At 45.9% G+C, this 71,281-nt stretch overlaps 1 protein-coding gene and 2 long non-coding RNA genes across 6 annotated transcripts; 2 read left to right on the top strand and 1 right to left on the bottom strand.

The window, feature by feature from the left end:
- Positions 1 to 24,881: 24,881 nt before the first annotated feature.
- On the bottom strand, positions 24,882 to 50,223 carry ZNF217 (zinc finger protein 217). Of its 2 annotated transcripts, none has more exons than XM_072735552.1 (6): positions 50,053 to 50,223; positions 37,472 to 39,240; positions 34,002 to 34,118; positions 31,578 to 33,074; positions 29,600 to 29,722; positions 24,882 to 27,080 (listed from the first exon to the last, which is right to left on the bottom strand). In XM_072735552.1, the coding sequence occupies exons 2-5, from the start codon at positions 38,862 to 38,864 to the stop codon at positions 29,613 to 29,615; spliced, it is 3,117 nt and encodes a 1,038-aa protein (XP_072591653.1). In that variant the 5' UTR covers positions 38,865 to 39,240; positions 50,053 to 50,223; the 3' UTR covers positions 24,882 to 27,080; positions 29,600 to 29,612. The 2 variants fall into 2 exon arrangements, with proteins under 2 accessions (XP_072591653.1, XP_072591654.1); XM_072735553.1 differs by lacking the exon at positions 50,053 to 50,223 and adding an exon at positions 49,736 to 49,821.
- Positions 49,684 to 54,984, top strand: LOC140595336 (uncharacterized). Its single transcript, XR_011996862.1, has 2 exons — positions 49,684 to 49,812; positions 52,908 to 54,984. It is a non-coding gene; the product is annotated as an uncharacterized lncRNA (long non-coding RNA).
- A 7,360-nt stretch (positions 54,985 to 62,344) lies between these two features.
- Positions 62,345 to 68,901, top strand: LOC140595335 (uncharacterized). Of its 3 annotated transcripts, XR_011996860.1 has the most exons (3): positions 62,345 to 62,733; positions 66,314 to 67,134; positions 68,251 to 68,901. It is a non-coding gene; the product is annotated as an uncharacterized lncRNA (long non-coding RNA). The 3 variants fall into 3 exon arrangements; XR_011996859.1 differs by having other exon boundaries at positions 66,314 to 68,901; XR_011996861.1 differs by lacking the exon at positions 62,345 to 62,733 and adding an exon at positions 64,636 to 65,064 and having other exon boundaries at positions 66,314 to 68,901.
- The last annotated feature ends 2,380 nt before the right edge of the window (positions 68,902 to 71,281 follow it).

The following is a 71,281-nucleotide window of genomic DNA, read 5'->3' as shown; positions in this document are numbered from 1 at the left end:
TGATGATTGGTGTTGCCCAGTGATTAGCCAGCTCCGCTGCCAGCATTGCACAGTCATTTATCAAAGCCTGAAACTCCTTCTTCGACGGAAAAGCATGGCGCTCACCCTGCACTCACACAGGCAGAGGCCACCCAAGTCGCCCTTGTCAGTGTAGAGGCCAGGACTCCAGCCTGCTGGGCCCCCGATGCACAGAGAAGGGCGAGGGCAAGGCCACGGATCAGGACCAGGGGACAGAGTCCGCATAGTGCAGGCGTGTGTGTGTCCATGCACGTGTGCAAGCACACCTGCATGAAAGATGCTTAGAACCTGCATATTCACCTGCAGGTGAAGCCTCACTGATAACGTAACAGTCGATTAAAAGCAGTTCCTCCCACAAACAGCCCCAGAAGCCCTGGCCTCGGTCCTCCTGGCACACAAGAGTCCAAGAACCCCTACTTGGCTGTTTCCAAATGATGGGAGCTGGACCTTTGTTTTTCCCTCTTTTATTTTTATTTATTTGTTTGAGACTCCCACTGTATGAGCTTCCTAGGACCTCAGCAACAAATTACCACAAACTAAGTGGCTTAACATAGCAAACCTGGGACACCTGGGTGGCTCAGTGGTTGAGTGCCTTTGGCTCAGGGCATGACTCCAAGGTCCCAGGATCGAGTCCTGCATCGGGATCCCCGCATGGAGCCTGCCTCTCCCTCTGCCTGTGTCTCTGCCTCTGTGTGTGTGTGTCTATCACCAATAAATAAATTAAAATCCTTTAAAAAAAAAAGATATTTGTAAATGTGGGATGACCCTGCTCATGGCTTTCAGATACTGAAATGGAAAAGTTGTAGCTTTCTCTTCCTGACTCACTTTCAGGCTGGCTGTTTCCAAGTGATGGGAGCTGGACCAAAGTAGGGGTTCTTGAACTCTTGTGTGCCAGAGACCCCTTCCAGGGAAGCCCACAAAACTGTGCCCAGAAGAACATCGAAAACCACCTAAAATTGGACGCTTGGGTGGCTCAGCGGTTGGCACCTGCCTTTGACCAAGGGAGTGATCCTGGAGTCGCCAGATGGAGTCCCATGTCGGGCTCCCCGCAGGGAGCCTGCTTCTCCCTCTGCCTGTGTCTCTGCCTCTCTTTCTCTGTGTCTCTAATGAATGAATAAATTAAATATTAAAAAAAGAAAAGAAAATGACCTAAAATAAAATCCATAGGATCACAAGCCAAATCGCTTATTTTAAAATAGTCACTGAAATTTTTACAAAAACCAATTTGAGCTGTTGTAACGCAGGTGCTTCTTGATGAATGCGTTAAGTAACAAGATCCAGAGCAAGGTTTAATAACTACCATAATTCCAATGTAATGATGAGTAAATAATATTTCCAGACATCCACAACCGCTGTATGTAATGGGAAAATATCTGTAGCTTCTTGTTGGTGGCAAAGTTACTGTGGCCTCTGTTGGTACTGCCCCTACTATGTGGTTTGTCACCGACTTTCATGATCAAGAAATTGGTATATTGGAAGTAAACTTGGCGAAACTAATATTTGTGACTTTTTCCTATGCAAGGACCTGCTAAATTCTATCCTTGCAAAACCAGACGGAGAAGCCCTGCGGGGGATTGAGATGATGGTCCGTGTGATTAAGGGCTGAGGTCCTGGGAGCAACACAGAGAGGGGCACTGCTCTGCGTTTAAAACCCATCTGCAAATTTGTGATGCTCTGTTCCCTCATCGAGGGGCAGAAGCTGACAGCAAATGGCAAGAAGGAAAAACAAGAAATATGAGCTGAGAACAGCAATGCACTTACCTCAGAACTCCCAGACAGGATACACAGCTGACCCCTGAACAAGGCAGAGGTTGGGGCGCCAACCCTCCACGCAGTCAAGAATCCACATACAACTTTTCAATTCCCCAGAATTTAACTACTTACAGCCTACTGTTGGCTGGAAGCCTCACTGATAACATAAGCAGTCGATTAAAACATATTTTGTGGGGAGCGTGGGTGGTTCAGTCAGTTAAGCATCTGCCTTCAGCTCAGGTGGTGATCCTGGGGTCCTGGGATAGGGACCCAATGGGGAGTCTGCTTCTCCCTCTCCCTCAGCCCCGCGCCACTGCACGTGCACATGCTTGCTCTCTCTCGAATAAATAAATAAAATCTTTTTAAAAAGAAACATACTCTGATGAGTTGAGCACTGGGTGTTGTACTATATGTTGGCAAATTGAATTTAAATAAAATATTTTTTCAAAAACTTTGTATATGTATTATATTACCATATTCTTGCAATAGAGTAAGCTAGAGAAAAAAATGTTATCAAGAAAATCGTAAGGTAGAGAAAATACTTTCACAGTACTGTATTTGTCAAGAAATATCTACATGTAAGTAGACCTATCCAATTCACTCGTGTTGTTCAAGGACCAATTGTCAATAATTCAGAAAGGTGGAATATCTGATCAAAACCTAGAAGGGGGCAGCCTGGGTGGCCCAGCAGTTTAGCACCACCTTCCGCCCAGGGTGTGATCCTGGAGACCCGGGATCGAGTCCCATGTCGGGCTCCCTGCATGGAGCCTGCTTCTCCCTCTGCCTGTGTCTCTGCCTCTGTGTGTGTGTGTGTGTGTGTGTGTGTGTCGAATGAATGAATGAATAAATAAAATCTTAAAAAAAAAAATCCTAGAAGGACCAGCTGGAGAAGCAAGAGTCAATCTTAATGCTTTTCCACCTGAATGAATAACAGAAAAAAAAAAAAAAAGGTGTGCCTTTATTGAGTGTTTACTGTGTACACTGGTGTGCCTTTATTGAGTGTTTACTGTGTGCACGGCTTCTTTTGACTGGAATTAATTAACTCAGGAAATCCTCCCAACAGTGTGAAATTGGCACCATCCATACCCCTTCCCTTCTGGAGAACCACCTCCCAGGTGAGTAAGTGAAACCCATGGAGAAGACTGGGGACCACCTGACTCCCCTCCACAGGCTGTGGCCCTCAGGCTGGGCTGGGCAGGATCTCCTTGAAAGGCTCACCCTGGAGCACAACTGGAACCCCTGAGCCCTTCCAGTGCCCGTGTGGCATCCGTCCGGTGCCAGGGCCTGTGCCCGAGCCTCTCCCTGCAGCCACCAGGCAGCTAGTGTTCAAACCCTTGGAGCCCTTGCCCAATTCAGGGACCAAATGGAAGCAATAAAGCTTTTTGCAGGAAAAAAAAAAATCTCACAGAGGAGGAGACCGAGGCTCGGAGAGGGTAACTGACACCAGCCGGGTGACACAGCCAGGCAAGTGGGGTGTTGCAATTTGAAAACAGGCCCCACAGTCCCAACACTATAGTGAAATTCTGCCTACAGTTGGGGACGCGTTGAGTGTCACAGACTTGTTTAAAACCTCCCATTTCCTCTTTGCTCTTTCAACAACCCGATGCTGTGGCCTCAGGGCCACAAAGATGAGTGAAACCCAATCCTATTCAGATGCCTAAAATACCATCCGGATCATTCTTTTATTTAGCTTAACATTGTGACTTCTGCTAGCACATCCTTGGGATGCCTTAAATGGTTCTCAGATGTTAAAACCTCTGTGTAAATGAGTGTTTGGGTAAGGGTGTTCGCTGTCTTCCAGAGATTCATGTTCTCTCTTTAGGGTGTAGAGATATTTCAAAGTCGCCCTGTCTTCTTTTTAAGGAAGAAAAATCAACCCTCTTCAGCAGGGAGAGCTCGGCCAGCCCACACCGATTCAGAGCTCAGCGGTCTGCAGAGCCAAGGGGCAGCCCAGTGGCCTCCAGAAGTCTCTTTGCACGTGTTAATGGGCCTGAAAGCCTCTGATTTGGATGAAGGAGCCTGCAGCACTTCGTAGGTGGGGCTCTGTTTGTGTGTCTGTAGGTGGGTGAGCGTGTTAATGGGCCTGAAAGCCTCTGATTTGGATGAAGGAGCCTGCAGCACTTCGTAGGTGGGGCTCTGTTTGTGTGTCTGTAGGTGGGTGAGCGTTTGCTTTGGGGAAAGGACCGCCTGAGGATGTGAGCTGGAAGGGAGGAGGGCAACCCAGGAGGGTGGCATAGCTCTCACCCTTGGGACCAGCTTCGAGGGAGAGTTGACACAAACCAAAGGATTTGAGTCATGAGAAGCTTCTAAGAGACCCTAAGCATAAGCAGTGCTGCTGGGGCTGAGCTGAGGCTAAAATGAAATATGTGAAGCACCCACGTCGAGGATGAAATGTCACCAAAAAAACTCAGTAGTCAAGGTGAATGATATTTTCATGCATTTTTTTAAAAAAATCAAAATTAACACCCCACCCCACCCCAAAAGCCATGATGGACAAAATACCAACATTCTGAATAAAGACAGGATCAGATACTCAGAGGCAATAAGTGTGAATGAGCTGGGGAGAGAAACCTTCCTGAAGCTTCTGCAGGGAAGCTGCATGGCTCTGGCCCCTCCATGGGCAACCACTGGAACTGGGAGACGCAGAACCCGACAGAGACAGTGGCGTCTTCACAGGCGCTGCTGCCACAGGCAGGAGGGGTCAGATGCTGCAAGGAGCAGGACCTGCCAGCTTTGCCCCAGGTCCCACCGAGAACCCCCAGGGAACTGCCCAGGAGGCTGTGGGAGGCTGCGAGGTCCTCCAGGCCCCAGTTATGGGCAAGAAGCCACCATGAGAAACCACGCACGAGAAAGCCTGGAGGGGCCTCCCTGTTCCTACAACAAAGACGGGTGCCCAGCATGTCCAGGCACCCAGCACACTGGTCCCTGACCGCTGCCCCCACATGGGGCCCAGGCTGGTGGCGGAGGCAGGAGGAGGAGTAAACCCACAGCCCAGTGAGTTGCCCATGGTGAGCTGGGTCTCGGTGGAGGAACAAAGAAAGGGTCTACACCAGGGGCCTGAAGACAAGTTCTGGAGGCCTCATGTCCACCGTGGTGGTTACCGTTAATAATACTGCATTCTGTGCTTGAAAGTTGCCCAGAGCATAGATCTTAAATGTTCTCACCAAAAGAGAAATGGTAATTAGGTGACATGAGGGGGGTGTCAGCCACCAGTAGGGTGGTCATCAGCTTGGTCATCAGCTTGCAATACGTAAGTGTATCAAATCAACACAGTTGTACACCTTGGATTCACACAATGTTCTGTTGATTATATTTCAATTAAGCTGGAAAACTAGCAAAGGAGGTTAAATGGGGGGTGGGGGGACCATAGGCTTGGCTTTGAAGCATTAGGCAAGCTTGTTCATGTCAGCACCCTCTGCACATCCTCCCCTTCAGCTGGCTCCTGAACCCTCTTACCCACCCCTACCTTCATCCCCTGTCTCACCCTCCTCTTACCTTTGCAAACCCCCAGCCCTGCCCAGCCCGCTAGGAGGACTCACTGCAAAACTGCTTCTGATGTGAATGAGGTAGGAAACGAAGGGGAAGACTCAACATCGTATATTCAGAATGATCTGGATTATATAAAAAAGATGCTCATTAAAAAAAAAAAAAAGTAATCACCGGGGTGCCCGGGTGGCTCAGTCGTGTGCCCTCAGCTCAGGTCGTGATCTCAGGGTCCTGGGATCAAGTCCCAAGTCGGGTTCCCTGCTTGGGGGGGGAGTCTGCTTCTCCCTCTCCCTCTCCCTCTCCCTCTGCCCCTCCCCCTGCTTTTGCTTCTCTTTCTCAAAAATAAATAAAATCTTAAAATAACAATAATAAAAATAAGAAATAATAATAAAAATAAGGTAATAACCATCTAGAAGACAAGGGCAATAATAATCCATTATGGACTACATGTTTACGGCCCCCTAGAATTCTTGTGTGGAAACCCTCCTCCCCAGTAGGATTTTTGGAGGGAGGGAACTAGGCCAAGAGAGGGAAGCCTTCATGATGCAACTGGTTCCCTTGTAAGAAGAGACACTAGAGCTTGTGTCATCTCTCTGTTCTTTGCCATGCGAGGACACAGCAAGAAAATGGCCATCTGCAACCCTGGAAGCAGGTTCTCAGCAGATGCCAGACCTGCCCACACCTTGATCTTGGACTTGAGGCCCCAGAACTATGCAAAACCCATCTGTGGTTTGAGTCCGCTGACCCCACCGTCTGTGCTCTATTTGTTACAGCAGCCAGAGCTGGCTAAGACAGTCCCTGCCTTGGAACAGCAGGACCATGAGAACTAAGGCCCCTTCTCTCTACATTCAGAGCGTTTACCCCGAAAATAAAATATGATTTTTTTAAAGATGTTATGATGAGACCGGCTCCAGGAATGACTAAATAGAGATACTTTTCTTCTCTCATAAGAAAATTTATAAATGATATTTCTGTGTATATCAGATTCAATCACACGGCCTTTTATTATGACATTTTAAAATTTATGTTCCTCCTCATTCCACAAAGGACTTAAAACAGAAATTTGGACATATTTTATGGAAATGACTAAACGAGACTGCTTTGTTCCTGTAACATTCGAAGCGTTTCTTTGAGAATTCTATTTTCAGGGGAACATGTAGACATCCTAGAGAGGATGCTGGATCAGGGGTCAGCAAACCTTTTCGGGGAAGGGCCAGAGAGTAAATATTTTAGGCTCTGTGGGTGATACTACCCACATCAACACCATCTCACCCCGCTGTTGTGACACAACAGCAGCCACAGGCTATGCCCAGAACAGTGTGTGGAACTACAGGTCTGGGTTCCAGTGAGGGGTTTATCGACCGTAGTACTATTGATACTTCGGTCCAGATGCTTTTTTGTTGTGGGGCTGCCCTACGTACTGTGGGATGGTCAGCAGCGGCCCTGGCCTCCACCACTCGCTGGGAACAGCACACTCCCGCTCAGGTGTGTCTCCTGGAGAAGCACTGCTCTCGAGTCGAGAAGGACGTGAGCAGCTTGTTTAGTGGAAACTATAGAAGTGATCTTTTCACCGGATTGCAGGCAGCAAAGCCAGGCTGGGGGCACTATCTACAAACAACTGGTACTTTGCCCACAGCGTAATCAATAAAACAAGTCGGCTATTTCTACATGGCCTCTGTTCATTCAAAATGTATGCTCAGTGTGTGCATTTTCTGAGAAGTTTTAAAATATTCTAGCCTTTGGAACACCTGGGTGGCTCAGGGGTTGAGCATCTGCCTTTGGCTCAGGGTGTGATCCCAGATCTGGGCATGGAGTCCCGCATCGGGCTCCCCACGGAGAGCCTGCTTCTCCCTCTGCCTGTGTCTCTGCCTCTTTCTCTCTCTGTGTCTCTCATGAATAAATAAATAAAATCTTTAAAAAGGAAAAAAAATTTTTAATTAAAAAAATAAATAAATAAAATATTCTAGCCTTTGATCCACGAATCCCACATCTGAAAAATCTCACCCTAAAGAAATCTGAAATGTGAAGAAAACTAAATGCACAAAGATGTCCAATGCAGAATTTTCTCGAAACAATGAACTCTGGGAAACTTTTTTTTTTTAAGATTTTATTTATTGAGTGATGAGAGACACAGGGAGAGGCAGAGACACAGGCAGAGGGAGAAGCAGGCTCCCTGCGGGGAGCCCAATGCGGGACTCGATCCCCGGACCCCGGGATCATGCCCTGAGCTGAAAGCAGACGCTCAACCACTGAGCCACCCGGATGCCCCAACTCTTGGAAACTTAAGGCTAGTGCTGCGGTCTAGGTGTTCGCGTGCTCCCCAAGTTCCTGGGCCCAGTGCGTTGGTAGTAGGAGGTGGGACCTTTGGGAGGTGATTAGGTCAGGAAGGTGGAGGCTTTCTTTTTTCTTTCTTTTTTAAGGATTTTATTGATTTATTTAAGAGAGAAAGAGCATGAGAGAGAGATTGAGAGAGAGAGAGCGTGACCAGGGTGGAGGGGTAGAGGGAGAAGCAGACTCCCCACTGAGCAGGGAGCCCGATGTGGGGCTCAATCCCAGGACCCCGGGATCATGATGTGAGCCAAAGGCAGACAGATGCTCAACCCACTAAGCCACCCAGGTGCCCGGGGGAGCCTTTGTGAGTAGGAATGTACCTCAGAAGAGACTCCACAGAGCTCTTCAACCCGTGAGGACACCGCAAGACATCTGTGTCCCAGAAGAGGGAAGACCCTCCCACCACACCGACACTGCCTGGTCTCAGACTCCCAGCCTCCAGAACTGTGAGAAATAAATTTCTAAATTTCTTTTTTCATAAGCCACCCAGCCTGTGGCGTTGTGTTACAGACTAAGACAACGAAGTACAGGATAGTAGTGTCAAAATATATGTCCCGTTCATCAATGGACGGCGTTACAACCTTCAGAAAGCACGGCCACGGAGAATATTAGTGACTGGGGAAAATGCTTTATACATCCTGTTAAGTGAGCCAAGGAGGATGCAAAATTGTTTATACAGGTCAACCTTCAAATCCTCCCCCCATTTTTTTAAATAACAAAAAGATCCATGCTCACACCCTAGCTGCCTTGAGACTGAAAGATGATGAGTGATTTCCTTTGTTGATGGCCAACTGGGGTGGTGGCTGTTTTTTAATTATCAGAAACCCACAGCTTTTCTTTCTTTTCTTTCTTTCTTTCTTTCTTTCTTTCTTTCTTTCTTTCTTTCTTTCTTCTTTCTTCTTTCAAGATTTTATGTATTTGACACAGAATGAGAGAGGGGGAGCGGCAGGCAGAGGAAGAGGGAGAAGCAGGCTCCCCACTTAGTAGAGAGCCCAACATTGGACTCCATCCCAAGACCCTGGGATCGTGACCTGAGCCAAAGGCAGATGCTTAGGGGTTCTGAGCCAACCGGGAGCCCCCACAGCTTTTCTTTCTAAAGCAACTAGAGAGCAAAGCAGTGTTGGCCAATGGTTAGGTAGGGAGCTCTGTTGTTTGCATGGTCAGATTCAAATCTCAGGGCCAAAGCCTCCCTCGCAGTCTGCAGGCCACAAAAACTCTCCCAGGACTGGTTTCCAAATGGGAAGGGTACAAAGTTCTACCTCGAAGGGCAGCTCTAAGAATTAGGTGAGACCCTGGGGGTGGGGGGGACAGGGCCTAGTGCATCCGCTCAGGAGAGGTGAACCCTTCCCTGCCTGGTTGGAAATGCACGATGCCCTTAGGGAAATTCGGGCGAGTTCCTTGTCCTTTGTTATCTCAATTTCTCTAAGAAATTTCTCTCAACCAAAAGAATTAACACGTTTAGAATAATCCCTCCCAAGGTGGATCTTTGTTCGAGTCTTAATGAAGATTTTACTGATTTGTTTTTCATGAGGTTTTGTGTTTGTGTTTGTGATTTTTTTTTTTTTTTTTTTTTTTTTTTTTGGTCAATTTAAAGGACTGTCCTCCTTTTTGGTCATTGGTTATATTTTTTCAAGTGCCTTGCCTATAAGATGACAGTGATAATAATAAATGCCAACTGCATATTTTTAATACCCTTAACTGGCAAGATCAAAACCTGATATGCATCCCTTTGATGACACCTGCTCTTTTAATATTATTGGTTAATAAATTCCAAAACTCTGAGAACCTCTGCCCCCCCTCCCCGGCCACCCCACCCACCAAAATTAAAGGTTGTCCTGGACACTTGCTCTTATCTGCTGTTGAGATAAGTGTGTCATGCAATTGCCCACCCTCTCAGAAAAGAAGGCTGAGAATGGTCTTCAGCTGCTAAGTGGTGCCCTCTCCTTGGGGTCATCATCTGTCTGTGACAAGGGAAACCCTCGGGGAGTGACCCCCCGGCTTGCATCTGGACTGGGTGCAGCTGTCCAGCAGGCGGGGGACCGGTCCCTCCCCTCAAGCAGGTGCACGTCCTTGCTGTGAGTTTCTGAGCTGATGTCTGATCTGGTTTATATTTGTTTACCCAGAGTTCTACAGTTGCTGATTAATTCCCTAAAGTTGGCCTAGAAATGCAGCAGCCAGCTTCCCCTTCGGGCAGCCCGGTCTTTGTTTTCCAAAGAGCAACTATGGCTATTCTTAGCTAAGACTACCCTCGTGTGGCCAGAAGCTGCATTACCATGGCCAGGGTTGGGGGGGGACCTTCCCTCTGGTCCCCAGTTTAAAGGGGTCACTCTAGGGGCACCTGGGTGACTCAGTGATTGAGCATCAGCCTTCGGCCCAGGGTATGATCCTGGGGAGACCTGGAATAGAGTCCCACATGGGGCTCCCCACAGGGAGCCTGCTTCTCCCTCTGCCTGTGTCTCTGCCTCTCTCTGTGTGTCTCTCATGAATAAATAAAACCTTAAAATAAAAAATTAAAAGGTCACTCTAATGGACTTCCTTTAATAAAACTAAAGTGGGGTCTCTACCTGAGTGTGGGCTCTGAGTGTTCCAGAGTCTTCCAGACAGAGAACATAACCCAATTAAATAGAGACTGCTGTAGGATGGGGTGAGGATCCAGGCCTCCCTCCTGAGAGGACACTCCCTCGGGCCTGTTCCCTAATCAATAAAATGGGACAGTGAGCCCCACACCTCATTTGTGAGACGGAGATAGATTAAAAACAAAATACGGCCTGTGTTCCTCAGCATGGGCAAGAGCTCCACAAGCATCTATTTTAATGCAGTTCTTACACATACTCAATTAGATGCCCAGAACATATGTTACAGATATAACAATTTTTCACGTCATCATTAATAAGGTACGAATTCACTGACTGGCACAAAAAGAAGTTTTGGTGGTTTTTATCATTAACGGTTGGCAATCCCCTTATGGAGCACCTCTGTGTGCCAGTCACTGTTGCAAGCATTGGAGACTCAACACTAAGGAGGTGCAATTAGTATCACTTAGATTAAAAATCTGGGGGGCACCTGGGTGGCTCCGTAGGTGAAGCGCCTGCCTTTGGCTCAGGTCATAAGCCCAGGGTCCTGCGTCAGGCTCCCTGCTCAGCGGGGAGCCTGCATCTCTGTCACTATCTCCGTCTTTCTCTCTCAAATAAATAAAATCTTTCTTTAAAAAAAAAAAATCTCGGAGAAAGTATCACACTAAAAATGGATTTTCGTATCTTATTTATTTTATTTTATTTTTATTATTTCTAAGTGGGCTGCACACTCGGTGTGGAGCTCAATGCAGGGTTTGAACTCATGACCCTGAGATCAAGACCTGAGCTGAGATCAAGAGTCAGGCGCTTGACAGGCAGGTCCACCAGGCGCCCCTGGTTCTCATATTTTAAAATAGAGGAAAAACAAATGTGTGTGATATGGTGGTCCCTAAGAACAAAAAATCCATACCCAAAAGAACTGAAAACAGGTATTCAAACAAAAATGTGTGCACCATGGTCATAGCGGCACCAGTCACCAGGGCCCAAAGGTGGAAAAACCCAAATGTCCGTGTATTGATGAAGGATAAACAAAGGGTGGTCTATCCATGCACTGGAATCGGGTCCAGCCATAAAGAGGAATGAAGTGCTGATACACAGCACAATGTGGAGAGGGACCCTGAAAACATTATGGTAAATAAAAGAAGCCAGACACCAAAGGCCACATATTGTGTGATTCTGTTTTTAGGAAATATCCAAAAATAGATAAATCAGTAGAAAGAAAGAGTAGACTTGTGGTTTCAGGAAGGGGGAAAGAATGGGGAGTGACAGCCAAACGGTACGGGCATCTTTTGGGGGTGATGGAAATGTTCTGGAACTCGATAGAGGTGGTGGTTACACAATGCACTAAAAGCTACCGAATCGTACACTTTAAAACAGTTACTTTTATGTTTTATGAATTTTACCTCCATGTCATAAATAGATGATGGATACACAGATGGGTGTTTTTCAAAGCAGTTCTCAGTGTGTGTGAGAGGGCTCAGGCCCTAGGGTCCCGCGCTCTGGCTGCCGCACCAGCTCAGCCATGAGGCGGCTCAGAAGCTCGAGCACATTTCTCAGCCTCCCAAAGCCTCAGTGTCTTCATCTGACAAATAAGAGAATAACACAGTTTCCTTGTCGTGAGTCTGCCACGACGGCTAAGCAAGATAATGCCTATATCACAATTAACATAGTGCCAGCCCCACAGCCAGGGCTTGATAAGTTTCAGCAAAAATTTTTGTTTTTGTCATCAGTTTTGTTATTTGGAATCACTGATGCCAGAAAGAAAGAAAAAAAAAAAACCAAGAAACTCAAAACAAGGGAGCACCTGACTGGCTCATCGGTTAAACCTCCGACTCTTGATCTCTTGATCTCGACTCAGGTCTCGATCGCAGGGTCGCAAGTTCAAGTCCCACATTGGGCTCACGCTGGGCGCGGAGTTACTTAAAAAATAAAAAAAAATAAAAAAAAACACAAGGCTAGGGGACTTTGGAGTTAGACTTCTGTTCAAATCTTGGCTCTGCTGCCCACACGCCAGATCACGTTGGCAAAGGTGCAGAGACTCTGGGATTCTCAGTTTCCCCGATCCTTAAAGACAGGGCCACGCCTGACGTTTCTTGTGGAATCCCAACACCCTGGCTGGAGCAGAGCCTGGAATCGTAGCCTCCCCACGTACTTCATGGCTTGGGACAAACACATAACAACATAAATGTGCACGCGTAACCTCGATCACTTGGAAAGGGTGGTGTCTGCCTGTGGGTGTCATTATACACCTGATAACAATGTGATGAGGGGGCCCTTCAGCTCCGTTGTGTGTGTCCCCAAAACCCATAACCCCAGGCTAAGTGGGAGAAAACAAGCAGACAAGGCCGGATTGGGGGACGTTGCACAGAACACTGACCAGCACTTCTTAACGCTGTCAACGTCACAAAAACAATAAGGACAATCAGGAATGTCACAGAGCAGAGGAGACTGCGGAGACACGGCCACTAAATGCAGAGTGGCGCCTGGACGGGATCTTGGAACAGAGGGCAGGACATCAGGGAGAGAACCCATGTGTTCGGAGCAAAGTAACTCCTGGAGTTGGCAGAGCAGCGTGGGTGCGAAAGACGTGAGCATCGGGGGCACCGGCCCAAGGTATACGGGAAGTCTCTGTGCCATCTCTAGGACCCTTCTCTAAGATTATTCCCAAATTTGGGGATCCCTGGGTAGCTCAGCAGTTTAGGGCCTGCCTTCGACCCAGGGCATGATCCTGGAGACCTGGGATCGAGTCCCTGCAGGGAGCCTGCTTCTCCCTCTGCCTGTGTCTCTGCCTCTCTCTCTCTCTCTCTTTCTCCCTCTCTCTGTCTTTCATGAATAAATAAATAAAATCTTTTTTTAAAAAAGCTATTTCAAGAGCTTTAACAGTAAAGCATAATTTTGTGACCAATTATGAAATGTAATTATCTGAATATTAATAACCAAAGCTTAAGATGCTATCTGAGAAACAGCTGGAAGGACCCTAATGGAACAACATGGGTGAAACTGAAATCTATGCAAACTCAAACATTTCCGTATAAAGTATCACTGTTTTCGACCAAAACCTCCGCACGACAGACCTTGGGGGGGTGGGTACCCCTGGTTGGTCAAATTGCACTTTTTCTTTATGATGCAAAGTTGAGTTCTCTTTTGCCAATTTCACCCAATAGCCCCATCAGCCTTGTTTTTCCAAAAATGGACATTTTTGATTCACCTGTACTTTGCGTAATTTAATTTCTTGCCATCTTCCTCCAGCCTCTACTCCACATGGGGCAGGATACCATGCCCGGGGCTCAGAGCTGTCGATGGAATCAATGGAACCAAGCAAACTCCCTTCTTGCCCCCAAGGGGGGCTCAGGGTCCCCTGAGGGCTGTGAGGGGAAAAACTGGGGATTTGGGGTCCAAGCTGTGCAGGGGCACATGGAGCGCTCCGGGCAGCAGGTAGTTCAGAAGGGGGCCACCCACTGGACCCAGAAAGGAAAGGAAGACTTGCAGAGGAAGGTGGGTGTCCTGGGGAAGGTCTCAGAGGCAAAGGGGGACCCAGGAGGAGGCGAGACTGGGCTGGTGAGCAACGCTGGCCCTCACATCCCCACATCGCCTCCCTCCCCACATCCCCCCGAGGAGGCACATGGTGGGTGCCAGGTGGTGGGTGAGGTTCCTGCCCAAGAATAACTGCCTCCCCAGTGAAGCTTCCTGTTTCGTCCTGCTGGGAGCCGCTCCCTCCCTGAGCCACAGAAGGTGTCATGCGAGGTCTGTGCACTAGGCTGGCCCATGAGAATGCTTTCGTTTCAATGTCTTTTTTTTTTTTTTTAATTTTTAAAATTTTTTCTAAATTCCATTAATTAACATAGAGCGTATTATTAGTTTCAGAGGTAGAGTTCAGTGATCCATGACCAGTTGCATATAGCACCCAGTGCTCATCACATCCCCTGGGCCCCCCTCCCGTCCAGCCACCCTCAGTTTGTTTCCTAGAGTTAAGGGATGCCTGGGTGCTCAGTGGCTGAGCATCTGCCTTTGGCTCAGATCGTGATCCCAGGGTCCTGGGATCGAATCCCGCATCGGGCTCCCTGCCAGAAACTGGGAAGTGGAAGAGGAGACGTGGCAAGAGTATTCAATTAAGGGACCGGCTACAAGCTGTCAATTTATTTTATTTTTTTTTTTTTTTTTTTTTTTTTTGCAATGTTTTCCCTTGCCACATGGGCTTTGGTTCCAAAGGCGTCGGGCTCGGGACAACAGAGCTGCTGCATGTTCCCCGAGGAGACCAAACCCCAAACCCTAACGTCCTCCGAGGCCACATAATTGCAGCTTAATCCCAACAAAAGCCCGAATTTCCGTTGACCTGACAGCGGGCGCCACCATGTGGCAAAGACGTCTCTGCCACCTTGGGCTCCGGACAGCTGCCGTCGGGTTCCCCGGGGAATTTCTGATTTCGTGGGGTTCGCCCCCCCACCCCCCTGCACGGTTGGTGCCAGCGGAGGGAACTCCATCAGCCTGCCTCTAATTCACAATTTTAGGATTCACGTGATTCAAACCCGCACAAAACAGGTCCCCGACCCGCTGATGCTACTTCTGAAAAATCCTTGAGCTTCTGGCCCCCACGTGGCCGGTGTATTTGCAGATGAAAGGAGGCCACGGAGCTGGCTGTGATCTATGATTATTTGTTTTATATTCAGGATCAACAAAAAGCCATAAAAGGAGTCATTAGAGGATTCCATTTTCCAATTCGCTACACTTGCCTGCTCACCTTCAAAATCTAATCGATAATAATGAGGGAGACTTAAGACAAGTTCAATCAAAAGTTCAAGTCTTGCTGGTGGTTCTTGACATCGCTTTTCTGCCTCTGGTCGATGAAACCGTGGATCGTGTTCTGCGGTGTGGCGGCCCACGTTGTCTTTCCGTTGGCCACAGGATGACGTGAGCCTGGCCCGCCAGCTCCCCAGCACTTCTTTGGCCTCTCCAAACCCTTCCCGTGGCAAAAAAACACTCCATTCAGGTGGATCCCCCCAACTGCTGATGAGATCCCCCCAACTGCCGATGATTCCCGAAGTGGGCCTTGCTGCCCTCAGCCTCCCAGAGGGAAAGTTCAGGGGGAATAGCAAGTACAAACCTTCCCAGCTCCTTAGGCAGTCTCAGGTTAGATGGCACTTCCTCCAGGAAGCCCTCCGGACCTTTCCCATGGGAGTCAGATGCACCGACAGATGGGGTCTTCCAGAAAAGGAAATCAAGTTCAACGTGGCGTGTTGGGCAGCCTGTCAAGCATCTCTGATGAGTGAATGTTCAACCTCATTTGGGGGTAACATCAGGGATTCAGGACCTTGTCCCAACATGGCCAGACACCTGGCTAGCTGCTGGGGATACGGCACTGAGGAAGTCCAATCAAGTTAATCCTCTGCTCAGACCCACTCCCGTGGAGTGGCTCCCATCATGCTCAGAGCAAGAACCAAAATCCTTCCAACAGGCCAACAAGACTCCATCCCTTTTCCTCTCCTCAGCTACCAGGCCAGCCAACCTCCTGCACCTCCTCACTGTCCTTGAGTAATGCAGGGCCTTTGCACATGCTGTTTCCTTTGCCTGCAATGTTTCTCTCCATATAACTGCATGGCTCACACCCTCTCCTCCTTCAAGTCTTTGTCTAAATCTCATGTCCTGGTTGAGGACTTTTCCGCTGTCCTATTTGAAGTTGCACCCCATCCCTAACCTGAGTCCTGACCCCTCCTTACCAGTTAGTTTTCTGGTAGATCTTATAAGCTCTAACATACTATATAATATACTTATTTATTACTCCATGAGGCCAAGGAGTTTTGTCTTTTCACATGATAGGTCCTCAATAAAAAAAAAATGAGGAGTGCATGAACGAGCCTGACCTGCCCTCACGGACCTCCAAGTCTTACAAGAGATAGGCTCTGACCAACCTCACAAACGGCCATCTCGATTTGTAATGGTGCAACAATAATCGTGCAACGGGGGGGAGGTGCGGGCTGCCCTGGATGCACCTGAGGCTCTGCAGGCAGCCACATCTGGGCGCCAATCCCCGCCCCGCTCAATTGTCAGGATACTTGATTAGAACCTGGACCTATCTGCCTTATGTCCTCCCTGCAAGCCAGAGGCCAGAGGCACCTGCTCCGCCCGACTCTCTCTGAGAAGCCAGCATCTGAGGACACAGCGGAGAAGACAGTGAACACCAGATTTCCTTTCTTTAAAAAAAAAAAAAAATTTTAAATTGCATTTTGAGCGTTCCTGGAAATGAATACCAAAAGAGCAGTGCTGTCGTTTTGCTCCTGCGTTAGAATCACTAAGCGAGGGGCTAAGCTGGGTAATGAGCATAAAGGCTAGCTCGTGGGATGTGGGACTATAAAAATTGTAGATATTTCAATAAAACCACATTAATAGGGTCTCATATTTCCTGCAGGATTTAAAAGCACACAAATACCCCGTCTTTGAAAAAGTGTCCCAAACAGTTGAACGTCAAAGCCGGTGGGACCCCGAAATGAAGTTTGTTTCCAACAGGCGCCACCTGGTGTCGCAGCTTATTGAACGCTTTCGGGTGTGAATGGTCTGAGGTCATCAGGTCAGTTCTTTCTGCGGAGAAAAATAATCTTGAATCATTCAAAGGGTTCCATGACTGCCTGTCTTTAAGGACCCACTTCTCACATGCCATTTGGCAGAAGGATATTGGGCTCACCCCCTTCGTCCTAACCGGAGGCCAGTTTGGTTCCAAATATACTCGAATCCAAGTGACTGCTTGGGCAAGTCGCAGGAAGATCCACCTTTTACAAAACCCACGTACACACTAGTCAGCTGCTCGTGTACATGTTAGAAGCACGGACATAGCTCGACCTCTTCATCAGCCATGGGCAACTGAACTTGGTTGGTTGGGGCCTCAGTTTTCCTTATCTGTCAAATGGTGAGGATAAATTGCCACCTTAGATGATGCGCGTGAAATCCCTTAGTGCTGCCTCTGGCACATAGTAAATGCTCAATGCCTGATACTTATATATTAAATCAAGGGGTGGGGGGAGATGGAGCAATTTTCAAAGGGCTATCAAATAATCCCATTTCTGGTAACAGTAATAAGTAACAGCATTGGCATAGACAAACATCAGAACACATAAATTCCAGGACGCCTGGGTGGCTCAGTGGTTGAGTGTCTGCCTTTGGCTCAGGGCGTGATCCTGGAATCCCAGGATCGAGTCCCACACTGGGCTCCCTGCGAGGAGCCTGCTTCTCCCTCTGCCTGTGTCTCTGCCTCTCTCTGTGTGTCTCTCATGAATAAATAAATTAAATATTTTTTAAAAAGGAAAACATAAATTCTGGATTATTAGAGGGGTCCCTCTCTAGAGGAGGGAGTTTCACTTTCTTTACCATACACTTACCTGAGGCTTGCTTTTTTAGAAAGACATAGTATGCTTATAATTTTAAAATTAGGAGGTTTTTGGTATTGTGGTAAAATATGCAGAACATAAATTCACCACGTTAACCACTTATTTTTAAGTGTATAATTCAGTGGTGTTAAGTACATTCACACTGTTACACAGCCATCACCACCCTCCACCTCCAGAACTTTCTTATCTTCCCAAACTGAAACTCTGTTCCCATTAAACCCTCCAACCTCCTCCCCCAGCACCTCGCCCCAGTCTACTTTCTGTCTCTATGGATTGGACTATTCTGGGAACCTCCCAGAGATGGAATCATCTACTACCTGTCCCTTTGTGCAAAATTTGGGTTTTTAATGTAAAAAAAAATGGAAGTGCTAAAGCACTATCTCTGTCCTGTATAAAGCCCTCAACCACTGTACTATTCCGGAAGCTCTAACAGAATAGTTCAGGGACCTCTGAGGGTCCCAAGCCCCCTCCGGGGGTACAAAGGGTCAAAAAGACCTAATATACAATGAAGTTACTTACTTTCCACGGGCCACGTGATGTGTGATGTCACCCAAGACTGAACAAACGGCAGAGATGAGCATCCCTTTCTCTTTTCTTAAGACAGTAAAGACAGTTACAGGGAAGCCTGGGTGCCTCAGTATGATCTTGGGGTCCTGGGATCAAATCCTGCATTGGGCTCCCCACAGGGAGCCTGCTTCTCCCTCTGCCTGTGTCTCCGCCTCTCTCTCTGTGTTGCTCATGAATAAACAAACAAAAGCTTTTTTTTTTTAATAAGTAAATAAAAATAAAGACAGTTACAAAACAGTGAAAACACTGCCAGTCTTCTCATCCAGTTTCTTTTGGTTGGGGAATTTTGTTATTTACAATGAAAAAAAAAAAAAGTAGGTATTCATATTCATATCAACATATAAAAAATTATTATTTTTCTTTGTGAACTAATAAATGTTGATTGTTTTCAACCGAACGATGATAAATATCAATAAGCATGACCCACATAAGCAAGAATTTTTGAAGACCCTGAATAATCGTTAAGAGTGTGAAACGATTCTGAAGCCAGAAGTTTTAAGAATGGCCACATTATGGTAACCTTTCCAATGATGAATGGTGCTTGCGTTGGCGTGGACCGCCAGACGTTTTTCTCTGTGTAGATGACCTGTCAGCGTGTAAACGTCTCAAATGTGAGTCACACTTGTCTCCGGGCACCACATCCAGTCTCCTATAATCCAATTATCTCCTCTGCCCATCCTCACCCCTCTACCCACACACGCCCAGAAAACCATTCAAACACTCCAGACTAAAACTCTCTTGATCCTAACTACCTCTTCTTCTTCTAAAATACCTGCCCCACCCACATAGCAGCCTGTGAAACTCCTTTCACTTGGTACAAGGATACATAAGGGATAATAAAATAACAAGAGTTGAGCGTGCATTACGTTCATTGCCACGGGTAGATGGATGCTTATAAGCAGTGACTCAGTGGATAATCTCATAGGTAGGAGGTTGTTGAGATAATTCTACGAGAGCATCTTTCTGTCATTAAGAATTGCTGAGCTGGAATAAATTATGTATATTTGCCCATCCACCCATCCATCCTTCCATCCATCCATCCGACCAACAGATATTGAGGGAGAGCCACACTCTGGACTATGCCCACAGGAAACACCAATAACATAAATTCCTTCCGCCGGGGAGGCCTCCTTCAGGTGGGCAAGACCAGCAAACAAGGACACACTATAATGGCAGGTGGTACTGAGTTTTATAAGAAAAAATTTACAGCAGATACAGACGTAGGGAGGCTGGAAAGGCCCTGGGGCAGGTGACGTATGAGCCCTGGGGTGAAGTCGGGGCCGGGGGCAGACTCCCTGGGATACAGTGTGACCAGGCCTCGAGACAGCACGGGTACCACTGCAGCAGCAAGAGGAAGGTGCCCAGAAGTTTCCAGAAGGAGGACCAAGGCCTCTGTGGCTGCCACAGTAAACGAAGGGACAAGAGGAGAGGCCAGGGCTCAGGTGTGAAAGCAAGCCATGGCAAGAAATCGATAGGAGGTCTGTGGAGACTCTGAACAAGGATGGGGGTAAAACTCTCTCATTTTTGGAGTTCCAACAGGCATGTGGAGGACATTCAGCCGAAGGACAGAAAGTTAAACAGGGAAGAAGGGAGACAGGAAGCTGCCCTCCGGGTGAAGAGTGGCTTGGCCCGGGGGACAGCAGCGGAGGTGACAGGAGGAGGCTGGGTGCCCAGAGGTTTTGCGGGAACAGAGGCCCCGAGTTTGTTCTTCGCTGGGATGAGGAAATGAGAAAGTCTCCCCGACGGCTGAAGGGTCTGGCTGCTTCAGAGGAGCCGGGAGGGCAGAGGCTGTGGCGGGTGCTTTAATGGGGCGCGGGCCCATGTCAGAGGCATCCAGGTGCACAGGTGCGCGGCACAGATGTTTGTGCACAGCACAGGTGTCGGTGCGCAGCACAGGTGTGGGCGATGCGTGGCACAGGTGTCGGTGCACGGCACAGGTGTCGGTGATGGGTGGCACAGGTGTGGGCGATGTGCGGCACAGGTGTGGGTGATGCATGGCACAGGTGTTGGTGCACAGCACAGGTGTGGGCGATGCGTGGCACAGGTGTCGGTGCACGGCACAGGTGTCGGTGATGGGTGGCACAGGTGTCGGTGCACGGCACAGGTGTGGGCGATGCGTGGCACAGGTGTTGGTGCACAGCACAGGTGTGGGCGATGCGTGGCACAGGTGTCGGTGCACGGCACAGGTGTTTGTACGCAGCACAGCTGGGTTCTCGGGCAGGGCTGGAGGCAGTCCTGACGTGGGACAAAGGTGCCCGGAGCTCTGAACCCGAGGGCCCTGACGTGTGAGGGAGGCATGGAGGGAAAGGACCCATCTGCTCCTACAATCCCTACCCGCAGCTGCTGGGAGGTGAAAGGGAAAAATCCCCGGGGGCTGAGGGTGGCAATTAGTTCACCGACAAACCGGGAGGATGCCTGTCAGGCCTTTAACTCAAGGACATTTTAATTACGACTATGATGAGATTACAGTTGCCAGTTTGAAGCTATTTTAGGTCACTTAGAATTCCAAATCGAAAGTCCATGGAGGCGTAGGTAATTTCTCACCCTGGTGTAAGAATCACTTGGTGTGCCTGTTAGACATGCAGGCTCTCAGCCCTCCTGCAGCCCCACCGACCAGAATCAGGGGCGGGGTGGGGGGTGGCAGTGGGGCTGGGAAATGTGATTCTGAGGGGTACAGCCTGCAACAGCCATAGAAATTCAGGCGTTTGATGTGTGCGCAAAAGTGATGAGGAAACCTCACTAGGTGAATAGGGGTGAAGGGCAGTAAGGAAAAAAAAAAGTGATCTTTTTTTTCTTCTTTGATATGACTTTTTACAGACTCAGGGGTTGGGAATCTTGTCACCCTGCTTCTCTGGTCTATTTTATCCATCGGCATCCTAAAACGTAAATCTGATACCACCATCTGCCCAAATACCGTCAAAGTGCTCTGGCAGGTGCGCTCGGGCCAAGGCCCCGAATCCTTGAGATTTAAAACATCCAAGTCTGGCCTGAACTCCAAATTTGTCCCGGGAGCCATGGTTCTTCACTGGGGCATTTTGCATCCTAGGGACATTTTGGATTGCCTGAAAGCGGTTGGGGTTAGTACGAGGGGAGGGGTGCCCCTGGCATTCAGTGGGTGGAGGCCAGGGAAGTTGCTGAACCTCCTCTGCTGCACGGAATAGCCCCCGCAACAAGAAGGATCTGGTCCCCAAATGTTGATTTAAGACCTCAGGTCTGTAGCCACGCGGGTGTCCATTCAAGTCTGTAAACTCCAAGGGCTCTTCCGTTGTTAAAGCACTTTACTAGGCACGAGGCACGAGGCACGCGGGGACGCGAATTGCACCATCACGCGCATTATGAAGGGCCGTGGCCTTTCTCCTGTCCTCGCCACTCAGTGTCTTCAGTTCACCGCTGGTTTCCTCCCACTATTACACCCTGACGTCCTAACTGGGTGTTTACCAGTTTTCAGCCCATCTTCGGCACTAACACGGAAAACGTTGGCTCCTGGGACACAGATCCCCAGCACCCAGCACGAGCTCCTCATAAACAAAGGCGTGCTGGGGCAGCCCTGGGGGGGGGGGGGTTGGTTAGTGCCGCCTTCAGCCCGGGGCATGACCCTGGGGACCCGGGATCGAATCCCACATTAGGCTCCCTGCATGGGGCCTGCTTTTCCCTCTGCCTGTGTCTCTGCATCTCTCTGTGTGTGTCTCTCATGAATAAATAAAATCTTAAAAAACAAAACAAAAGGGGTGCTGAAGGAAATGAAACAGGCAGGGAGAGGCCACCAACTTTCACCTCTCCAGATTGGATTCTTTTTCCTTCGAATCATTCGGTTTTCAGGAGAAAAGTGGGCTCGCTTTCTTAAAATTCAATAAAACCACTCCCATCAGCCTGCACTAGTGTGGATTACATGCTCCTTTTTATATACGGGCAAACACCAGCTTTTGCACGTATCTTACAGCATTTACAGAAACAATGCAAGGATACATCAAAACCTATTTTGGGGGGATGCCTGGGTGGCTCAGCGGTTGAGCGTCTGCCTCTAGCTCAGGTCGTGATCCTGGATTCCTGGGATCAAGTCCCATTGAGTCCTGAGTCCCATTGAGTCCCCAATCATCCTCCCCGCAGGGAGCCTGCTTCTCCCTCTGCCTGTGTCTCTGCCTCTCTCTGCGCCTCTCATCAATAAATAAAATCTTAAAAGAAAAAAAAAACTTTTACATAACACAATTATATTAAGGGAGAAAAAAGGCAAAGCAGTATCTAAAAATGGAAAACAATGAACCTAATGGGATCTGGAGTTGTTGGTGAATGTACAGATAAGGAATTTCAGGCTTCTAACCCATGCTGTATCCTTGAATGGAATTTATTCAGTAGAGTCTCTAGTAAGGACTGCTAGACACCCCCACTCCCAAAGTTTCCAATTCAGCAGGTCTAAGGTGTATTTCTGACAATGCGTAAAATTTCTAAGATGCCTTTGAAACATGCATTTCCCAGTGATGATGATTTTGCTAGTCCGGGGCCACAAGTTGAAAACCAGTTATAAAAAAAAAAAAAAAAAAAAAAAAAAAAGAAGGAAAAAGAAAGAAAGAAAGAAAGAAAACCAGTTATAAACAAGTGAAGCTTAAAAGCACTTGAAATCTTCACTTAGAATGTTGGCATCGTGACTTAATTGCTACACGTAGTAGGATAAATCAAGTTATGTTGGTATCAGGAAGCCACGTTTTCAGAAAATCAAATATAAGATCAAAGAAATAACCTTATTTTAAATTAGTTAGAAACTGAGTGCCCTGAGTTAGGGCACTCAGGTGGCTCAGCAGTTGAGCGTCTGCCTCTGGCTCAGGGCGTGATCCTGGGGTCCCCAGATCGAGTCCCACATCGGGCACCCCACGGGGAGCCTGCTTCTCCCTCTATGTCTCTGCCTCAGTCTCTCATGAATAAATAAAATATTTAAAAAAAAAAAAAAAAAAGCCAAAACAGTAATATAGAAGTGCCTGGCTGGTTCAGTCAATGGAGCATGTGACTCTTGAGGTCAGGGTTAGGTTCAAGCCCCCAAGTTAGGCATGGATTACTTAAAAATGTTAAAATAAACCAGAGGCACCTGGGTGGCCCAGTCGGTTGAGTCTGCCTTCGGTTCAGGTCATGATCTCGGGGTCCTGGGATGGAGCCCCAAGTCAGGATCACCACTCAGGGGAGAGTCTGCTTCTCTGTCTCCTCTCTGCTCTTCCCCCAGCTCATACTCTCAAATAAATAAAATCTTTAAAAACAAAACAAAACCCTATAGCAATAGAATTCATTGAAGTCCCCCCCCCCTTAAAAAAAGCGTATATATCCTCATTCTCTAGGTTAAAAAGTCCTGGGGGTTGAAGCAATCCAGGAGTAATGAACATCCTTATCACCAAATCACCATTTCTAATTATCATTTCCCGCAAAAGGAGCCCAGGATCTTCTGAGAAGTTAACTCTCCAGGTCTTGGTCAGGAAATGGTCAAGATGAGCTCAGAAGCTAAGAAGCCTTCAGGCTGTTGTTCAAAACACACTAAGCCAACTTAAAGGAGCCCCTGTTGGCCAGACAGGAGACTCTGAGCATCAGAGTGATGCCTGCAATTGCTTAAAACTCATGGAATTATACGGAGTTCCTCAGAAAAAATTCAGAAGTTCATACATTCACCAGTCACGTCTAGGACCAGACTTTATTCTCAAAGCTGATTAATCAAGGGGCAGAATCAAGTTTTATTTTATCGTTCAAGCTGTATTTCAGGGTAATCGAATCACAAGTGAGGTCTTCTGTCCAATAATAATAATGCAGAAGAAATGATGGAATTTTTAAATCACTTTTTGCAATATTCTTAATGTTTATCCAGTGGCTGCTAAAACCCAGAGGAGAAAAGTTGATGGAGAACTTTATTACGGCTGGATAGTCTGACATCTGAACCCATGATCAAACTTAACATGCATACAGTTGGAAAACCAAATATTGTAATGTGTCCAGAGGGGATGTGATTGGGAGCATATAGATTCCTCCTCTCCAAAACTGAGCTCAAATCTACTTTAAACCTCTCGATTTAATTCATCAGTTCATAGGACATCAGAGAGACTGGAGAAAGTTAGATGAAGCCACAAATGCGCAATAAAGCCATCGAATGTGTGAATTTCTACAGGACGAAAGACCCACCCTCTTCAATAAATAAAATGTTGTAAGGTGTGTGTGGAAAGGGTAAGTAGATTAAAATACTTAAAAAAACCAATCTAGGGGCTCCTGGGTGGCCTAGTCGGTCAAGTGTCCGTCTCTTGGTTTCAGCTCAGGTCCTGATCTCAGGGTCCTCAGATTGAGCCCTGAGTCAGGTTCTGTGCTCAGTATGGAGTCGGCTTAAAATTCTTTCTCCCTCTGCTCTAAAATAAATCAATCTTAAATTTAAAAAAAAAAAAAAAAGGATCTTCTTAAACCAATTTAAGGGCATCTTGTTTAGGTCCTGATGAGAAGCCACCTTTGAGACAACCAGGGAACATGGTCATGGAGGTTGGTCATAAGGAATCATTGTCCATTTAGCTGTGTGTGATCATGAAAGCTCTTATCCATTAGGGATACATACTGAACTGTAAAATGAAACTGTATCACGTCTGAGATTTGCTTTAAAATACTCAGGGGAGAAGAGTTGAGGTGATGCAAAATACTGCTGGGGAGCACAAGGATTCATTACACTAACCTCTCTACTACCCTGTAGGCTTAAAATTGTACTTATAAAAAGTCAAATAAAACAAAACCAGAAACCAGGGACACAATAAAGACCAAAACCCAAGACTGCAAAACACCAAATCTATATTTACATCCACATATAATAACATAACTTTAAGCTGAAATATATCATAAATAAAACAAGTAATGTCTACTGTTTGACAAGTATCAACAATTAAAATAAATCAAACTGGAATGAAATAAATACATAAACAAAAATCCAATGGATTGTACCTCTATTATATGTACTGTTGTCTCAAAAGGAAAAAAAAAACATACAAAACCAGTAGTATCCCAATAGTTAATACTGATGGACCAAAAACAAAAACAAACAAAAATTTTGGAGTACAAGGGCTGTGAAAAAAAAAAAAAAAGGACATTTTTATGCATTCAGAAATTCAGAAATGTGGTTAATAAAGGAGAAATCTGAAAGCCCCCAAAATTTCAGTATGACATGAATTGACTTGTTTTCAGATAGATTTGGTGATTTTTTTTAAATACAGGTTTAAATTTCAGCCCTCTATTATCTCGTATCCCCTTTTAAGATTTACATTTATAGTCACAGCAAGCTTTCTGCAACACTCATTGGATTAGGCAAAGATCAAGTCAATCATCTTGCAAATGTGTTAATCTTCAAAAATAGGCTATAAAAGTGCAAAACTATGAAAACAAAAATCTAGATTATGTACATATGGCTCAGCTTGTGAACAGGAAAAAAGGTAAATAGTGTACACTTTCCTGATACAAAGCACTTCATTGCAATGACAGCAGACTGATCTCTAATCAGGTCTCCCTTTAACGTGGGAGTTTAAGACTTCTCTGTCAAGTATGCTTCATGTTGCATAATGAAAACAAAAACAAGAAAAAAACAAAAAAACAAATCAGGATTCTTTTAGGACTTCACTCTTGCTCTAACGCAAAAGGACAGGGCAAGAAAACTTAACAGTGCAAATTTATTTTTGAAAACGGTTTTCTTAATAAAATATTTTGTGGTTCCTAAACCAATGTACTGCTGAATAAACTCAGCCGCGGACAGCGTATTAAGGGAACAGAAGTTTAAAACACCTAGCCAGCCAGCTGGTGGCTATCCTCTCTTTAAAAACCCAAACTACACATGCACTGAGAAAAACGTTGCTGCTCCAAACAACCAAAAACGGGAAGACAACTGAGGTCAAGAAACAGATCACATCTTCCCCATTACCAGAAGGCTCAGCCGGCAGTTCCTTATTCAGAATCAACGTGTCTATCATTAACTCGAGTATGTCCACAGTTAACCCAAATGCCGGGGACACCAAGACTCCTAGATACAAACCTAAAATTTACCCGAAAACTTTCATGTCCTTTAAAATTGCTTCCAATATGTGTAATTCACATGTATAATTTAACGTTTATGTTTTTTTACATACTAATTTAAGCAAAGGCCAAGAAAACCTGAATTTTCCAACAAAAATGATTAATGTGATAAAAAATAACTTTTAGGAACTCCACATACAATTTGGTATGTTTACTGCGTATGTGGCTGCTCTGTGGAGGACATGCTTCTCTGTAAACACACACACTTAAAAACCCCACAAATCACACCACTTTTTTCAGAAAAGGATCGTGGATCTGGACTCTCCCTCTGTTGACAAAATGAAAATTACAATAAAAGGGCACCGAATTCAAAATGACTGACCACAGTATATGCAGCACATATTCATAGAGGGTCAATACTTGTGTTAACAATTTTGTTAAGACAATAGACTGGGGAAGATTTAACATAATACAAATCATTGAGAATTTTTTTTAAAAACATACATTTTCAACGAAAGAGTACAAATAGGAACTGCTCAAAGTGATGAGCTACATTAGAGAAAAGAGTATGCACAGTATTTGAACAAGCAGGTTTAGAACTTACATATGTACATATTACCTGAGGTGCAAGCGTCATATACTTTCTCCCCACCCACCCCCCAACCCAGATGGTTTCTTTCCAGCAGCGCTCAAGTATGCAAAAGACTCCTCTTCTTATTTGGTCGATTCTAAAAAAAATATTATTCAGGGACAAAATAGAGATTTCCAGTCTCCATTTGTGTACAACCCAACTGTTCCAACTATAGTTTTTATTGCTATTTGGTACAAAAGTTAACAGAACTTTACAAAACCGTAGTGTTCCTGGCATGTTACACGCGTGGTACGGTCACAGCTTATTTCACAGGCTCCCACCATCTGCTTTTGCCAAAGGATGGACGAACTCAATTTGTGGACAGTACACATCCATCAAGACCTGTGGAAACAAAGGTTCAAGAAGCGATTAAAAAAAAAAAAAAAAAGAAGAAGAAGCGATTAAGATAAAACTGAATACAGCCCAGAAAATCTTTAATAGAAAAGTACAATCAACAGAAATAAGGAGATCTAGAAACACAGTGAGTTCCACGTAAGCTCAAATGTTGCAACGAAGGGGCGCCTGCCCTGCTCAGTGCGTGGAGCATGTGACTCGATCTCTGGCTTGTGAGTTCAAGCCCCACAGCAGGTGTAGAGATTACTTAAAAATACAATCTTTACAAAAAAGTAATGTTGCAACGAAAATATCAGGACTCTGCATAATGCTGTGCCGCTTCAGAGATACTACTACATACTGAACAGTGATTTAATGAAGAGGATTTTACCAAGAAATCAGAATTCATATAAGTTACACTAAGTCGGCAAAAGCAACTGTCACCGATGAGAAACTGAAAGCTTATATAACATTTGTTCAGCCAACATCTAACAAGTTTTACCAGTGATATTCCCCGCAGTAGACTAGGCAATGAACACGAGTCTCCTCTCCACCCGAGCTAGCAGTGAAGGTGGACACACAGGTGGGGCCAGTGGGGAGGAATGGAAGGGAACCACTTGTAGGGGGAGCATAATGGTGCAGAGGGCCAGCCCCTACAGAAAGAGGCTAGGGCTGGACCAACAGGACGGTTAGCATTGACGATTAAGGACCTGCTGTGCCATATGGCACAAGAAATCTGTTACAAATTATCTGTTCCTTAACCCATAAATTTTCGTTTTTGTTTTAATGGAGAGTGGACTTAACCCCGTTCCTGTCCAACACTTTACTCTCATTCTACTTTCACTACCTGAGGGGAAAAAGGAGCGTAGGCCTGCGTAAGGCTAATAGGTCCATCCCTACGTGTCCCACTGGAAACAAGACAGAGAACTCGCACCCTAGACTGGGAGTATAAACGGTGGTCACGTGACAGGACAAGGATTTCCATGAGAGAACTCAAACTGTCCATCATCCTCCATCTCTTCATGCAATTCATTGGTAAATAAGGCCTAGAATAACTCTTCACCTGGACATCAAGCCCGCTGGCCAAACCTGGAATTAACTAAACTAATAATTGCACAACTCTGACCATACTACTTGAGTCTTCTCGATATCTACAGTTATATACACTTGCCATGTGAGGCACAAAGTCAAAATGCACCTACTTGTTCCTGTCCCATTCCCCTCCCCCAACAGATAAGGATGCACAGAGGCTTTCAACAAAGATTAAACAGGAGAGTTGGGGGGTGCGGGGGAAGGGGCACAGGCTTTGGTTCATGCAGACCTAGGACAGAACCAAAAACAGTATACACTGGGCAAGTTCAATACTCCAAGTCTTGGTACCCTCCTCTGTAAAGTGTGCACAGGGCCTCCTAACCCAGGGGTCAGCAAACATTTTCTCCAAGGGGCCAGAGTGTAAATATTTTCAGCTTTTCAGGCCGTCTGCTCCCTGTCACAACTACCCAGAGCTCTGCTAATGTGGCACAGAAGCAGCCATCAACAATACATAAAGGAATGGACATGGCTGACAGCCAGTTAAAACTTTATAGACAGAAACAGGTGGAGGGCAGTTTGCTAATCCCTGGCCTGATGCCCCCTGCCGTGGAAAGGATTAAGTGAGGTCATGATTATAAAATACTTCAAGGCTGAGCATAAAATAAATGCTTAGTAAATTCCAGTCTCTATTACTATTATTAATATAATCATCATCACTGATACAGACCCTGAGCACTTAAAGTTTTAAAACACTTCAAACCTGGGGTGCCTGGGTGGCTTAGTGGGTTAAGTGTCTGCTTTCAGCTCAGTCACGATCTCAGGGTCCCAGGATCGAGCCCCACATCGGGCTCCCTGGTCAGCGGGGAGTCTGCTTCTCCCTCTCCCTCTGCCCCTACTCTTGCTGTCTCTCTCTCCCCCTCTCTCTCTCCCTCTCTCAAATAAATGTTTTAAAAAATAAATTTTTTTATTTTTTATTTTTTTTAAAGATTTTATTTATTTATTCATGAGAGAGAGAGAGAGAGAGAGAGAGAGAGAGAAAGGCACAGACACAGGCAGAGGGAGAAGCAGGCTCCGTGCAGGGAGCCTGATGTGGGACTCGATCCCGGGTCTCCAGGATTAGGCCCTGGACCCAAGGCGGCACTAAACCGCTGAACCACCCGGGCTGCCCAAAAATTTAAAAATTTAAATAAAACACTTTAAAATTAAAATTAGGTGCACCTGGGTGGCACCATTAAGCATTCTGACTCCTGGTTTCGGCTCAGGTCATGATCTCATAGTCCTGAGATTGAACCCTGTGTCAGGGCTCGGCCGAGAGTCTTTCTCCCTTTCCCTCTGCCCCTCCCCCCACTGCGCTCTCACTCTCCAAAATAATTAAATCTTGAAAATAAATAAATAAAATTAAAAATAATTTTACTTTATATCCTACTGGATAAGCTAGATGGTTTATTTTCAATCAGATAAAATCAATACATCATATATGCATTCACCTTTCTTACCCGAAATAGTAAATCAAGTTTTTTTGTCATTTGGCCGATAATGTGCATTCCCAATAAAATTCTCATAGTTTCTCTTTTGTAGCATGCTGCTAGACAAGTGTTGATACGACACAGGCCTTTTTCCTGTTGGGAAAAAAAAATGTGGAAAGGTCTTTAGAATGAAGTTCAACAACTGGGAAGATGTATATGGGTTGTCAGAGGTCAATTTTCACAATTCCTGACTGGTAATGTGATCAGAACACACCAGTTGCATTCATGTTGCAAAGTTACAAGTAAAATGTTTTTAAGTGCCCTGAGGACATGTGCTAGCACAAAACTGTAAGTCACTAAAGCTAAAACGGATCTAAGTACTATGCTGTCACTAATAAGAACTATAAAGTTAAGATCCAGGGTTTAGGCACAGAAAAAAAAAAAGGCCCAAAAATGGTAGCATAAAATATTTTAAACTTATATACACCATAAACCAAAACTGTGGGGAAGAGGAGAAAAAAATACTTGGTGGAGTATGCAATTCTCAATCTCAGGGCTGTGAGTTCAAGTCCCATGTTGGGTGTAGAGATTACTTAAAAATAAAATCTTTAAAAAGTAAAAACGGATTTTGCTTCTAACACAGAGACCAGACTCTTCAATTAAAGGCAAAGTTTTGACGCCTGTCCGTTTTAAGAGCTGGTAGGGAGAAAAATAGGGAGTTTTAATCAAAAGGCTGCAAAAATTAATATTTCATCACAATTTTTATGAAATTCACTGGAGTGTGTGAAAGCAATTGTTTTTTAATTTGCTATCCCTACCCGATCAAATGGCATCAAGCTATCCTTGATAAGAGTATTGTCACCACACAGAACCCTTAATTTGAAATTAATACAAACTGAGAGGCTTAAAATGGATTTCTCCTTGGGGCTGCACAAACCAGCAGGACTTATATCTGACAAAGGAAGTGGTTTAATCAAGTTTGCCAAGTGGGCCAGGTCCCCAGGACACTCTGATCTGCCTCTTTATGTGCACAGGTACGCACCATGCACCCCTAAGGGACCGCGGCCAGGAGGAAGCTGGGGTTTTGAAAACACTTCCATGGGGAGAACTCCAAAGTAAATCCACAACTTAAACAATCTATCCATTTAGGGGAAAGCCGTCCCTTTTACGATGCACTTGGTGTTTAACAAATGCTAAATAAGACAGCCAGAGCCGAAAATCCTAGTTATCAAAACCATTCAGAAGCCATGTACTGGGGCTCCTAGGCTTTGTCCCTGGTGGGCAGAGAGCGCCTGCCCCTGGGAGCTTACTGGGTGGCGCACCTGCCCGTGGGGGCTCACCGGGTGTGCACCTGCTCTTGGGGGCTCACTGGGTGGCGCACCTGCCCGTGGGGGCTCACCGGGTGGTGTAACTGTTCCTGGGGCCTCACCGGGTGGCACAACTGCCCGTGGGGGCTCACTGGGTGGCATACCTTCCCCTGGGGGCTCACTGGGTGGCACACCCGCTCCTGGGGGCTCACTGGGTGGTGCACCTGCTTCTGGGGGCTCACTGGGTGGTGCACCTGCTCCTAGGGGCTCACTGGGTGGTGCACCTGCCCGTGGGGGCTCACCGGGTGGCGCACCTGCTCCTGGGGGCTCACCGGGTGGCGCACCTGCTCCTGGGGGCTCACCGGGTGGCGCACCTGCTCCTGGGGGCTCACCGGGTGGCGCACCCACTCGTGGGGGCTCACCGGGTGGTGCACCTGCTTCTGGGGGCTCACTGGGTTGTGCACCTGCTCCTGGGGGCTCACCGGGTGGCGCACCTGCACCCACTCGTGGGGGCTCACAGGGTGGCGCACCCACTCGTGGGGGCTCACCGGGTGGCGCACCCGCTCCTGGGGGCTCACGGGTGGTGCACCTGCCCGGGGACCCGATCGCCCCGAACTTGGAGGTCGGACAGAAGCCGAGGTCCAGCTCGGGGAGCAGGGACCCCGCACAGCCCCCCCCCCCCGCCCCCGCCCCGGGCTCACCTTCAGCTGCGGGCCCGCAGAAGAGCGGCGCGGGCGCGGCGCGGGCCTTGGGCGGCAGCGCGGCGGGCGGCGGGCACACGCACTCGGCGGGCAGCAGCGCGGGGAGGCCGCGCACCACCTGGTACTTGGGCAGCTCCAGCGCGCGGCGGAAGGCGGGCGCGGGCGGCTCGGCGTCGGGCCGCGGCCGCTTGGCCAGGGGCTCCCCGGGCTCGGCGGGGCGGCCGCTCGGGGGGTCGCGGCCCCGCGGGGCCCAGGGGCGCTCGGCGCAGCCGTTGGCGGCGGCGCTGGCGGGGGGCGCCCGGGGCCTGGGGTCGGGCCTGCGGCCGCGCTCCGCGTGCACGGGCTCTGCGGGCCTGGCGGCCCCTGGTGCCCCCCCGGGCCGCGGCGCCTTCAGGTTGCTGGGCGCTAAAGTGCTGGGGTCGAGGCCCGGCGGAGGCCTGGCGGGCGCGGCGGGGCCCGGCTTCCCGCGGTCGCGGTCACGGTCACGGTCGCGGTCACGGTCGGCGGGCGCGGCCTTGGCGGGCAGCACAGGGGCGGGCGCGGGCCGGGCCCGGGGCCGGGGGCAGTGCGCCAGCGGGGCCACGTCCTTGCCCAGCAGCGCGGGCGGGCAGCCGGTGCGCCGACTGCGCAGCGCCGACTTGCTCCGGCAGTTTTTGTGGATGTCGGGGTTGTACTTATGCTCCAGTCTCTGGTGCATCATCAGAACCTCCGGATAAAAGGTCTTGAAGGTACAAAACGGGCAGGTGATCCCTGGGATTAAACTCTTGCTCAGAGAAATGGCCGGGCAGCCGTGGAGAGCCCCGAGGGACAGGTTCAGGGGCTTCTCCTGACCGTCCGCGCCGAGCAGGTGCCTGCCGTCGGCCGCTGTCCCCGCCGTCCCCACTGGCTGCTCCCGGGCGCCCGGATCCGCGCCGAGGACCCCGCCGAGGGCCGCACCGAGGGCCGCACCGTGGGCCGCACCGTGGGCCGCACCGAGGGCTGCACCGTGGCCTGCACCATGGCCTGCACCGAGGGCCGTGCCGCCGTCCGCGCGCGCAGGGACCCCCGCCTCTGTTCTACCCGCGGGCTCCGCGGCCTGGGGGTCTCCCGGCGGTCGCTTCTGTAACACGTCCAAATAGGCAGGGGCAGGAGTTTTGCCTATTTTATCAGTACTGTCATCAGTTGCATGTTTGTTGAAATCCTGAGTATCTTTGTGTACTGGCGAGAGGACAGTGTTGCCCAGAACATTCGGAAACGTAGAGGCCATCCCCTTAAACTGCTTCGAAGGTGGGCTGCCTTTAACATCTTTGGCACCATCAAAAAATCTTTTCAAATTTTTGGTTTGCGCACTGTCGGCGGCTAGTAGTGCATCTTCCATCTCCTGGTTTTTCCCATCGTTCTTGACTTCCGAGGCAAGATCGATCTGTTTGTCCTTATGATGTCTCTCCAAGTGATACCGCAGAGAGGTCTTCTGGGCTGCAGCATAGTCGCAGAATTCACATTTGTATGGTTTTTCACCTAAAACGAGAAACGTCACCATGTCACACAAGTTCTTGAGCAACATCGAAATAGACCTTTGGAAACCAGAATCATCTGCCAAGACAGAATATAGGGTCTTTCCTTTTCCTGTCTTTCTCTGTAATCTTCAGTTGCTCACTTTTTATTGAGAAATGTGACAAGTCTTTAATTAAATTAAAAAAAAAAAAAAAAATAGGGCAGCCCAGATGGCTCAGCAGTTTAGCACCACCTTCAGCCCAGGGCGTGATCCTGGAGACTCGGGATCGAGTCCCGGGTCAGGCTCTCTGCATGGAGCTTGCTTCTCCCTCTGCCTGTGTCTCTGGCTCTCTCTATGTGTCTCTCATGAATAAATAAAATCTTTTTAAAAAAATAAAAAATAAAATAAATTTTAAAAATAAAAAAATAGCACATTTTAAACTTATTTGACCTTCATAATAGCTCTATGAAACAGAGTATCATTATCCTACTTTTACAGCTAGGAACACAGAGGCACAGAAAGGTGAAGTAACTTCCCTGAAGGTACACAGCTAGGGAGTGGATGAGATGCAGCTCAAGCCCACCCAGCTTCCTGAACCACTACATTACAGCCACTTCAGCCATCTAAATACTAAATATATGCTTGTTGCATTCTAGATCGCAACAATAACACACACACACACAAGCTGTGGCATTAAAAAAATATTGAAGAGGTTTTAATAAGATGAGACAGTAGTCAGAAACCAAACAAGAAACTATCTTCCAAACAGAAGAGTTCAAGTACAAGGACACTAACAGACTTAAAAGGACAGCTGCCCTCAACATACTACACACTTTTAAAACTATTCCAAGGGTCTAACAGAATATTTGAACAAGATAAAAAGTCAAGGCACAAAACTCCACATCAAAATTCTTTAAATACGAATTAAGAAAATCTAGGAAGTTCCTTACCTGTATGCGTTCTGAGATGAATATTGAGGTAATAATTTGAACGGAAAAACTTCCCACAATAACTACATTCTCTTGAGGATGTAAGATGCTTTATTTTTCCTCCATCATCATTTTTATCTTAAAGTAGAAACAAAAATATTTACGTAAGAAGACAGCTCAAGGACACAAGGAAGACAAGCTTACTTGGGGGACCCTGGATGGGAAGATTTTTAGGAAGGCATAAAACAATTTTTTGTATTAGTGTTGGGGTACATCAGAAAGGACAGGAACACACCAAATGCTGTTTTGGGGGTTGCTTGATGTTTCCTGAAGCTTTTTATGACACATGCGCCCTGTTTTTTGGGTTTTGTTTTTGTTTTCTGAGTACAGAAGAATTTGGTGTCACCAATTCGGTTCCTCCTTTGTTGCCTCCATCACAGGGAAGATCATTTCACAGACTGACATGCTTGGGCAACTTTCTGATCTCCCGACATGTCTGCAGCAGGCAGGATCTGGCACAGTGAGGCTGGACCTACAGACACTGGCTGGAATAACCAGCCTCTTCTGAGTAAGTGATTTAGAAAACAGAGCCAATAGAAATTGCCAGTTTTCCCAACCACCAGGGAAAAGAAGTGCATCTTGAGATCAGGCCAGCTACCACTAGAGGGTAGCAAGCACAACTTAATCTTTAAAAGAAAAAAAAAAAGGTTTGGCGTTGGGTCAAAAAAAAAAAGTTTGTGGAAATTTAGCACATTTCAGAAAACAAATTTCATCATTCGTGAGCATTCACGTGGGCAAAAATGTATCTGCGATCAATCAAGATCTGTCCCCAAGTGACAATGGGCTACACTTTATTATACTTCGATCTCTGCAATGGCCAGGACGCTGTATCTCTGCTGCAACAGCGTCAAGGTCTACTGGGAACACTCATTAAAAGATGATTATACCTCAATACCAGCCCTCCAAAAGACAGTTACGTTCGTTGCAGGTAAGCTACTCGCTCCCATAAAAAAGCATTAAAGCTCTAGAGAAACCTCCTCTTACTCAGGATTGAATTATGTGCACTACCATGAGGGCAAGAGAAGTGAGATCATCTCTCAGAAACTGACCCTAACTAAACTGGCTTTTTTTGTCTTGAAAACTGTTAACTCCACTAAAAAAAAAAGCCTCTTTTCCCTGCTCCTTGCTCATTCTGCATTTCAAGATTACATATACCTGGTTTACAGATTCTAAAAAAACAGCCTATAAACCACCCATGGGCAGCCTCCTGTACAACAGACAGAGGACTGTATGATCCCCTCACCCTCAACTCCCCTGAGGAAAACCTCTAGATACCTCCAAACATACTGAAACAGCAGAGACAACCAGTGATTACGAAGACTTAAAAGATAATCACATGCAACAACCACTATTAAACTTACCATAAAGTTGAACAAACATAAATACAAAATAAAATATACCTAGTTTGCCTTTTGTCTTCTTAAAAGTAAATCTAATAGAAAGCCCGGTTGATAGAAAGTAACAGCAAGATAAATCTAGACCTCCACACCATAAAATAAATTTGGGAAAACCAATTCTCTAAACACAGAAGGCCCAGCTTTGTCTTACAATCACACCCAACTAGCTGAGTTTGAACCTTACTGCAATTTCCTACTCCCAAGTATGTGTCAGGATTTATGGTAGGTTACATCACATCCAAAAAAGTTAGGAAATCCGTCTATTTTAACAGAAAGGACACAAAATGACCACATACACCTGGCTCCTCCTCCTTTAGCATCACCTCTGATTTTTACAGTGCTAGTTCTTCAAGGACTGCAAACTTTTTACCAGTAGGCTGTTGAAATTCACCTTGCAAGGTAGAAATCAGGGGTCGATGAGCCAACTTTGCAAACAGGGAAATCAGGGCGAAGAAAGGTGAAGCAACATGTAATGGGGCCACAAAACAACACAGTGGTAGAACCAGACTGCAGGCAAGTCGTGGCGCTCCCAGCTATTACCAGGCATTCTAGCCGCCTGCGACCGAGATTTCCACCAGAAGTTTCTGCCCACACCACCTACTGGCAGAATGAGACCCACCATTTCACTTCTTTCAGGGCGCCAGGGCAGCGCCGGGACCAGTCATCCCCCCGTTACCGCATGCCCCCGAACAGGACGCACACTACCAGGACCCTCTGAAGACGAGGCCTGTGTTCAAGGCCTTTCTATGACGTCATGAAGACATCATAATGTCTTCATTATTTTCTAGATCTCTGATCTCTGAAGACTGTAATATCCTAAGTGCTAGGTTCCCTGTGTCCCCTGAAACTCAAACCATTCTAAATACTCAATGTGCACATCGTGTGCTTGGAAAAAGAACCGGGCGCGGGCCTGGAGGATGAAGAGGCCAGCGCATCACCTGGTCAGATTCATCCTGGGGCTCGCTCACAGGTTCTCACAAGCCAGCCGCACACCAGCAGGTTACAGGGAAAGAAGACAGCAGCGTGTGCTTAAACCAAAGACCACGTTTGTGAATGGCAACGTCCCTGTAAGACTAACTCATGTTCCCATCATTCGGTTGTTAAAGATGCAGGGGCTCTTTTAACGGTCTTCGAGTAGCAGAGTCCTTTACTCAAACAAATTATAATTAAATGGACTGAAGCAGCACCGGGTCAAGTGCTGCTGGGCGAGACGTGAAGCACAGGTGAGCTCCTCCGCCTTGGATAATGTCCACTGGGCTTCAAGAAAGAAGAGGTCAGTGAGCCTCCAGCAACGGCTTCTGTTTCCTCCAAGAGCCATCAGTACCTGAGAAATCTGACTGAGCAAGTGACATTTCTTTTAAACCATCTTTGGGGTGTGCACATTCCCTTTACACACAAATGGTCTTAGTTCCTGAACTGCTAACAATCACTAGCCCACCAGACAGAGGAGGACAGGGTACCTAGGTAGCACGGCACAGTTTCTCTAAAGGTGCTGATAATTATTCCAGTACCTTCTGCGGCCACTAGAACATCGTCTGGCATAAGTGTATGAGAGCTGGGTCTTGGAGGACAGGGAATTTGGTTGCACGAAAGGAGAACCTATGTTTATAGATAAGATCAGGTGTGCCACGAAACTTCAGCGAAGCCCAGGGTCTCCCAACCTTGAGGCCATGGACACCAGTGTGGGGTAGCCCCGTGCACAGTAGGATGTTGAGCAGCACCCTCGCCTCCACCCCCTGGCCTCCAGCAGCCTGCGTACTAACACAGCTGTGACAATCAAAGATCTCTCTAGATGCTACCAGATTCCACAGGGGGCCACACTGCCCCAGGTCGGAAGCCCTGTGTAAGGGAAGACGCCTGGTCCTCTGTTGGCAAAACACAAAACACCACGGGTTTTCAGAGGCGGAAGAAACCCTGAGGACAGTCGAGGCCCTGAGAGGTGAAGGGACCTGTTACAACAGGGTGGTAGCGGAGGAGCCGGTGTTTGGGGGGCCGGGAACAGAGGGGGGGCAGCACACAACAGAGCACACTTACCCAAATGGAGCCCTTCCGGAAGTCCATCCTCAGATCCATCTTCAGAACCACCTTCTCGGTCGACGGCTCCATGCTCATCCAGGGTGGTGGGGAGGTCCGGAGAACACGTCCGAGGCTGCCTCCCATCGACGGACATGGTGGGCGACCCGGCGTCGGCCCTCCGGTCCTTCTTGTGCACTCGCGAGTGCAGCACCAGCTGGTGGTAGGTGCGGAAGGCTTTGCCGCATTCCGAGCAGTGGGTCGGCTTCTCTTTGTGACCCGACAGCTTCGGGTCCGCTTCCACAGAAGGCACTTCACCATTGGAGGGTCTGGGCTTCTCTTTATCTTGGGAGAAGCCCGCACAACCGCTCTTACTGGTCTTGGACTTGCCAGAACCTTCGGAATGGTTTTTACTCACGTTCCAAATTTCTACGAGCTCCTCTTTTTCTGAACACGAGTCATCGTTGTCAGTACTTCCTTCTTGCCCTGGCTGCTCCTTCACTTCCCGGCACACGGCCACTTTTCCTTTGGTGGCCAGCTGCCAGGCCTGGTAGGTGGTGAACGGATCGAGCTGAGGTATCCATTTTGTGGGCTTCTTGACGGTTTCGGGGTGAGATGTGGGTCTCAAGTTTAAAAACTGCAGGAGCTCTTGCCCCGGGGCTGGCATGCCCCCCTGCTGACAGTCTGTTTGTGTACTGCTGGCACCGGAAGCCGTCTCTTTGCTGTGCATCTTCCTGTGATCGATTAGACTTTCCTTATTTGGAAAGAGGAAGCCACAAACCATGCAGATTTTGTAAGGAGAGGAGATGCTCTCGGCCGCGTGCTCCTGCACCACCTCGTTGATGGTTACCGGGCTCTCCGAGCCTTGCTGCAGTTTGCTCTTGGCTCCAGATTTGCCAGTGTGTGTCCGCATATGATTTTTAAGAAACCACGGCTCCTTGAATCTTCGTCCGCACACATTACACCCGTAGGTGAAGGAGTCCTTATGCTTCTTCATGTGGATCTCGACGTCGAAAGCAACTCTGAATGTCTGCCCACATACTTCACAGCTGAATTCTTCATTTTCTTTGCAATTCTTGTCCTTGGGAGGTTCTGTTCTTACTTGGCTTTTATCAAGAGGACTAAGATACTCTGCTTCAACGCGCAGAACTGCTGGCTCACAGAGGATAGGCCGATGTTGCATTAAGACGTGTTTATTAAGGTCTTCTGAATGTGTGAAGGTCTGATTGCAAAACATACAGTCCAAGGGCATATATCCTTCTATCTGGATGATACTTTTCTCCTGCGTAGCTCTGAAAGGAACAGCGGTGGTCCCTTTTATTGACACGGCATCATCTAGCTCCATCTGGGTGCCCAGGGAATTGCCAATAACTTCTGGTCCATCCATATACACTAACAGGGATTGAGTGGGCATGTTTCCTGGCACTTTAGGATTGTATATAAAATAAGAATCCGGTGGAGGAATTTCTGGAATTGGAATAAGGCCACTTGTAAGACTTGTCACTCACACCCCCAGCAGCCCTGGGACTTAAAACTAGAACAAATATTTGTTATAAAAGTTCAAAAGAAAGTATATATTCCTGTAGCTTCTTATCTTCAGAAGTCTTAGGAAGCTCGGTGACAGAGCCTCTCACTGGTTCTTTCCACAAACAAGGCAGACAGACTCCCCAATGCTTTGATTCAAATATGAGTCAGCACAAAGCATTAATTCTCTTTGTCTCCACTGAGTGAGTGATTCAATTGAGCAAGAAGTCAATCCCAGCAACCTGGAGACAAGGGATTTCCAAAACCTAGAGGGGGAAAGAAAAACAGAAATAGTTAGCTGCAGCCAGAGAAAAGAGAAGCCTGGTGTGGACGAATCACAGCTGGTCTGCTCCTAGCAGAGGAGGCGCCTAGGTCATCTGCTCCACTGTTAACTAACACAGTGCATCCTGTTAAACACGCTCGTTAATTAAATCATTAGCATTTTATCCAATCAGTACACTTATCAAATCGCTAGATTTTCATCCAGTTAAGAAACTTAGCACGTGGTCCTTTAATGATTTAAATCTAAAATGTAAAGATTCAGGACAGAAACTGTTAAATTCAGCCAAATGCATTCTGAATGCCACTACAATGCACACGTGTAGCCTTATAAACAGGCTCCACTAATCTAGAGAGTATGCCAACTGTGAAAAATGACAATTACAGCACTTTAAGTAAAAATATAAAAGCCAGAACTTCACAGTGTCTTATATACAGTCGAGAAACAGAAATGCCTAAATGCACCCTCGAAGCTTACACAGGCACTGGGGCCAACAACATCCACACACACAAAGCTTTCCTAAAATCCACATACAAAAACTACAGAACACCTTAGAATGATGCTCATCTTGGCCAAGAGAAACCTCCATCATTGTGGTTCACAGAATATTCTATTCCTCAACCCACTGCCCAAAGCCCGGGTTGCTTTTAACAACTTTTCTGCCTTCTGCAGGCGTTAGGGTAGGGCTTCCTTGTCTACACAATAAATAAGGAAATACATACACAAAGCTACTTTGTGAATATACACTTGAAAATAAAACCCTCCACACGGCCAGTTCAACGTGGTCCTCTCATTTTTAACCCACCTTTCACATTCTGCACTGGCCAGGTTAAAAAAAAAAAAGAATTCTTTGAATAAATTCAGCTCTGCAGGCTCAGGTTTAGAAGCTAATTGTCATTCTTGAAGAAGAATTAATCTCCAAAAACCCCATACCACCCACCCCCCACCTTTCTGGCAAGCACAGAATTGGTTTTAAATAGTCTCAACTACTTTAGCTGAGGTCTGTTAATTCTACCCAACAAAAAGAGTTGCAAACTACTCCCACCACCTTCAACTTTACTTTCTTCTCTCCACTTCCTCAAAGAGCAAGGGCCTGCAGGCTCACAGAAGACAAGGAAACATTTCTTCCCCCTTCTTTACATTCATAATAAAAGAAAACTCTCAGGCCCCTTGCTATCTTTAGTTTTGAATAAATCAGATCTTTAAGATGAAGCTTTTCTAAATAAGACTGCAGATCAAAGATTAGAGTCAAGAAAGAACATACAGAAGTGTTTTATCTTAATTTCTTAGTTATAATCACAATGGAGGATAAAACACAGGGGCTGGCTACCAGAGTGTTATAACAGAACACTCCAGAAACCTGAGTTCTAGTTCTGGCTAAGTCCCAACGTTCAGGCTATCACCACCACATACCCCATTTTTATCTACCAGATGTAGACGGTTAAATGACAGGATCATCCTCAAGAGTTCTAAATTTCTATGGTTGGGGGGATAGATCTTCATTTATGGATAGACCTACTCAAAAGAATACTTAATGCTATCCTAAATCAAGATATTAAATGATATTTGAAAATGTAACTGATAATTTAGGGTCCTATGCAGTCATTTATTCATTCAGCAAATATTTACTGATTGCTAGCATCCCGGGTAATATTTTTAATTGAAGAAATTATCAGTACATATTCTAGAAAAGCAGCTCTCAAACTCAGACAACATTATTTTCACCAGCCAACAGATATATGAAAAACCAACAACTCAATGAATTCTACACCAACTAGAATAGATTAATTTCAATTTGAATAAAGGCTGTCCTCTATGAGGTCCTATTTTTTTGGTTGCAAAACAGCTTTTTAAAAAATGAAAAGAGTGGCAACAGCAAGCAGTAAAGTCTTTTTAATCCCCTAATTTACCAAAACCAAAGTCAGTCCTCCATGTCAGACCTCAACATGAACTGGCTGGTTTTTTAAAGAAATGTTACTACTCAAAAAAAAAAAAAAAAGAAAAGAAAAGAAAAGAAAAAGAAATGTTACTACTCTGTGATATTTTAAACTGGGCGGAACTCCAGTTTTCTACAGGTAATCTTTCCCAAAAAGACACCAATCCTAAACTCACTCCTTGAATGAGGAACATGTGGGTACATCCCTATTATTTCTCACCCAGGGTAATGGCAAATAACTGGAAATGCCTGTCTTTGAAAAATAGTTTAGCTTCAATTTTTATCTGAGATGTTCAAATGTCTGGGTTAAGGAAGTCATCATCATCTTCTAATCCAAGACCTGAAGGATTAGTAAGGAGGCACAGTGCAAAATAAATAAATAAATAAAATCTTAGCAGAAAGAAGAGCTTCAGTTTTGCTGGGGGTGGGGGGGAAAGACAGAGGTCCAGACATGAGGGGAAGGATGTCCTCACCCCGAGTCTCCTAGTATGGTCAGATGGAGAAGACCACTCTCCCAGGCCAAAAACCCAAATACTTCTTCCTCCAGGGAAGCTTCTGGCACAGATTCTGATAATCATTAACTGTACCCAACTGTCCTAAGCACTGGACTATCTTGGGTCATAGCCATCCTTACTACTCACCCAGGATATGAAAACCCTGGGCCATTTCTTTGAAGATCCTAGGAAGAGAGAGACCCTGTCCAGCTTGTTCCCTGCTGTCCCCCCATGCCTAAAAGGAGTCTCTGGCCCAGGGTCAGGCCCTCAATCAACACCTAGTGAATAAATGAACAAACACTACATCGTCAGTCCAGGTGTGGAATCAGTACTGCACATCTCTAGCCATGGTCACCAACCATAACTGATCTGGTATTAAAATTAACTCAAAGGCTCGTCAGAACATCGACAAGGCTGGCTCTCTGTGGCTGCCATCTAATATATACCATTCTCTGCCATTTCCAGGGTGTAATTAAAAAAAAAAATCATATTTAATCATACCATGAAGCTGACCAGCACAGAGCAAAACTGTGTCATCTGGACTGAAAACTACTCTCCCTTTACTGACCCACCAGAACAGAAATGCAGGACAAGCTGGGGAAATCTCTGATAGCAAATGCCTTCAACTCTTGACTTAGAAACTGAATGCAGACTAAGCACTTCCTTAACCTATAAACCAATTATCTACAGCACTTAAAACCAATCTGCTAACAAAATCTAAAATCTTTAGAGTGACTGCAATAATAAAGACTTTCATACTAACAAAACTCACCAAAAAAATAGACATTCTAATCTAATTACTGTTCATAACAGCCATTCCGGTGGAGTGAAGTGAGCACCCACACGGCCTTCCCTGAACCGGCGGCGCTCCAGGTGGGGCACACAGAAGCCAAGGACACACCAAGGCCCTGCTGGCAGAGGAAGTTGTCTGTCTTCACAAAGAACTGGAGGAAGGAGGAGGAGATCATAATGCAACCCTACAATCTGAATGCTTTTAGTCGGCAGAAAGTGAGCATTCAGGACATACTAGGCTAACTGCAAGGCAATTGGCAAAAATGTTTTTCAACGTTGAAAAAAATGCTCTTAAACCTTTAGTCGGGTAAATGACAGCCCTTAACCTTCAACCATTCGCCCCAAGGCACCTGAGGCAAGAGGTTATCGGGTATCACCTCATTTTCTCAGACAATACTAGGGCTCACTTTTATATTATGATTACTTAAATAAAGACTTCAAAAAAATTTACAACAACATAATCTTTGGGGAAAAAAGTAGGAACCATATTGCTGTAACCGCCTAGAATAGAAGCCTAATGCTCTTTAGGCCAGGTCTCCTGTCGGGGTTTTTTTGTTTGTTTGTTTTCCTTTTCAAAGCAGATACGAATTTGAGAGTAAAGCTCCCATGAATTCGGCCACTACCTCTAGATTTTGAAATTCGCAAATATTACACAGTATACGACGCTTCATGAAAAACATAGCAATTTGTGCTTCAGCACAACACATTAGAAGTAAACGCCACCTTGGTGACAACTGCTGCAACTCAGTAGTTCCTTATAGCCAAGTGTGCTCACACTGTTAACCTTTAGAGACCGCACAGCCTCTACTTCAGCGGAACAGGTTATCTTACATTTTTTTATATGGAATATTTATTACCCTATTATGGAGCAACAGGAACTCAAAGTCCTCAAAAACTGTCAAAACATATAAATATTCTATTTATAGCCAAGTAATTTGCAGTATTCCTGCAAACCTACTTTTCCCCCTCCGAGTCACTTAAGTGTCCAAATAAATGATCATTAAAATATTTAGCCCAAACAAACTTCTGGTCTCCAGCCAATTCATTTGTACCCTTTAAACAGCAAAATTATCTCCAAGATCTGGTCAGGAAACTTACAGTTTTTTCTATAAGTGTTCCTTCTGTAGGTCACACATACTGTTTCTTGTCTTAATCCGACCAGTGAAGAGAACTGCACATAGGAAGCCACAGTGGCAATCCAAACCTGTAACTTTAAATCCTTTAACACTATTTCAAGGAAATCACCAAGGTCACACCCATGAGCTAAATGGTCAACCTAACTTTCCTAACGTAGCTGTGGAAAGATGTTGAAAAGTGAAAGAAAAAGATTAAAATATTCAGAAGTTTACGTTCAACATCACAATCTATAAACTATTCAAAAGCAAATGACTCTTCAAAGGCAAAGCCCGGGACAGATCCAGATCCTGAACACTGTTAAGTGTTCAGTCCCAAATACGATTAGAGACCACAGTACTATAGAAAAATATAACCGTATTAGTATATTTGAGCCTCAACACTAACAACTCTGATTCATTCCAAATCAATTAAGGTCAGTTAAAGGATCCTAATGTGAACACGAAGCACCACATATTAGTTTTAGTTTCAGTATTATCGATATTCACAGATACTGTGGTCTGTGAACTGGCTCTTAAAAATTCCAGCCTGGCCGGAAAAAGAGAACTCTAAGGGAAATGAATAAAAAAATAATTTTCTTTAAAAGCAAGATTAAGCACTGTTATGGGTCAGGTTCCACTACTGCTACTTAACCAGTACTACCTTCAATACTTTGAAAAGATTTTAGACAGGACTGACACCAGAAAGAAGATTTCGACAAACTAAAACAGTAAACTCTTCTATCTTTACCTGTATTCTTTCGCTCCCCACAAGGAAAACACCCTGTGTATGCACACACACGCAGCTAACTGGAGATACAGATAAAATAACTATAGCCATCATACCACACCAATACCCTACACACCTACACTTCTTTTTCAACAAGGCCAAATGGTGAGTGTTCTTAATTATACCCAATTTAACTAACCAGATTAAATATAAACATGGGCACTGCCTTTTAAGGCATGAGCTCTTTCTTTAGCAACATTTAAATAATCCCCTCCCTATCTCTGTTGAGTAAATACTAAAGTTGTATGTCTGGCTCTTCTAAGTCACCTGTTTGCTTTCAAAATTAAGGGGGGGATAAAAAACTCCTCTTTCAATTAATACATATAATCACTGTTGAGTCGATTTATATATTTTATACTGAACTAAAAACAAAGCTTATCTGCAGAGTTTAAAAAAAAAAACACGCCAACACACTTCTTCTGGCATAACTGAACTGTTCTGAAAAGTTACCTTGATTTTGACACAGGTAGGAAAAATAACAACACGTAGTTCTCCTAATGCTGATGCAAGAACAAGATGGATCTGGACTCTCAATCGCCAGTCCATAGAACTGTATTTTAAAATCCAAAAAAAAAAATAATAAATAAATAAATAAATAAAATAAAATTCAAGAGGTTTCCTGACACACTAGAAACTAATGAACAGCAATACACAAACCACTGCGGAACCCATTACAAAACGGGCATCTGACTCCAGGGTGGGTAGAGGCTCTTCTGTACCAAGTGAAGGAATGTGGAGGTCAAAGAGAACTTAGGTGAAGCCTTCAAGAACAAAAGCTAAGGAATTTGAGCAAATTCTTCTCATTTAACTTACCCAGCTGTCTTTTCAGGTTTAGTAATTTTATTTCTCAACTTTATCATAAAATTACCAAACTGGCCCCTAATTTCCAGTAACTCAGTTATGTAGTTACCCGGGGCAGGAAGTAATGGGGATGTTAAGAACAGTCAGTCAACAAATGTTCAAATGTAAAGTCGTTAATGAGCATTCCAATGTTCAGCATAAAAGGGTAGCTTGTGGTGGCAGCTGGATGACAGGGGCTGCCCCACTGTTTATTTGGAAGATAGCTTTATACAGGAATTGAGCTTGCTCATCACAAACGGCAGATTTTAGGAAAGGATGGTCCCTGTCCCACTTCCTCAAAATCAGATTTCTATCTGCTCTCATGGTCTCAATTCAAAATCCTGTGCCCCACACACCACTGGCAAATCTGCCTAACTAGATGATCGGCTAGAGAAAAATAATCCAGATCACGGTCTTCCTTAAAAAGCCAACAAACTTAGTAAGTTTTTTTACACTGCCCTCCAAGGGAGGCCATTTGGTTATAACGATCAAGCTTCCCTCTCCCAAATTTCAGAACTTTCCTGCTGTCTTTGTGTCAATCCTTCTTTCTTCCACGTGCATTTACACCGGTTAACACCCCTCCCCCTACAAAATCTGGAAATGAGGTGTACAGATCGACATCCCACCACAGACTCAGGCGTAGTCTACATGCTGTAACTAAACCTTTCACTATTTAAAGCGTTTCATGTGATTGGGACGAGATTTCTTTAGTTTCTGCTGGGTAGCTGTCCTGTAAACAAACACCTTCCAGGTTTTTCTTTCTAACACCTCAGTTAACGTGGAAACTGTTCTGTAGGTTCCAAAGGTAGTCGTTTAAATTAAAATCTCATTACGCTTTATTTTATTCTAGTGGAATAGTCCTCAGCTCATACAATGCTCTCAGATTTCTCGTTCCTACTGTACAACTCTAAAGCCTGAAAATATATAGCCATTGTTCAGGACTTTGGCTTCAACTTTCCAATTCATTTACTAAACATACTGCTACGGGGTTAAACCCAAATAGGAAATTAGCAATGAACCATTTAAAATAAGTCATCCCCAACAACCTCAAAAACCCTTACACACAGGCCACACTGGCATATGTGAGATGGAACACTCTCAACTGAAATTGTCTTTGAGCAAATGGAAACAAAGCTTCACGTGAAACATAAAAAAGGTCCAATCATTTACAATCCTACAAGCGTCAGAAAGAAGTATCTTTTTTTTTTCCCTTCAAGTAGAGATAGTAGACAGTCAAGAGTCATTAAAACTACTCCAAAGTTCTTATCCACCAAGATCATGTTTGTGACAACTGTGAGAAAAGAATGTGATTTTATAAAGTGGGAAAACAGCACATCTTTTGGGACCCCTGAGGCTCTAATCAAGCGTCTCAGAATTAAGAGTCCTCCAGGGTTGGGAAAAGGCAGCCCTGCTGTGGCAAAAACATGCCATTTCATCATAAATGTTGTTAAAAGAGAGAAAAGTGATTATCTGAGATGAGGAGAGAGGGACTCCGTCGTTGCCAGGCCATTATATTCCTTAATGATTTCATCAGTTTGTAAGCGACTTGATGATGAAGTCTTATTTTCTGATTTCCTCTTTAAAGGTCCGCTGGAAGGGAACCAGGGGCTGCTATTCCTCCCAGAAGTTCCTCTGCCAAAAATGGAGGCTTACAAAGAGAATGCAAATCTACCTCCACCTTAAAAGTAAAGGCAAAGTCAAACCCTCCTCCTTCCTCCCTCCTCTTCCACCCCTCAACTACCTGGAAAAAAAAAAAAAAAAACAAACGGCAAGCTTTATCTAAATAGATTCTTCAAGGTGAGGGGGAGCAGTATTTTCTACAAATTTTATCAAAGTGGTGTATTAGTTCCTTTTTTTGATTAGGAAGTGAAAGGGAATAATATGAACCCAAGACAACTGCTAAACTTCGATCCTACAAGTTATTAAAAACAGCAAAGGTCAAACTGCAAAGTGTTAGACGGTGCCGTGAAGATAAAAGGACTGAATGAAGTTGGACACTAAAGAAAAGTATGTGTCCTTCACCTGGAAAAGTCATAATCCTCCCCCACTTCCTCCTCCAGCGTGCAAACCTGTGTGGAGTCTAAAGGAGCAGCTTTCCTCTTCATACCAAATAATTAAGATTCCAAACAATCAGATTATTAGCCCTATTCCAACAAACAAGCCAAATAAATTGTAAACTTGTGCTGTAGCTACTGACAACAGGGTTTTTAAATAAGTCTCTCTGCCTCTTGAATTTAATACTTATATAACTGATGAAAAAAAAAATGGCAGCAATTTGGGGTGGGAGGGGTTTGACTTCACTAAAACACCAGGATTAAACACACACACACACACACACACACACACACACACACACACTCTCTCTCTCTACTATAGTCTTTGGGATACTGAACAAAAAACAGTATCTAAAATAAACATGACTTCTCAGAAAAAGTCATCTACCATTAAGGACACACCTTAAAAGTTCTTAGCACACATTAACTAAGCAAGCACAAGCTAGTGGTCGGACTGCTGTGTTTTTCAGACAAAAAGCAATTAGATTATTACTCTGCACTTGTCACTGCAGACACCACAGGCTTTTTAGAAACTCTACGGATTATTCATTCTCAAAGTATTATAAAACTTAGTATTTTAAGTCTTATTTGATATCAATCAAGGCATCCATCCATGTGGGGGGGGCGGGGAAGAGTACAGTAAAAAGGACATTTTTAAATGTACTTCTTAACACATACAAAGGAGAAGGTGCAAGGCCTCCCAAGACCCCTACCTAGTCGCCAGGCCTGGCCGGCAGCTGTTGTTACCCTGCCTTTTCTTTTGTTGAGCTTAATCTCATGTCAACTCATTCAACCAACTCAAAAGCGATGAAGACATAATTGAATCAACCTGAACTGAATCAGACCTAGGCTTCTTAAAACATACAGCTTAATGGTTCCAAACGATCCAGAAAGCTGGGAAACCAGCTAGCATGTAGCATGTAGTGGTCACTACTACGGGACCCCCAAACTGGCCAGAGGACCACTGCAACAGCCCTTTGCGTGTGATACACATTTAGGAATGTCTGTGCCAATGCTTCCAGCCCTATAGGCTGATTCAGAAAGATAAATTGAGGCTCAAGGAATTTCAAAGAGGAACACACCAAAGGCCTTAAACTCTAAAGTGACTATTCTCTTCCTGGGAGGTGGAGAAGGGGGAGGGGGGGTTGGAGAGAGACAAAAAAAAAATAAAACTTTCTACTACTCCCAAGTGTGAGCAGACTACTGGGGTCCCACAAGTGGCCACTGGTGGCTCTTTCCTGTTCCTGTAACTAAACCTTTAGGAGAAGTCCCCGCCTGCCCACCCCTCCCCACCCCCATCCCACCCGCCCAAGAATGCGGCTTCCCGTCCTCGGTGGCCCTTCCCTGAATCCCAAAAAATGTGGGTTCTAGCCCGGGAGCTGGACGTGTGGGTCCCGATCCCCGCGCGCAGGTACGGGCCGGAGCCACCCCCCGGGCCGGGCCAGGCCAGGCCCCCACCGGGCAGCACCGCCCAGGCCGCCCCCAGCCCGGCCTCGGGGGGGGGGGGGGCCCGGGCAGCGCCCTCCTCCCCCCTCCCCAGCCCGTGCCGCTCGCATTTTGGGGCCAAAGCAAGAGAGAAGGGAGCTCTACATCTGAAACTGCGCGGTTTCGCCACTCAGCGCCTCCTGGCAGAAACTTCCCTTTTAAAAAAAAAAAAAAAGAGAGAGAGAGAGAAAAAAAAAGAAAAGAAAGAAAGACACACTTATAGGGAACAGTTCACTCCTTCCTGCCCTTTAGAGTTACTAGTTCTGCTTCCAGCTGGCTCTGGGGCTCCGACTGGAAGCGGGTTGTAAAGATGCTCTTTTAAGCGTTTAAGGGCTATTTAAAAAGTTTCAACAAAATCTTTAAAATTAAAGGGGAGGGAGGAGGAAGAAAAAAAAAAAAAGGGAAGAAAAGGAAAGAAAGCACCTTGTCCCCACACACACACACACACACACACACACACCTCCAGGGAACGCAGCCCGTGCGCCGCCGGCTCGGGGATGGGCAGGACCCGGGGAGCCGGGCGCGGGGCGCGGGGGGCGCGGGGCGCGGGGGGGCCGCGGCGGCGCCAGGCCCCTCCCCCGGCCCTGGAGACGCGCCCTCCGCCCGGCCCGTGGGGACGGTCCCGGCCATTGTTCGCGGGGGACGCCTGTTAGGGCGCATTGTTTTGGCTGTTCCCAAGTTGCCCCGGCCCCTCCCGGGCGCTCGCGGGGGGCCCGGCCGGCACAGCCCGGGAGCCGCCCAACTTTCCCGGGGCAGCCCCGCGCCCCCGCCCCGCGCCCCGCGCGCAGCAGCCGCCCCGGGCCCGGGATGCGTGCGCCGCTCGGACGCTGGCCCGGGGCTCGGCCGGCCGCGGAGGGGGCGCCCGAGAGGAGCGGCGCCGGCGAGCGGCGGGGCGGGGGTCCCCGGGGCGGGGGCGGGGGGCGGGGGCGGGCTCCCGGGGCCCCGGAGGGCGCGGCGCGGCGCCCCCCTCCCCTTTACCTGCGGCTGCGGCTCCTCGGCCATTTCCTCGCTCGGCGGCGGCCGGGACTGAACTGACACCACACGAGCGAGCCGAGGTTTGAATGAGGAGGGGAGGGGGCGGGGAAGGCAGGAGGGAGGGGAGGCGGCGGGGAGTTCCTCGGCCTTTTGTGCGGACACCTCCCGGCTTCCGCGCCCGCACCGGCCCCCCGAAAGCGGCGGGGGGCGGCCGGGCGCGGGGCGAGGCATCCCCCGGGGCCCCGCGCCGCCGATGCCGCCCCCGCACGGCGCCCCCCGCCCCCACCCGCCCCGCCCGGGGGTTTGGGGGCCGGGCTCACCTCGGGCGCGGGGCTAAGGTGAGCGGGGCGGGGGTGCGCACGGGGGCAACGGCGCGGGCGCCCCCTACGCGCCCGCGCGGGGACAGTGCAGGCGCGGGGGGTCCCTAGAGCCGCCGGGGCGCGGCGCGTCCGGCGCTGGGGGACTGTTGGGTCAGAAAGTGCTCAGGGAGCAGCTGTTGCGCCCTCCCCCGGCCCCGCCGCTCCGCGACGCCCCGCCTCCTGCCTCCGCCGGCCGCGCGGCCCCGCCCCCGGCCCCGCCCCCGGGCCACGTGGTCCGCGCAGGCGCGCCCCTGCCCCGCCCACCGCCGCGGACTCCGCCTCCGGGACGCGAGCGCGCGCCCCCGCGTTCCGGCCCGCGATGCACGCGCACGCGCACGCGCGCCTCCCCCCGCGCCCCGCCCCCGCCCCCCCCCATCCGGCTAAACGTGGCCCGCGCGCGCTCCGGCCGTTCCAGTGACAGGTACGCGGGGAGGGGGCCCGGGGGCGGCGCGCAGGCGCAGGCGCAGACGCACGCCCCGGCCCCGCCGCCCCCCGCCGCCCGCGCAAGGTGTGCCCGGGCCAGGGAGGGGTCCCCCGCGTGCCGCCCCGCGCCTCTGCACCCCGTTGGGGGCAGGTGAGACGGCGGCCGTGCGCAGACGGTTTTTCGGATTTTCGCCGAGGGTCAGCGAGGTCGAGGAGCTGCACGCGATTAAAATGGCTCAATTACTACCTTCCTAAAGCTGTCCCGTAATTGTCGTTTTTTTTTGTTTTTTTTTTTCTAAAAGCGCCCGACTTGCGCCGCTATTATAACTTGAGATTTCTGAACTTGGCCCGGGTTCCGAGCATCCACTTTGGCTTTGCTAGAAACCCACGTGGATGAAACCAGGCTTCCCAAATCCCCTGTGTCCCCCCATCTCGGCCCCCCCGCCCCCTCCCAGGAGGAACCCTGGAAGCAACAATCACAGCCACCAAGTTTTTGGCCCCAAAATGCAAACGAATGCAAATGTAAACAGAGCTCTGCAACTCAACACACAAAAAACAGCCAAGTGGTGCAGGGGTTTTTTTTGTTTTTGGGTTTTTTTTTTTTTTTTCCAATGGGATATGGGTGTATCCCAAATGGAAAAACTTAAAAACCTATCAAGAAAGGCCCTTAAAGTATATATTTAATAAATGGGGTGGGGGGTGGGTAGCGCGATATACATGCTCTGCCGGTGAGCAATCGAAAATGGAATTTGAGAGACAGCTTCTTAGCACAGGGGCAGAATTTGCCAAGTGTGATGCTTTGCTGTCATTTTATATATAACTACTAACCCCACATATGGTCTGGTTAGTCTTTTTTTTTTTTAAAAGGAAGTGAACCAATTACTTACAATTAATTAGCAGTGCCAGAAGTAAATTCTTTGGCCAGAACTCTTTTTTTTTTTTTTTTTTCCCCAACCACTCAAAATACACTGATGTTGATCATTTCTATTTCTAGCACCAGGGTTCCTTTTCTCAGGGAAGATAAATATCTTTCTTTAAAATATTTTTTTAAGCCCCTATAGTCACATCCTAAAACGCAATCCCAAAGACGCTCTTCAACAAACAAGAAACTTCATTTAACTTAACCCAAACAAATGACTTGGAGCATTGCTACAAAACAAACTATGAGCAAGTGGAACCAGGTTGAGCCTCCACATTCGGTGTAGCCTCGCTCTACATGTTAATGGATAACCTTTGAACTCTGAAACCTTGAATGCTGTAAACACAATGGCACTGATAGTTAAAAATTCTAGTGTCAAAATTGGGCAAAAAGAAAAAAAAAAATCCAAACTTTGCAGGAGGGGGATAGGCAAACAATCAAATGTTTTGACAAATAATCGCTCACTAAGAACAATGAGGCTTCTGGCTCTCAGACCTTGTTGCTACTGAATTATTTTCTGAGCAAAAACGGTTGTGCTTTTTTTTTTTTTTCCTCTCTCTCTCTCTGCTCTTACAAAGCTACCACTTTGTTAGCATAATAGCATCCTATGGTTTGTTAGTTACTGTTTCTCTCTCCTCACCCTAACCCCACCCCACCCCCAAAAGAAGAACCTTATTATGTTGTAGCTTTTAAAATTGAAAGATAATTGTATGAGCCGATCTATCTGCTAAGAGTTTTATATGTGATCCTTATGTTTGAGCAAAGAATTACAAAGAACCTTATTCCTGGAGACGTGCCAATAAAACTGGGAAATCGTTGCAAAAATTCTGCCCGTGACTGAGTGCTGGGTTACAAACACATACTGTGTTTTTAAATGGACACACAGTGATATGAATTTGCTAAGGGCGTCCGTGGGACACACACTCTCCCCTTAGAATGTGAAGACTCATACTTTTAAGATTTCCTTGGGAAGCGTGCCCAGTTAAAACCCTGAAAAATGGAAACTCCAAAAGTAAAGGACACTAGGAACGTTTAGTTTTGCAGTAAAAAGCTCAGAACTCCTTATTATTCCATGAAATGAAAATTGAAAGCCCAGCGTTAGTCAGTCTACGGATACTTAGCTCCACCCACGAGTAATCCTGTTTTGCCATCACCCCCAGCTAGACTATCTCTAAAGGAGTCAGGTGCTGCAGAGACGCTGGCAACAAACAAAGAATAGAACCAGAAATGTCCCTTCGAATGGAAGCTGATGCTCTGCACATGTTAACCGGAGAAAGGGCGGAAAAAGCCCCACTTCGCCTCCCCTTAATGCGACAAACATCAGCTACACCTCGTTTTTCACAATTATCCAAACAGACCAGCCCTCCTTAAGATACATTTCCCAGGGTACGCTTAGAAAATCGCACTATTATCTCTGATTTAATCCTCGTGATAGGAGACCTCTTCCTCTGCTAACTTCTGATTTTCTCTCCAGATGCTGCCTGCCACACACAGCCTTCTCAGATCTCATAACAAAACAAAACAAAACAAAAAGCCCTCCTAATTTGCTACATTTAACATTTATTGGGATCATCTTTGGAGACTTAGCCTTCATTAGAAGAACAATGCGATATGATCCTCCTATTTCACAAGTTATTTATGTTACTGTGGAACTATTACAAGAAAGACAGTTTGGAAACTGCACGTAAATCCCTGGAGCTGAAATGGAGCCAACATAGATACTCGACTTAAAAAGAATTCAGTGTTCAGGGCAGGAAAACCCGAAAACTGCGAGTGAGGAGTCAGCAGGAAAAGAAAATGAAAAAGTTAGGCAAACCTGCCAGCTCTTGCTAACTACAAAGGACATTTGAGAAGGAAACGGGGACAGCCCTTTTAACACGACTGAATGCATTAAATTAAGTAGGGATCACCAACAAGTCCAGGGAATGCTACACTCCTCTCTTCTCTATCAGGTTTCTTGATCCCACTCCGGGTCATCTCGAAATTTGAAGCCCTCCATAAAACATCATCGTGTAATATATGATAAAAATAAATTGCAGAAGTCACCTTTCAGAAGTGGAGGCAGTGCCCGGGGCCTGGAGACTCTCTCTCCCTCGGAGTTGCCAGTCCACTTGGCTCAGAACAATACTGTAAGAGATGAGACTGCTGGTTTTTACAAGCAAACTGGAAAGGGAGGGGCCAAGCATAAGGCTCAATTTAAATGAGGATTAGGCACAATCGTCGAGACTTGATTGAATTAATCAATTAACCTTGATAAGGTGCAAAGAGCGTAGTTTGTTTTTAACTGTATTTGCCCCGTCGGCAAGTTCGACAAGGTCCTTCCCCCATCGGGGAGCACGACTTTTTGTGTTCCGCCAATCTTGGGGCTGGTTTTCCAAGGTTGACTTCACTCAACGTTGCACATGTAAACTTTTCTTTAAAAATTACACGTGTCACGTAACTTTCGGGGCACCTCTTGAAAGCTTTCTGCACTCCTGGGGAGCTTTGGCAGAAGGGGAGGTGGCCAAAGGGGAAGGTAGCTAAGGGCTGTTGAAACCTGATGCCCCGTCTCATCTCAATAAATGGATCCATCTACCATCCGCCCACTTCCTCAAGCCAAAACCCTGAAGTCAAACCATATTTCAGCTCCATCCCCCCCACATACACCTTTAATCCATCAAGTCCTATCATTTCTATCTCAGTATATCCCAACTCTGTCTACTTACCTCCATCTCTAATACAGCACCATGACCTCTCTCACTGTCTCCTCCAATTAAAAGGAGTATGGAAGGGTTCTTCAAGCTCCTTCCTTCCTAGCCCTGCCTTAATACAAGCTCCACCCGGAGTCCAGGGGATCTTTCACTGTATAAATCAGGTTCTGTCCCCACCCAGCTTAATGGCTTCCTATGGCCTGGGGGGGAGGGGGGGAATAACAAACTCCAGAGCTTGCCTCCCCAGCTCTGTAGATGTGGCCCCTGCCTAACTCTGCGGCCTCAAGTTTTGGCAAGCCCTTTCCTGGGATTCTAAGCTTCAGCCACTAGGCCTTCCCTCTGACCTAGAGCCTTTAGACCTGTGGCTCCCTTTGCCTGGCTCCCCCTTCCCATTCTTTCTAGAAGTCAACTTTTGTTCCTCCTGAAAGTGATTTAAACTCTGTGCCTTTGAGGGGGAAAGAGGGTGGGTTCCCTCTGACATCGTCCTGGAAGTCTTCTCTCCAACTGAGGTTGCTCAACTACTCCAGTTCCACTATCTGAAAGCTGCATTGGCCTTTGAATATGTATTTAATCTCTCTGGATTTCAGTTTTCTCATCCACAAAATGGGGTGATGATGAGGAAAATGAGAAGGAAGACTTTGAAAGTTCTCATCAAAAAAAAAAAAAAAAACTAAAAAAAAAAGAAAGAAAGTTCTCATCACAGGGAAAAAAATTCTAACTATACGGGGTGATGGATGTCAACTAAACCTATCAATTATTTGGCAACATATACATATATCAAATCATTATGTTATATGCCTTATGCTTGTATGGTATCATATGTCAATTATATCTCAATAAAACTGGAAAAAGTATAATTAAGATTTTTTTTTAAGATTTCATTTATTCGACAGAGAGAGAAAGTAAACACAAGCAAGGGGGTAGTGGCAGACAGAGGGAGAGGCAGAAACAGGCTCCTGGTGATGTGGGACTCCATCCCAGGACCCCGGGATCATGACCTGAGCCAAAGGCAGATGCTTAACTGACTGAGCCACCCAAGGACCCCAGGAAGTATCTATAATTATTATTTATATAAATAATAAATATTTTTTCTGTAAGACTCTGGACAATTAAATGAGACACACTGCGGAGCTGTAAACGCAGTTGTTTACGGGGGAGCCTACGGGGGAGCCGTGAGGCCTGGCACCGTCCTAGGCACGGGAGACAGAACTTGCAGTAAGCAAAACAAACGAGGCCTTTGCCCCTTTAGAGGGAGACAGACCACACAGATAGTATATCTGCAACATAAGGGTCCCTGGAGAGGGCAAGAGGCGTGCTGTTGTAGATCGGGTCCCCCTGAGGATCAGAGAGGCCCGGGACATTGGGCGGCAAAGCATTAGTGACACAGAGAGCAGGAGGTGAGAGGGTCAGAGCAGAAGAAAGGCAAGCTTGGGGAAGAACTGCAAGGAGGCCTGTGCGCCTGGGGTCCAGCAAGTGCACACAGGGAAGGAAGACCGAGCCTGGTAAAGACACTGGCAGGGGCTGGCGTTGGCTCTAGTTGTGCCATGTCAAACAGTCAGTTCTATGTCCCCATGCTCTTCACCGCATCTGCAGCGCTTCATAGAGCTGGGCCACTGCCTCGTCCTTGAAACACCATTTCCCTTGCTCTGGACTCCACTTTCTACTGATTTCCACCATCACCACCATCCGCACCCCATCAACCCCACCCATCCCCTGTCCTCACTGGATGCTCCTTCTCTGTCCCCTCGTGGTTCTTTCTATGCTCCCTGATTTCCAGATGTTGAAGCCCAAGGCCCAGTGCTGGTACTCTACCTTCTTTTTCCCATTCATTCCCTAGATGAGTTCATTCAGCCCAATGGCTCAAAATGCCATCTAGAGGTTTAGGCCTCCTAAATATCTATTTTCCACCCAGGCCTCTCAACTCTTTTTTTTTTTTTTTTTTAAGATTTTATTTATTCATGAGAGACACAGGCAGAGGGAGAAGCAAGCTCCCTATGGGGAGCCCAAGGCGAGACTCAATCTCAGGTCCCCAGGATCACAACCTGAGCCAAAGGCAGATAGATACTCAACCGCTGGGCCACCCAGGTGCCCCTCTCCTCAACTCTTAAACCATATTTCCCACTGCCTCCTCCATCTCTTAGATGGCTGCCCACAGCAGAGCTCACAACAGATGCATACAGAGGGGAATAGTAAAACACGGAGCCCAGCGGCAGACAGGTCCGGTGGGAAGAGAACTGAGACTTGAGTCTTGAGGCCAGTCAGTGGGATCTTGGCTCTGTTTCCTCCTCTGTAAAATAGAGATTATAACCCCTACTAGGCCTGCCCCATTGGATGGCTGGGTTGCCCTTGTCAAACCACAGGGGAGCTCTGTGTTGTTTAACAGCACAGGGTGGTTTCCCTGATGACTCTTCTCATGGATCCTGAGTAATCAACTCCGCCAAGGGCTCTCCTTTTACGTAGGACTGTCTTTGAGGAGACCAGATACTCTAGCCTCAGCTCCCCTGATGACATTTACATGAGTCCTAAAACCCAAGGTTCTGCATTTTGCTGGGAAGAGTGCACAGAGTCCTTGTCCTCACTTCCTTCCATGTCTCCTTCCTGGATGAGACAAATGTTCCAGTGAATTGTCTGTGTAGTTAGTTGAAAATTTCTTTTTCTTTTTCTTTTTTGGTCTGAATCAGACTGTTCGATCCATTAAGAGCAAGGACCTGTCCAAATGCACACTCAGCGATGCCTCGCACATTTCTCTGCCTTGGGATGGGTCATGTGGACTCGAGCACCAATATTTCAGAAAGATCTCATGGCAAAAGCAGGACCAGTGTGCCGAGAGGCTAGCTGATGCGCGCTAACGTTTACCGAGTTCCCAATGTGTGCTTTTCACTTTGTAGCTCGTTTAATCCCCTTAATGACCCTGTGAGGTAGGGTTTATATTTTGCCATTTGTTAGAGGAAGAGCCTGGGCAGAGATTAAGTAGCTCTCCCCAGGCCCACAGGCAATGAGCAGCAGCTACCTTTACTCCTTTACTGTGTAGACCTGGCCATGCCTCACCCTCATACCTCACCGGTGCACCCCCAGGACCTTGAACCATGCCTGGCATATAGTAGATGCTCATTAAATACTGGATGAGAAATGAGTAAATAGATACTATGGGCCAGGCACTTTACATCCATTATTTCATTATATCCTCCTAGTAACACAATGGCTATTTTTAGACTTGCTGTAAATGCAGAGAGGTCACATATGCATCCAACCAATAGCATGTGTCTGGCATTGTTTGCCACAGGCCGGGGACACCACTGGAAGGAAAGCAGACTCTGTATTTACAGAGCTACCATTGCAGCAGAAATGCAGACAATCACATCTCTGTCACATCGATCTTTTCAAAAGTCACATTGATCTTTTCAAAAGTCAAACCTGATTACATCAGGGCCCTGCCTAAAACTCCCCATGTCTCTTAGAATAAAAACCAAAATCCCTGATAATGTGGCAGGCAGCATTTGGGCAGGTGGTGCTCAGCGACTTTGGGTTTTATCCCACGAACACTGGGATGCCACTGGAAAGAAATGCAAGTAAAACCAACCCACCGAACTTCATGTGAGTGTTTCTTCCTTGAGAAACTATCTCCTGCGAGATCGCATCCTGGTTAAACAAAGAAGATCTGGCAAATGGGAGGACACGACCATTCCTCTACTTCCTCTCCTGCGTGGAGGGCATGATCGAATCCAAGATACAGAGTGTCCCTGAGAAGCAGGACTGGCATGGGACTACCCATAATCTTCCCAGTCTTCACCCCTGTAGTTATTACTGCCTTTTCTTTAAAAAGAGTCAACTAAATAAAAAATAAAAATAAAAAGAGTCAACTGAGGCTCAGGATGGTGAAGCAGCCCGCCTGAGATCACACAGCTAACAGTTGGTTTCCCCACCTTCCAGACTACACCTGAAGCCTATGTCAAAGCCCAGCTCTGTCACCTATCTAAATTTCCTCACTTCTAAAATAAATCTACACCGGTGCACATTTCTGGCACATCCTATTTCCTGAATGTTCACCAGTCAGCCCTGTGTGACTCTGGGGCAGGGTTGAAACATCCTCACCCAGCATTCTCCTCCCCGCCCCCTCCCCATTCTGGAACAACAATATTTCACTTGCCTGCCCTGGGGCTAGCCCCTCCCACCCTAGTCACTCCCTGGCATTCTTGGTGTACCTGCTTAGTCGCCCTCCATCATCCCCAGTGGACTCCAAATCTCCTTTGAAGGTAGGGAAGAAAGATCCTGCAAATTTACATCCCAACAGCAATCAGCAGAGTGCTTTTTGCACAGAGCTGGGAGGTAATAAACGTTTGTGAAATGAATATGTCCTAGACTCAGTCTCCAATTTCCATGCTTTTCTTTGCACAGCCCCTCAGAGCTAATCAGTTAATCAATCTCGCAGATCCTATCATCCAGTAGCTCCCAAACGCACCTTCCCCTTTCTATTCCTACCATCCTGTTTCTGGTTTCCTTCTGATCTGTGTCATAATCTCATAACCGGGCCCCAGTATCTGTCTTCTTCCTAGCCTAAAATACTTTTTCCCCAACCCCAACAAATAATCATCGCCCTGCAACTACCACCCTGTATGAAAACCTCCAATGTACCAAAATAAATCATAGTTTCCTCTCTTAGGATGCAAAACGACACCAAGGGCCCCAGCCAACCTTTCAGCCAGATTCATTCCGTAAATATTTATTGACCACTCCCTTGTCTCAGGCACTGGCTAGGTAGTAATTAAAGAGTGAGGTACAAAACAAATGGGATTCCTGCCCTCATAGAGTTTATATTTTCAATGGAGAAATAGACATTAAACAAATTAAAACATGAAAAAAAATAGATAGGCCTATAATTATAGTAACTACCCTAAAGAAATAATCACTTAGGGACTCAAAGAAGCATACACAAGGATATTCATTGCAGCATTGTGTACAATAGTGAAAAGTAAAAAAAAACAAAAAAAATAGTGAAAAGTAAGCCACGAGCTACATGTTCATCAAGAGGAAACTGGCCACATAAACTATGATATTGAAATAGAAGAATATAGAAAGCGGGTGGAAAGAATGAAGTGGTGTCACATGTGCTCACATGACTGGATCATCAAGACATTGTGGAGTAAATAAATACATAAAGCCACACAAGGTATGCCATTTTTGCTGAAACACACTTACGCGATAATATACTTTCTAAAGAAAATATACGTATAGGTACATAATACATATATGTATATAATATATAATACACACATACACGTTTATACTACACACAGACCATAAGACATATATAGGCCGATCATTTCACAATATATACAAATATCGAATGATTATATTGTACAACTGAAACTAATATGTTACATGTCAATCGTATCTCAATAAATAAATAAGAAAAACATATGCAAAGGCATGAATAAAAGTTGGTTAATTCTCAAATATGGGCAAGGATGCAGGACCCTTTACTGGTAGCTAAATTTTTTTTAAGATTTTATTTATTTATTTATTTATTTATTTATTTATTTATTTATTTTTAAGATTTTATTTATTTAAAAAAAAAGATTTTATTTATTTATTTTAGAGAGAGAGCACACAGAGGGAGAGGGAGAAGCAGGCTCCCCGCTGAACAGAGAGCCCCAGCTCGGGGCTGGATCCCAGGACCCTGAGACCATGACCTGAGAGGCAGGCAGAGGCTTAACCAGCTGAGCCACCCAAATGTCCCGGCAGCTATATATTTTATTTTTTAACATGTAAAACATATGCAAATTTGACCTGTACAACTAAAAATTAGCTGCCTATTCACATAGAATTCCATACTATATTAAAGATCCTGCGAGGGATCCCTGGGTGGCTCAGCAGTTGAGCGCCTGCCTTAGGCCCAAGGCGTTTGATCCTGGGGTCCTGGGATAGAGTCCCACATCGGGCTCCCCGCATGGAGCCTGCTTCTCTCTCTGTCTGTGTCTCTGCCTCTCTCTCATGAATAAATAAATAAAATATTTAATAAATAAATAAATACCCTGAGATACTAAAAAAAAATGCGTAATAAAATACTTAGTATTTTTATATACTGCTTTTTAATGAACTATTCTCTACTTACCCATCTCCTTGCTCTGTGCCCACTGCCTGTCCCACCTTCATTTTGAACCTCCCCAAACCCACATGCCACATACGTCCCAAAATCAATCTGTAGCCATCCTACCCATCCCCCACGGTCCACTCCAAATGCCACCAAGCTCTTTATTCAGTCACTCTCTTTGTTCAACACCTCCTTTATGACATTTGCTGGGCTATGCCTCGCCCTGGCTGTGCATGTTTGTCTGAAGGGTCAGCAGGCTCCTCAGAGGTAAGGCCCATTTCCTCCATATCACGGCACATTGGCTGGCCCCCAGGAAAGTATCCCAATATTCCCATGTTTTATTGAATTAAGTAAATATGCTCCCTGGATTCTTCCATTCATTCATTCATTTACTTTCTCACTCAACAAATATTTATTAAGCACTTACTGTGTACCAGGCGCTGTTCTGGGTGCTAGGAATGCAGCAGGAAACCAAACCCATCCAGATGCCTATCCTGGTGGAGTTAACACTTACTATTGTACTATATTAAATGGTAAGTGCTCTGGGGCGCCTGGCTGGCTCAGCAAGTGGAGCATGCAACTCTTGATCTCAGGGTTGTAGGTTCGAGCCCCACCTTGGGTGTAGAGATTACTTAAATAAAATCTTTGGGGGAAAAAAATTAAATGTTAAATGCTATGGAGAAGAAAAGAGGGGTGGAGCAAAGGGGCCGGAGATTAGAGGGAGTTGCCAGGGGTAATGTTCAACAGGCTAGTCCGGGAAGACTTCCCAGGTGGTCTCCCAAGTAAAGATCTGAAGGTGTGAGAGTGGGAGCCATGTGAAGTTCTGGGGAGAGAGCATTCCTGGCTGAGGGACTGCCATGCTAAGACCTCGAAGCCGTGTGCCCCATGGTTCAAGGAACAGCAAGGAAGCCAGCCCAGTGCTGTGGCTGGTGTGGATGAATAAGAGGACACAAGTCAGAAAATTAGGATGGAGGAGGTACACATCATTTTGAGCACTATAAAGACCAGATGTTACTCTGAATGAACCTGAGACTTGGTGAGTAGTACAAGCAGACTAATAACGACCTGGACTGAGATATTCAAGAGTCTTGATAACAAACTGATAAACCGATAAAACCAAGAGTCCCCCTAAAATAACAACCCAGATAGTCTCCCTTGCTGAAATCACTCAGATCTTTAAGAGTCTCCGTATTTTCAGCACAACAACAACACAACCACAGCCACAATGGTAACAGTGAAAAGATGAGACAAAGAGTAACAAAAAGGGAAAAAGAAAACAATTTGTTGAGCCCCTGCTACTTGCCTGAGTCCTAACTCCACACCTGATTTATCCAATCATTGTGTTACCATGTCCTGGTAACCCGTAGAGTTAAATTCCTGTGGCAGGTTGAGGACACTGTAGCCGCTGTAGCCACCAGAAGTTAATTCACTCCCTGACTTACTAACTTCTTTAACTTACTCAGGATTCTACAACAAGAATGAAGTGGAATTCTAGCCCAAACAAATTCCAAAGCCCATGCTGACTCATGCCATTCTTTTTTTTTTTTTTTTTTTTTTTGTACATTTTCTTTTTTTGTACTATATGGTTGACTTTGGCCTCAGGAGAATAGAGAATAATAATAGCGATCATTGATTAAGAACTTATCATGGGCCGAGTACATTATTCACACCCTTTCTGGATGCCAGGCAGAGTGGGTACCCCAGCCCCCACCCCGATCGCGCAGATTAGAAGCTGTACCTCCCAGTGGTGACACGGTAGTGAGTGAAGGCCTGAGCTCTTCAAAAAAGGTTTCCAGGTTAAAAACAAGATCCTAGGCTGCCCATCTGTTGCCCTTGCCACCTCACTGGAGCTCTCTCCACCCCCACCCTCACCCCCATAGATGGAGGTAAGAGCACTCACTGACAGGTGTATTTGGAGGAATAAATAAATCCTCACTAGTAAAATGCTTTGGGGAGAATTTGGCACATAGTGAGCATTCAATCAGGACACACTAGTACCATTGGGGCACCTGAGTGGCTCCCCTTTGGCTCAGGTCGTGATCCTGAAGTCCCAAGATCGAGTCCCACATTGGGCTCCCTGCAGGTAGCCTGCTTCTCCTTCTGCCTGTGTCTCTGCCTCTCTCTGTGCCTCTCTCTCATGAATAAATAAACAAAATAAAATCTTAAAAGAAAAAAACACTATTGCCACGGTCTCTTCTCCACCACTGCAGGACTCTTATTCTGGGTTGCCAGGGTCCTAATCTGGGTTGGAGAAAAGAAGCAGAATGCTTACATGAAGTGAGAGAGACTGTGAGAGCTGGGCCCGAGTCTGTCCACTCCAGAACCTGAGCAGCTCTTGATCATCAATGGGAGACCACCCAACGTAGACAAAGCAAGTGGAACTCTTTGAAGAAAGATACCTCGATCCAAGCGATCCTCACGGAAGCTGGGAGATACCTGCCTTGCGGGGCTCCTTGGGCATCTTCCCCAAACAGGAGGTCAAGCGAGACTGGAGAGGTGCCTGCAGGAGAAAGTCAGAGGTGAGTGGCCACAGGGAAGGATGTGGGCAGATGAGCCCCTGTCTCCCTGACCATAGGTGTGCCCCCTCCAGCCACACCCTCAAACAGGATGCTGGGGTTTTGGGGAAATGCTGGAGAGGAGATCTAAGGTCACACTCCTGATAGGTGTGTAGAGTGATCAAGAACTCCTGGGTCTAGCACTGAGGGGGGCACTTGATGGGATGAGCACTGGGGGTGTTAGTCTGTATGTTGGCAAATTGAACACCAATGAAAAATAAATTTATTATTTAAAAAAAAAAAAAAGAACTCCTGGGTCTAGACTGAAGATCGGAAACTGCTGCCCCGGTGCTCGGTGGCATAGAGGATCCAAAGCCAGCTCCCTCACCACTTCACCTTCAGCTGATGGGCTGGGGCTTAGCAGCTCCCAAAAGGAACCTGCAGGCTTTCTCAGAAACCAGACCTGAGTCAAACGTGGTCTTTAGAGCCTGCCTGGACCCAAACCCCTGCCTCCCCCGCTCAGCTGCTGGCAAACTCAGCCTCCCGACTTGACCTGCCTGCCTCACCTGTCCAATGACAGTAACACTGCCACCCTCTCCATGGGGACTCTGGAGGGCTACAGGAGCTAATCACAACCAAACCTCAAAACAGGGCCTGGCACCCTGCGATCACTCAGTAAACATCAGCCCAAATGACCTGAGTCATTATTCTCTCCAAATGTCCCCTTGTTCTAAAACAGCCCTCTTCAGCTTAACTTAATCGCTTTGGCTTCTTTGACAACTTTAAAAAACAACAACAACAACAAAAAAATGTGGTTAGCACATTTTGTTGACATATTTTTACAAACACCAAGCCTGCATGTCCTCTTAAAAATGTTTTAAGAGATTATAGTTTGTTCCCACTTGCTCGGAGGAAGTATTTCAGCGTCATTGTGTGGGATGAAGACAGTGAGGAGTACACGAGGATAAGTAAAACCTCTTTCCTGAACTTTTTTTCCAAAAAAAAAAAAAAGAGAGAGAGAGAGTTAAAGATTCAGATTCTGGGCTTTTAAGGCCCCTCTTGCTAAGTATTTTCTGATCAAGTTACCTTCTTGGTTTCTTCTCTCAACACGAGAGGAATGAGATAGTTTTTCTTTCTCCCTGCCTCAAAAAAAAAAACAAAAACAACAAAAAAAAACACCCAAAACTGTCACATAAATTTCTCCAAACCAATACAATCGAATTTTCTACAAGGATTTGTCACTGACATGCTCTATTATTCTTTAAAGAAAATGAGAATGCTAGGCACAGGCATGAGCCCTTTCTGAGGCGCTTTTTATTGGAAGTCAACAAATCAGAACAACGTGTCCCCAAGGAAACAAAGTAGAATTTGGACCCAGCTAAAATGGCTCTGCCCCTAATCCCCGGTCCCCCAGTGCTGTGGGGCTGCACTGACAGGAAGCGCCTGCCACCAGAAGTTTCTGCTAGTTTTCACCAGTATTTCAGCCTCATCTACCCAGCCGTAGAGACACAGATAAGATACTCAGCTTTAAAAAAAAAAAAAAAAAAAATTAAATGAAGAAGAAGGAGGAGGAGGAGGGGGAGGAGGGGGAGGAGGGAAAGTAAAGGCAGAGCTGCTGACCTGATCCTACCTTCCTGGGGGGCAGAGGGAGCAGAAGAAACGCAGGCGCCCCTCCCCCGCCAGAACTGGGCTTCCCGTCTGGGTGGAAACTATCTCATTACCACATTTTCAACAAGTAGACCGGTTTCCTCGTTTAATCAGAGTTAGTCTGTGGTTGTTTGGCAGTGTGCGCAGGCCGTGTTTTTACAGCTATAGAAAACGGGTATTTATTTATTTTGCGAGGGCTGGGACCATATGACAAACAGGAGCCAGCCTCAGCCTGTGATTTGTAAGAGCTCGCAGGAGCCCTGCCTTTAAGCATTTTAATCGAGGCCCTCTCATCCTTTGTAAGTGCAAGTGTAAATTGGTCCAGTCCTTTTGTAAACAGCTCAGCCAGGCAAGTCAAGGGCCTTACAAATGTTCATACACTTGGGTGCAGCCGGACCCCTCCTGGAACCTGTCCTAAGGAAATAGCCCTAATAAAGGAAAAGGTCTTGAGAGCAAAGATCTCCGAGGCAGCGGGCTTTACACTAACGCCCGCTCCGTGTGTGCAGGGGAGCACACAAAGAAAGACGTGGCTCATCTTCCAAAGTGATCTCCTGCTCTTGCGCACAAGGCCGTTTCGAAATTTCCAACTTCTGAAAATCTGCCATTGGGAAATAGCTTTAATGGGCAAATGGAAAAATCAAGACACAAACATCACGTTGTTAAGAAGCCAGAAATCTTCGTATTAGTAAGCAAAAAGGGGAGATACAGGTATATGTAGAATTGTTTACCTTGGTTTTCTTATCAAGGGACATTTTAGTAGGGACCCGGTGTTGTGTGATAGCAGGAACTTACTCTTAATTCAACTGCTGTGATAAAGGCACTGTGGGATGTTTGGGGGGGAAAAGGATATATATATATATATATATATTTGATATATATATTTAATATATTATATTTAACTTTAATTAAATTTAATGTATTATATTTAATATATTAAATATATATAAATATATTTATAAGAGCTATAAAAAGATATATATCTTATATATCTAAATATATATATTTATAAGAGCTATATCCTGAAACATATGGAGGAGAATGACATGTTAGAGTTTATAATACTTGAGCAGATTTTAAAAACGGGAGAATTGAAGCAATGTGGTTAACTTGAGATTGCAAAACTGGGTGTTGGGTATGGGGGTGGTTCGTTTTACTATCCTCCCCACCTTTACATACATTGCAAAATGTTTATCAAAAAGTTTTAAGTCGTATGACCTTTGTTTACCTCCCGTGTTTCTCAGATTATTTTCTACGATATGCCTTCTTTTACCAAAAAGGCATTAAAAATCAGAAGAGCTGACAGTCCGCAGAGATGTTTTTATTGCTGTGTAATAGTAGTGAATCCCCAGAATGCTGTGATAAGCCTGTGTACCTTAACGTGAGCTCATAAATGGTCCAAATCCTCTCTCTGGGATAGCACCCTGCCATCTGAGACTATGCTGTAAATATGATCGGCTGATAAAAAGCCCAGCTGCCACGGACCATTTTAAAGATTAGGAACCATTTAAACACACACACACACACACACACACACACACACACACACACACCCCACCTCTAGCCTCTTAAATGTTAAGTGGCAAGATACTCTGGTTTTACTTCCAAAGTTTCATGCAATAATCATGTAAGCAGCAAGCAGCACAGAGCTCCACATACCACCAAGCTGACTCAGAAGGAAGGGTTCCACATTCCTTAATTAGCAGCATCAGAAAAGCAGCTCTTCCTGCAGTGGAGTTTCCCATTTCAGCCAGCTACTCATTGGCTCAACACACCCCACAGGTTCTCACAGGGGAGTTCCAGAAAGTCTGGAACCCGAGACAATGTTATTGAATTTACATTAACCATTTCCTTTGTTCTGCTTTCATTCTAGTTTATTTTATCATACCCCATTGTATTCTGATTTTTGCAGATTGAAGATGTCCACAATAGCATTATGCATATTCTTTTTTGTCTCCAGGCTTCCCGGACACCCTGTCTATACGGAGATCACAGCCGGGAGCAGAATAAATGAGCACTTCACCAACTTGAAAATACAATTCTCTTGGTTATTAATAGTCAAAAGACTCCCAGTACTGGGCCAGAAGTTTCTTTTTTAGTAGCAATTACTTAAATTAAGTTTCTGATTTGTATTAAAGTTTTCTGGCAGAACTCAACACAGGATGCAAGAGCATGAGGAAGATTTCCAAACAAGATTACACGGTTTTCCGATGTGATACATTTGATCATCTCTGAAAAGGCAGGGGCGACATTGCAATCTTAATTGAAATGTCAGATTCTTGGGAAACGTTCTCCTTGTTAACATTGGACTTAAGGATTGTAATGATTATTTACTTTGAGCTCCAGACGTTTTGAAGAAATGTAAAAGAATCCTAAGCAGGTGAATGAGAGATTTGACAGACACTTAAAAAACACCATTTGGGGAAAACCTGGTTTTTGTCCCTTGAGGGATCCTCAAAATCTGTTCAATGAGGCATTGTTCCATTTTTTTTTTTTCTCTTTCAATCTTCTCTTCCTTGAACTAGGCCTTTTCAAAGAATGCTTCTGCTCATTGACCAGCAGGTTGAGAGATTTATATTTGGTTTCTAATTAAGTACCCTAACTGTAAGTGAGAGAATGGAGAAGAAAAGCCCATAGACTTATATCCCAAGAAGAAAGCAAATGTTTGCCTCAGTGGCAAACCTGCCTTCTCAGGAGTCTAAGGGGGAGCAAAGAAGGCCCATTTTATTTCTTCTGAAGACATCCTCTGGCGCTTGAGAACGTCTGATGTTGTTTAGCAGGGTAAGCCAACGTTGATGGGTTCTGTTAAGAACAAAAGCCTTCGCTTCTGATCCCAGAGAGTAATGAATTTCTAGTAACACTTAACATGGTAATTACGATGAAAAATGTATTTTAAAATTAATGTACTTTAACAGATATGTCAAGATGAATCCAGAGCCAAGGACACTGGCTTAAACTAAATTGACTTATGGCCTTTTGGGATTCTTGGGTCATGTAAGAGCTCAGTTTGACTTTATCCCTAACTCAGTTTCTCTATTCCCTCTTCATATCACAACTATTAGAGACATAAAAAGTGCCCTGTGACTATGATATAGTCTTTTGGGAGACCTGGAAGATGTCATATCTTTTTTTTCTTGAAAATAAAGTTTATAGGGGTCCCTGGGTAGCTCAGTCAATTGAGCCTCCTACTCTTGATTTCAGCTGAGGTTGTGATATCTGGGTCATGGGGTCAGGCCTGGCCTCAGGCTCCATGCTCAGCATGGAGTCTGCTTGTCTCTCTCCTTCCCCCTGATTATACACTCTCTCTCTCTAAAATAATAAAATCTTTTTTAAAAAATTAAAAATTAAAAAAAAAAAAGGAAAGTTGATAGGGGCACCTGACTGACTCAGCCAAGGGGGCACATGAATCTTGACCTTGGAGTTGTGAGTTCAAGCCCCATATTTGGATATAGAGATTACTTAAAAATAAAATCTTTTTTTTTTTAAAGAAAGTGTATAAAAACAACACATTGTAAAAATATGATCCCAAACCCAAGAAGCTGAATCTTCTATCCGTTTCAAAGAAATCAAGATAGAAATAAAATTGTTTTAATTAATATTTGGAGGACGGCATTCATATGTAAGTAAGAATTATGCTTGTGAAAAAAAGAGATCTGAACTCACTCTAAAAAATTTTGTCCCCTTCCATTTCTGTACATTAGAAAACCGTTCCTGCCTTCCTCTTTACTTTTCCAAGTTATTAAAGATTTTGTGTCTTTCTTAGTTTCCCGGTATGAAGCAAAACACTGTAAATACATCAGAGAAATGCTAGAATTTTAGCCAGTAATAATTCAAAGCTTTGACTCTGAATACAGGCACCCACTATTCACAGTATTTCCCATTGTATCCTGTCTACAGAGAACCCAGATGAATGGTGCCCACCTGGAGGTGTCCGATGGACCGAAATAATCTTAGCAAATGTGCGATGGTCTGGGTACAGCCGCTGCTACCTCCTCATCTAGCTGAGCCCACTGCTTGGTGCCACCAGTCTGTTAGATAGTAACCTTCAAGCCCTCCTGGCCTTGTTGATATTTCGTTGCCTATCAGTGGATCATTAGTTGGAGTATTTCCTTAGTCATAGAGACTAGCCGTTTGTTGGGACGTTCTCAGTAGGAACTACAGTTGAAGATAACAGAAGGGTTATTTAAACATGAATGTGAAAACACAAAACAAAACACTTCTTTCTTCTTGGGGCCTAAGACTGTTTTGTTATTTTCTGATTCTTAAACTTGTTCAGGCTTCTTAAGTGCAGAGATCTGATTGTCTTTTTAATCTTTCCTGTGACATTTGAATGTTTAAGTCTTTGGGGAATATATATATTTACATTTTCCAACCAGCCAACGGCACTTAATATCTTCTATAGTTCCAAAGATTAGGAAAAGAAGAGAAAGCTAGAGAGTTGGCAAGCAAGTGTGTAATAATCTGGCAAGGAAATTCTTGAGCAAGAATATATGGGTTTGAGTTTATTGGAACATTTGAAAGCAATTAAATTGTTTTTTTCCCCTCAAACTTATTTTTGTCCTTTTTCCTTTAAGCACACAGAGGCATACAGCTGAAAAATAACATTGCAAGTATAAATGAATCATTAAGCTGATCAAGCCAAGAAGCTACTACCAGGAGTCTTTACAGAATACTAGGTAAAATGTCTATCATCTATGCTCAGGCTTATTGGAGGGGTCGGGACCAGCCCTTTAAACAAAAACTGATCAGCTCCTGAATATTCAAATTTATATTTATTGACCTGATACAGAGTGTCCTGCATGGTGTTAAAAACAGCGTCTTCCAAACTGTGGGGATAGACACGAAAATGAGATCTATGATTAATCTATATGTAAATGTGTGTTGAACACATGTAAATAGAATATAGTAGAAGCCCCAGGAGATGAATCAGAGTTATTCAGGATAACTCCACAATGAGCTAAGAGAATATCATTAGGTCTGTGTACCTGCCTTATTTTAAATACAAGCGCCCCGAAACTTTGCAGTAGCACTTAGGAAAGACTACAGGGTACACTCTAGTATGCAGTGGACAATCCTTTAAAAATACTTCTTTATTTTTATAATTAGAAGCCTTACTGTTCATAGTAGAATTTTTTTTTTTAAGAGAGAGAGCACAAGCTGAGGGGGGAGGGGCAGAAGGAGAAGAAGGAGAGAGGGAGAAAGAGAATCTTAAGCATCTCTGTGCTGAGTGTGGAATCTGACTTGGGGCTCAGTCTCACGACCTTGAGATCATGACCTGAGCCTAGATCAAGAGTTGGAAGCCCAACCGACTGAGCCACCCAGGCGCCCCTGTTCTTTGTAGAAAATTTTAAAAACTTCAGAAAAACACCCTTCAAGTTAACACCTAAACACTCAGCAACAGCCCCGGTTCCTACGTTGGTGTGTTTCCTTGCAGTTTTTATTTATATTTTTATTTATTTATTTATTTATTTTTCCTTGCAGTTTTTAAAAAATGGCCGAGTACTTGGCTGTATCCTGCTTTTCTTCATTTGATTGTTCAACGTGCTGATGTTTCTCAGGTGTTAAAAATAATGTCAGATTGTTAAATCACCTCTTGTTTCCTTTCTCTTTTAAAATTTGCAAAATACCAACGGTATAGGCTATACAGACCCCCTTCCTGCTCACCCACTCACCGCCCCATCCTCCTCCCCACACAGCTCCTTCTGGTTCAGCAGAATGGTAAAGAATATCTCTGAAAACTGAGAAAAAAAAAAAAAAGTTTCACTGACAGTTGAATTAAAACCCTAGCAGGTAAAGACTCATACCAGGAAACTTTTTATTTTAAGATTTTATTTATATACTTGAAAGAGAGAGAGAGAGAGCACAGAGGGAAAGGGAGAAGCAGACCCCCACTGAGCAGGGAGCCTGACCTGGGACTCTATCCCAGGACTCTGGGATCATGACCTAGACCAAAGGTAGACACTTAAACCTACTGAGGGGCCCCAGGAAACTCTTTTTCCCCTCTGTATCTTAAGATATTTTAGGACATATTATCCAGGAATAAAGACCACAAAAGGGATATTCACTTTGTAAAGGAAAACCAAATTGAGAGGGTCCTTATCTCCTTAAAAAAAAAAATCTTAGCTCTGGGCCTCATGGTGACTTGGAGGGAGGGCCCTGGGAGGCTGGATAACCACAGCGGGAGGGAAACTGGTATTTCTCTGTGTGCTTTTTGTGCTTCCTGAATTCGATATCAGAAGAGGATATTCACTTCTTTAAAAAACACACATGGACATGTTTTAAGTACAGAAGTACATATGTCTGAATCCCAGTCTTAAGGGATCAAGCTCTCATTAAATAAGACACCTACCCCCTCTGTCTCCAGTACCTGAGTTTCCTGACCTCCTCCTCTTGCTCTCCACTTCAGAATCAAACTTCACTAAGTATAGGACACCTGCTCCATTCTGACCATGAGTACATTGTTGGAGAAGCCTTGACAGTGCTCCCCCCCAAAAGTTGATTATCAAACTATATAAAATAGAGACACCCAAAGCTATTTATGAGATGGATCTTCACAGCACTTGCACTTTGTCTATTCTCAGCCCAATTCAGCTTTCTCTCAACACATCCGACCTCAAAGTCGGCAAATGGGCCACTAGAAGTGGACTTCATGTCACATTTGCTATGACCCAGAGTGAGATGCTCTGGTGAACACCTGCTTGAGGCTTCTTCGGGGGCACCTGCCTGCTAATGTGCTTCCTCCACCCCTTCCTACTCTCCCTCACGGGATTAATTTAGACATTTTCTGAAGTATTTATTTAAAACCATTCTCCTCCTGAGTCAGGATGGACTTTGCTCATCCTATTTCCTTGAAATAAATATTTCCACCTTGCATGGGTGAGCAATTGCACGAGAGCGTGATTTCTTTCAGAGCACACCATGGATGATA

This window comes from Vulpes vulpes, chromosome 14 (assembly GCF_048418805.1).
Source record: "Vulpes vulpes isolate BD-2025 chromosome 14, VulVul3, whole genome shotgun sequence".
Lineage (NCBI taxonomy): Eukaryota > Metazoa > Chordata > Mammalia > Carnivora > Canidae > Vulpes > Vulpes vulpes.
Note: the sequence above shows the minus strand (reverse complement) of the source record. Positions and strands in the feature narration are given on the sequence as shown.

Bases quoted from the DNA above. Each gene is read 5' to 3' on its own strand.
- ZNF217 (XM_072735552.1), bottom strand. From the start codon at position 38,864: ATGCCCACTCAATCCCTGTTAGTGTATATGGATGGACCAGAAGTTATT. The intron at 33,075-34,001 runs GTAAGGAACTTC...TTCTCGTTTTAG, and splicing joins TCATCTCAGAACGCATACAG to GTGAAAAACCATACAAATGT. The intron at 29,723-31,577 runs GTGAGCCCGGGG...TTTTCCCAACAG, and splicing joins CTGCGGGCCCGCAGCTGAAG to GAAAAAGGCCTGTGTCGTAT.